The following is a 53,049-nucleotide window of genomic DNA, read 5'->3' on the forward strand; positions in this document are numbered from 1 at the left end:
TATCAGAGCGAGGTCGCTCTTCACCGGACTAACCGCCGGATGAGCCATGATCCGGATCTAACCATGTGGGTTGAACCTTAAAAACAAAGGAAGTAGGGGCTCCCGTGTTTGAATCAAGAGGACCAGACACCGGGCAGGAAGTCCTAGTAGGTCGGGTAGACCGAGGGGCATGAAGTCCTGGTTGCGACTGGGCAGGAAGTCCTAGTAGGTCGGGTAGACCGAGGGGCATGAAGTCCTGGTTGCGGCTGGGCAGGAAGTCATAGTATGTCGGATAGACCTTGTTAGGACCATGAGGGATGTGACCAGACAACTTGCTAATGATTTACTAAGGTGAATTTACAAACTATCAGTGCAATGAAAATAAAACAAGCAAGCAGATAAATGCTAACAAGCAAACAAAACTCTCTTTCGGTAAAGTAAACTAAGTGTTCTAGGGGTGTTAGAGATGAAACTTTCGGTTTTGAGCTATCAAAAATTGAAGTTGCAAAGGTTCCAACAATTTCAGGTGGAACTATAGGATAATCCGGATGGCAGAAGCAAAATATTGACCAAAGGGTCAATTTGGAGGTTAGTGAATGACATGATCAATTTGATCACAACATGGTGATTTGTAGAGTTTCTTGATGGATATTTGTTGTCACGGTTGTATATGGAAGACTAACAATAGTTGGAAGGAAATCATTGTGGGTAACCTTACAATGTATAGCTTTTGATATGAGAGTGCCTTGGCTTGTTCTAGGGGATTTCAATTCATATCTATCACTCGAGGACAAATGCGGTGGACTCCCCATAACACAATATTTACCTCGGACTTTCAGGCCCTTGTGTCATCTACATGGTTGGAGGATTTGACCTATGCGGGATGTAGATACACTTGGACAAATAGTCATATATGCAACAAATTGGATCAGACTCTTATCAATAAAAGTTGGTTAGAAGAGTTGCGTAGTATTGCAAACTTCACTACTCCCCATAACACAATATTGTACCTCGGACTTTCAGGCCCTTGTGTCATCTACATTGTTGGAGGATTTGACTTATGCAGGATGTAGATACACTTGGACAAATAGTTATATATGCAGCAAATTGGATCGGACTCTTATCAATAAAAGTAGAAACAGAGCTGCGTAGTTCTGCAAACTTCACCACTTTGGGCTACCTATTTGACCACTCGGCTTGTATTGTTTCTATTCTGGATGATGGCTCTCATATTTTTAAACCTTTCAAGTTCTTCAACATGTGGGATAAGCATGGCACTACAACTTGCTGATTCAAAATAGACAACATATAACCGACATATTCACCAAGGTATCAAAAGTTCCGTATTGTGCATATTCTGAAATGGCTGAAAACAGATTTGAAGATTTGAATATCGAACACTTTCAACATATTTTAGCAAGAGTGGTTGTTGCTTGTCAGCATTTGGAAGAGGTACAAGATTCTGGACTAACCCAGGGAACCATGCCTGACAATTACAAGGAGGTGCAACAATCTACAACCCACCTAAATGTTGCCGAACATAGTTTCTACATGCAACGTGCCAAGCTGGGATATTTCAAGCAGGTGGATCGTAATACCACCTATTTTCATGCACTCGTAAAGAGGAATAATAGGCATAATAAAATCACAATTGTGGAGAAGAATGATCGAAGGTGGTACATGCCTCTAGAACTCATTTTTGGAGATAGCTTGGCACATCAGTGGACTGGTCAGCTTACCCCACTCTTGTTTGCAGTTTGGGCCACACATCAGGACTGATCAGTATGATCAGCTTGTCCGTCTCCCTACATCGGATGAAATTAAGGCAGGTTGCTTGATATAGGGGATTATTAGGCGCCTGATTCAGGTGACTATGGGTCGAAGTTTTTCAAACAAGCTTGGGACACAATTGGAGGAGATTTTACTACAGCTATCTTGGAAGTAACCTGCTCAGAAGATGGAATCACACTTTGATATCTATTGTCCCAAAGTCAGCCCATGCGAACATAGTAACAGATTACAGTACGGTGTTTTACAAGGTTCTTTCTAAGCTTCTGGCAAACACACTGTTGCCCACATTGGACCATATCTTACATCAATCATAGGCAACATTTGTATAGGGTCGCCTCATCACAGATAATATCCACCTGGCCCAAGATCTTTTTAAAAAATACAACAGGAAACACATCTTGCCTAGGAGTATTATGAAGATCGACTTTCAAAAGGCTGTTGACTCGTTGCATTGAGATTTTTTGCATGAGACACTTATTGGGTTGAACTACCCGGAACAGTTTGTTGCATGGATTATGGAGTGTGTGACTACCACTTCATTTTCATTAGCCATTAATGGAGGGTCTTTTGGACTCTTCAAAGGAGCTAGAGGCCTGAGATAGGGTGACCATTGTCACTATATTTATTTGGCATTTGTATAAAGATTTTTAGGAGGCAGATACAACATTGCACAGTAGGATTAGACTTCCGGTTCCACCCTAAGTGTGTTCATTTCAGACTAGCTCATCTGGCCTATGCGGATGATCTACTTCTATTCAGCAGAGGTGATGAAACTTCAGTGGCCGCATTAACTACTTGCTTACAGGAGTTTGGAGAAACAATATGACTTCAGGTTACTAGACCGAAGTCATGTATTTACCTAGCAAGAGTTGATGACATGACTCAGGCGGTTACTTTCCATCACGGTCAAAGGTGTTATGCCCTTCAGATATCTTGAGATTCCACTAGTTGCGGAGCGTCTTTGGATTTCAAATTACAACCCACTACTTAATTCTTTAGTCCGATGGATAAATGCTTGGCTGAAGAAGACATCCTATGTGGGCAAGGCACAACTTATTACTTCCGTCATGCAAGGAGTGGAGTGCTTCTAGCTATCTATCTTACCACTAGCACTGCACATCATTGATTGTATTTACAACATCTGTCAATCCTTCATGTAGACATTGAAACACCTACTAGTGTCATGGGCAAGTATGTGCAAACCCAATGAGGAAGGTGACTTGAGATTTCGTGATTTGCGATCTTGGAACTTAGCCCTTTTGGCAAAAGTACTTTGGCGGATACAAGCTAAAGAGGATGTACTTTGGATAAAGTGGGTGCATCACACTTACCTGAGGCGTGCAGATATATGGACATGGGAGACAACCACTCAGATTCCCTTCTGATCAAGCGCCTGCTGTAGATACGAAATCTTATATTATTGGTTGTTAGCTTCTCGGAGGTTGTTGGAGAGAGACTAGCAGATTGGTTTGCTCAAGATGGCAAGGTGGCTCGGATATATGACTTCTTTAGACATCCTACTCCTAAGAAGACATGGATTCGAACAGTGTGGAAGATCTACTTACAATTGAGTTATGTAGTCATACTCAGGATGTTGGCACAGAGACATCTTTCCAACAGAGACAGACAAGATTACATAAAGGATGATAGTGTACTTTTTATGGGCAGGTACTAGAGTCGCAGGAGTACCTATTCTTCGGGTGCCCTTTATTATGTTGTTATGGAGGAGGATCCGGGATTGACTACACATGCAACAGGAGATGTCTACCTACTGGAGGACATTGAGAGTCTTCGGAAGATACTATTGTGGGAGTCGAATGTTAACAAAGGTTCGATATCTTGACTTATCCTCTTTGGTCCACTGTGTGCAGAGCAAGAAATAGTAGTTTCTTTCATGAGGGGTAGTTAGATCGTGAGAAGATTTTTAGGAGTGTGCAAATTCATATATTCTGATCCTTAGGAGTGTACTCTGGTTTGAGACTTTGTTAATCATGAGCTGTTACTAAAGTCCGCTTATTATACGCTTTGTCAATGCTATATATAAACATTTTACTTATTCAAAAAAAAAGCAATCATAATTTAAAATTTTTATCTCAATGTCAAAACCCATGTCACACGATTGCGTCAACAAATTCTGTCATGTAATAAATTAGTAAAAGAGACAAAATCAAATTATTTCCTTATATATTATTACAAGATATACTAATTGGGTCACTTTTTTGATCCAATGACATTCATTATCACTTTATAGGGGCATTGAAATGGTTGTTTTAGGAAATTTATGAACCAACCATGATTTAAAATCTCGATCCGTGTTGAGATTTTGATTTTGGATCGGAACGATACAGTTTCAATATTGTAACGTGTCGTGCTGATATAGTTTTGATATTATTTAAATTAAAATATATTAAATAAAAATAAAAAATTAATCTAAATATTTAAATATAAAAAATAAAATGATTTTAAAAGAATATGGGATAATTTTATTAGGCTTTACTTAAACTTATCTAAATTATCCCAATCATAGCTAGGAGTTGATTAAAATTATTAACCTAGGTTATTTAATTAAACTTAATTTAAAAACCTTTGCCCCCACCCTTGTTCCATGCGATGTGTCTGTAGCGGCCTCCGAGCTAGCGCGACATGTACGGATGGATCGTCGAGCCAGCGCGATGCGTTCGGACGCATCGCCAGGCTCGTACGACGCATCCACGGGGCCTTAGGGCACGCCAGCGCCAAAGATGTGTTGTCCGGATGTGTCTCAGGGCCAACACGGCTTGTCTAAACGCATCGCCAGGCTAGCGTGATGCGTCCATGGGGCCTCGGGGTATGTCGACATGGGAGGCATGCTTGTGTTGATGCCAGTCCGCGAGCAGAACGAAATGTTCTGCTTGTATTGGCGAAACGATACGAGATTTTAAACTATGGAACCAACTATAATTTCAATGAAATATCATGTCTAATGATTACTATAGTTCTTTTTCTCACTAACATATTGCACCTTTTTGTTTTTGACAATAGATTTCTTTAATCTAATGTGATTTTGACATAGAAACATAAAAATTTTATATGGCTGCTATACATTGTTAATCTGTATAGTGCAGATACTTGTAAAAGTTTTTATTTCTTTAGGAAACATACTCTTCATCATCCCCTTTGTATGATGTTCAACACCGATACGCAGGCACTAACACTAAGTGGAGACCCAAAAGACCTATTCATCACAATAACAAATTTGTAGGTCAATCAAATTGGACACTTTCATCCACGTCTGTGATGCATGTACCAAATTTGAGTAACATTGTTTATATGGTCTTATGTATTCCTAAAGATATATATCTTTTATAGATTGAGCAACATTGATGTCTAATAAACTATGTTAATCGCCCATGTCAAGACAATTAAAATGAGACTTGTGAATTGTATATATAGACAAAATATGACAAGTGGAATTGGTGATGTGTTTAGGATCCAGAGAAGAGATATTTGATGAATCAGAAAATAGACAATGGATAAGTAATATAAAGACTTAAAGAAATGATGTATATCAATAGTTAAATTTCTGTAACATTTATGCTTATGTTCATCTCTTTAAAAAATCACTCTTAATAGAATGAATTTTTAATATCATAAAAAACATATCTAACTGGCATATGTTGTCATTAGGAAGAAATTTTATTCAGGTTCCATAAAAAACAATCAATGTCTAAAACATAATCATAACAATATAACATAATGTAATTATGATTGAAGTTTGTAATTAGCACCAATATCACATTTCTCCATACATTTCTCAAAAATACTTCAGATTCATTTCTTTTTGTTATAAGTATGTGAATTGAAGACTCTGTGGTTGATTTGTTGATCTGAAAGTTTTGACAACTACATAAATGTAATACTAAAATGAACACAAATCTTTGATTGGTTTCCATGGTAAATGCTTAGTCAAAGGTATGTGTTTGACTCAAGTGTATAAGTTAGAACAATGTGTTAAGTTATATGATGTGTCAAGTAGGTCATGGTTGAGTTGCACTAGGCTGTTGAAGTTCAATAAGTGTTTGTCGAGGAAAAGTTGAACAACTATTGATAGTTGTACAATAGGTGTTGATAAAGGAAAAGCCCAGCAAGTGTTGGTGGCGAAGGAAATTTCAATAGATGAAAATTGATCAGATGTTTAGTAAGTGAAAGTCCACTAGGATCTTTGTCAATCAAAATTTAGTTTTACATTAGATATGAGCATATTTTATACAATCAATTCTATAAAAATTAAAAAACAACTAAACAATTAAGATACATGATCCGGCGAGAATATATGGTGATGAAGTGGAGAGTATCTGGTGATGACGTGGAGAATATCTGGTGATGATGTGGATAAAGGATAAAGAGATATGGAAGAGCTAATAAAACCGCGCAGAGGATCCCGATCTCTGGGGGGTTCATAATAAATGTAAGAGGGAGCCGACCTCTTTAGAGGGGAGCACATTCCTCAGCGCAATATCTGAGGTTTTCCTGACATTCATCTAATACACCCTGACCTCTTACCATGATCCTAGCGAAATACCAGGGAACATACACAGATGCTTAGTAATGGCTTGTACAATAGGAAAAAGGGGCGACTGTGGAAGATAGGTAAAATACTCGTGCGAAAAGCCCTGATTTCTTCTCCTTTTGGTTTCAATACTCTCGTCCCAAGCAAACCGTCGATCTCATTAAGAGGTCGGCGTATACCTTAATACTTAAGACGAGCTCTTCGTAGCTTCGATCTCTAGACTACAATTCTCCATAATAATCTTAATAGGGTACGAACTTTATCGACCGACCTCATTAGAAGGTCGGACCTCTTCCTCATCTCTATCTACAAAGCCCGATCTTTTATAGTAACCTCAGCAGAATGCAGACGTCAATTGCCGACCTCACTATGAGGTCAGCACAGGACTTAAGATATAGACCGATCTCTTCCTAACCTCGGTTTATATAACCCGATCCCTTACGATCACCGTAGCATCAAGGTGATTTCATATATCAACCTCATTATAAGGTCGTCACGAGCCACGCTACTTAGAACAATACTACATAAACTCCGTCCTCTTGCAACAAGCCCAACAAAGTACAGACATAATGAACCGACCTTATGACCCGGTTCCGGTATCACATCTCGACCTCATGAAGTGGTCCTTACCTCATGAACCATCCGCTTCAGACAGCTCGGTAATTCAGGTGAGAGCTCGACCAAACGCTTGGTTTAATGAATAGATACACGTCAAGAGTTCGGCAAGTCACTTCGTTCCGCTATGGCGTATGTAAAGAGCTCGGATGCATACTTAGTTCAGCTCATCCACCCATATAAGTTCACGGCATACCTGCACGACCCAGTCACTCATACAAAACGGCCATTACCGACCTCATGTAGCTGGACAGATGTCAACAGGCCACCACGTTGACCTTTTCGTCGGGCTTAGCAACTTATCTATACGGATCAGGATAGGGACCAAGTGCCCGTACTTGGTCCCGGACAATCTTAGTCGTCGGAGGAGGATAACCAACGCTGCTAAGCCATTAGATGATTGGAATCTGTCATAGATCGGTCCGCTGATCACGCCTTGATAGTCAATCGCAAACAATGAGATCCAAGGATACCGCTCTCAATACCTCTATATAAACCCCGCAGGTATGACAATCAATCATCTTGAATTCTCTATACACATTTCTACTTCACTTTTCTATATTTCTGACTTGAGCGTCGGAGTGGTCACACCAGGAATCTCTGGCGCCTTGCTAATCCGTGCGTTCAGTTCTTGCTTCTTCAGGTCCTCCTTGTCGACGGGTGACCAAAGGTTGACGTGACATTTTATTGTCTGGTGGCATGACTGTCGTCGGCATCGAGCCGGAACAATATACAATAATCATCATTGATTGACTATTTGATCTTATGAAAATCTAAAAACAACTAAACAATTAGGAAATACTATAATCATCATTAATTGACTATTAAAATGTAAAAATTAACAGATAATTCTAATTACTAAACAACTCAAAATTTAAAATTCAAATATTATTCCTAGTCAATATTATTCTCTCCATAAAAATGAATTCGCTCTGTCAAGTGGGGAGATCATGATTTGTAACACCTCACAAAAAGATGTATTTAGTGCTTTATGATCGGAGTGTAAGATGTATTCATTAGGCAATAGATAGTAGCACTAATGTCTAAGGGCCTTGATGAAAGTTAAAATTCTTTATTGTTTGTCAAAATAACGTTGTTATATTTTGTTGAGCTCTTTTGCTGAAAAATGCAATTATATGACATTCTTGCCCCAAGGTTCCTCTTATTCTTACCCAGATGTATTATAGGACACCTTGGAAGGGTTAGAGAGAATGACATTGTCATATTTTGTTGAGTTCTTTGCTAAAAATATGCAATTATATGACATTCTTGGGTCAAAGTTCCTCTTATTCTTACCCTAGATGTATTATATGGCACCTTGAAAGGGTTAGAGAGGACATGATGTCTAAGACAAGGCCTTAATCATCCTTTCCATAATCTTCAATTCTTCATAAAGGTTGTGGAGGTGGATTTAAACCAAGAAAACTCCCCTTATGAGATCTATAATGGTGCTAAAATCCTTAATAAAGTGTCTATAGAAAATCACAAAGTTATGAACGCTTTAAGCCTCCTAAAGCGTAAAAGGTTTGGGTCATTATTAAATTTCCCTAGCTTTCTATGTCTTTCAAAATGACCTCTACAAAGATGATAAACCCAAGAGATTTTGAAATTATAAGGAGCACTTCTTAAATTGACAAACTTTTCAATTGTAAGGGTCTCAAAGATGAAGCAAATTTGTTCTAGGTTGATGTGCATTTTATTGTAAATCAGAATCTTATCAAAGTAGACCATGAGAATAAGTTGTTTCATTACCTCATAAGAATATTATGAAAGTTTGAAAACTCAAAGGACATCCAAAGGACATGACCAACTGCTCATACAATTCATCCATTCAGTATTTTAAAAGTAGTCTTCCACTCGTCACATATCATAATCCTAATCTAGTGATACCCATTACGCAAGTCAATCTTAGGGAAGCATCGAGCTCCCACTAATCAAGCATGTTGTCTTGGTATGAGAAAATTATTTAATGGTGATCTTGTCGATGGTACAATTGTCAATGAATATTCTCCAAAAGACATCCTTGTTAGGTGTCAATAAAGTAGGGATGACTCAAGGATTTTTTTGTAGTTCTTTGGCTTGGTTATTTAGTCTAGCATGTTCTGAGGAGTTCATTTAGTAATGTGGTGGATTCAACAATTATGATCTCAAAGCCAAGTTTGCATGATAAATCATGCGTATGTATAGAGTTCATTAGGTAACTCTGCTAGAGTTATATCTTGCAACTTGTTTAAAATCTTTCAGACTTCTAGGTAGATGTTTGGTGAGTTAGTAGCACTAGTCATGAGACCTTATGCCACTAAGCCTTTCATCCTCACCAACTTTGTACCTTTTGTATTATATTTGGACTGTGCAAGAAGGTGAGGAAGTTGCTTCAAAAATTGACTTGGCTTTGTTGTGGGTTGGGTTTTAGTCAAGGTTTTTTGGGTTGGTTAAGTACGACCCAATATTTTTCTTATTATGATGGAAGAAATAGGTGTTTTCTCTTCCGTAATGAGTAATTAAGAGATTTTTAAGGCAAGCTTGATTGAGGATGACATGGGCAAGGCTTATGGGTATAACATTGCACTATATTTATCACTACACAAATCCATCTCAATAGGGACCAAAACTGCTGTGTAAAAATAAGTGTTGTTTACCCATGTCACACTTTGTGGGGAATTAGTTGTGGTTCAAATGTGACCTTAATTTTAGAAAGGGCTTGCATGAAAAATAAATTTATGTGGCTTCCGTTGTCCATGAAAATTTTTCAAGACTTCTTTCTACACTTCACATAAGTAAAGATGTTGCATTTCCACATATTATCAGTGGTGGGTGTGGATAGATTGGAAGACACTACATGAAACTCTATAGTATCTTTATTATCTCCCTCAATATCTTGGTATGCATCTAAGGGTATGACCTCTTCATCACTATCTAGAGTTCAGTAGTATGCTAGTTTATCCTCAAGGTTTGTTTGAATTCTACGACTGTGTCAATGAGAGTATTTGGATGTTGTGACCGTTGCCACATTAGTTGTAGCATTATGCTAGAATTGGAATTCTCAAGTCTTCATTGCTCAATCTCTATGGCCTTATAATACATCTTTCAAAGTCGAGTAGGCAACTTAACTTGGTCTAAGTCCATCAATGAAATGGATAAGGCTTTCCTTGAGGTAAAGTCTACAATTGCAATGCATGTCCAAGTCCTCAAACTTTGGCATTCTGTTACACTTTGCAATGACTATTTAAGGTTAATCCATAGTATATTATTGAGTTTTGTAGTGTATTGGGATGTACTTCTCCATTAACTTTTGCTTTATCTCTTCTTTGATTGTGATTGGTCCGACTCCTATTTCAACATAGTGATCCTAAACACTTTGTTAACTTATTAGTGCTTTGTTGAATTGATAAGCTTGAATATTGCAATTTGTGCCTGTTCAATTTGTATGTTGTACCAGTTGGGAAATTCTATTAAGTTTAGACAATTATTTCATGTTGGAGGCTTAAAGTTTGACCAATTTGCTAGTGTTTGACTTATCTCTAGGCATGGCCATGTATGGGTTTATGAAAAATGATTTTTCTTCTGAGTGGAATAATGATCACAATACATGTGTAATCTAGGTGAAAGTCGTGGGCGTAGATGAATCGTATGATCATTTAGTTCAAGATGCTTTTTGTTTGTTAATTTGTCGATTATAGTCATGGTCTAGTTTTTAAATCATTTTAGCTAATCCACTTAAGTTTGTAGGGTTCTAATCTCATCTTTAAATATCTGACATGTGCCATCTACCTCTTTGGTAGCATGATTTTGTGTCATGGTTGATGGGGAGATTTTTAACAAATAATGAATAGTGAATAAAATTATTTAGCAAATTAAAGGAAAAAGTAGAAAACTAAATAAATAATATTTTCTTTTATAAAAAATAAAAATTAATGAAAGGTGAAAAGATGATAAAAAAAAGCAACTCGGTGCATGAAGCTCTTATCAATGTGGGTCCTGGGGAAGGACCTATTATATACAACCTTATTTTACATTGCAATAGACTATTTCTGCGACTCGAACCCATGATTACCAGGTCACATGTTAATAACTTTATCATTGTGCTAAGGTAGGCGAGAAAATGATAAATGCACAAAAATTAACTGAAATCAATTAAATTGAGAGATTTCAATAAGTGAGGAAATTACTGAGTTGATATGTGCCTTTTCTTTGTGAAGTTTGCACTGTGCAATTCCTAAAAATATATTTTTTTACTGTTGCCATATTAATTGAGCTTTCCTTTTTTTTTTTTTTTAAAAAAAAGGGCCTTGAGTCTCCTCTAGCGAACAAGGATGTCGTGGCTCATGTTGTGGAAACAATGCAATCACTCATGTTGCTAGAGCACCAAATAACAAATTAGAGGCAGTTGGTTATAAGTTTTGTCTCCTATCGCCATGCTGCTGATAGGAGTGAAATAGATTATGGTGGATGAGCAATGTGAGAAGCATACTGGAACTTGAGGAAAAAATTTGCATTGGAGATTGAACTAGGAGTTTGGCTTTGATACTAATTGATATAGGACTAAATGTATATGAACTTCACTTAGAGGGAAATCTCACGTAGAGAAGGAAAGCTAGATTCTTAGTAATCAAAGTTTTGCATGAGATGGAGAGATACTTTTATAAACTTATTTGCTAAAATTAGGAAACAACAAAACAATTCAAGAAATATAATAATTATTATTAATTATACCAAAATCTTTGAATTACTAAATAACTCAATTAATTACCAAACAATTCGAAATTCAAAATCAAATATTATTCTTAATCCGTACCCTAAACCCCATTATAGACTCCATGCAAAACATGATCCGAATGTTCTAACTATTATTGTATTGGACATGCACTTAAGTCTCTAAAAAATGCTCTAATTAGGTGAAATGAGAACATGATATATACGAACATTAATAGAAGAAAAGGAAGACCAAATAAGACTTAGTTAGCTATGATAAAATAGGATAATATTAATTTAAATATAGATGAGGACAAGATTCAAAATTTTAAGCCGTGGTTTTGGTCTTTGACTGAAATAATACTATTTCGGTATTATGTTGATGTTTTGATGCATGATGCCAGTAATATATTAGAGTTGAAGAAGGTGATGAAGCATAAGGAGACATTGTCTCCGTATGGTTTTAAATCTTATATTATGCTAGGTGAAATGTTATCAAAATAACTTAAGAAATCATATTCCATTATCAAATACAAGCCCCTATTTATATAGGAGTTTTATGGACCTATTCTACGAGACTTATTCTAATAAATATAATTTTATAGTCAATACTCCCCCTCAAGTTGGAGCATAGATATTAATCATGCCCAACTTGTTACAAAGATAACCGGGCTGCCCTTTTTTAACTTGTTACAAAGATAATCTCGGATCCATTTAAAGCTTTTGTAAAGATGTCCCCCAATTGTTCTCCAGTTTTTACATATCCTGTAGTGATCAAGCCTTGTTGAATTTTCTCACGAACAAAATGACAATCAATTTCAATGTGCTTAGTCCGCTCATGGAACACGGGATTTGATGCAATGTGAATAGCAGCTTGATTATCACATCATAGTTTTGCTGGTATTGAAATTTTGAGTCCTACTTCAGTCAACAGTTGATATATCCACATTATTTCACACACAGACTGTGCCATAGCCCTGTATTCTGATTCTGCACTGGATCGCGACACAACCTTTTGCTTTTTACTCTTCCATGATACTAAATTTCCTCCAACAAAGATACAATAACCTGAAGTAGACCTCCTATCCATTTTAGAACCTGCCCAATCTGCATCTGAAAAACATTCAATATGAGTGTGCCCATGATTTTTATATACAATACCTCGTCCGGGTGCGCCCTTCAAGTAACATAAAATTTGTTCTAATGCTGCCCAATGATGAACCGTTGGAGATGACATATACTGACTAACAACACTAACCGAATATGCAATATCTGGACGAGTCAAGGTAAGATAATTCAATTTTCCAACCAACCTTCGATATCTCTCTGGATGTTCAAATAATTCTCCATCTACTGTAAGATTCACGTTTTGAGTTATTGGAGTACTACAAGGTTTTGCCCCTAACTTTTCTGTCTCAGTTAATAAGTCAAGAACATATTTCCTCTGAGATAGAAATATACCACTTTTACTCCTTATAACTTCAACACCTAAGAAATACTTTAGCACCCCTAAATCTTTTGTATGAAACTGAGTGAGAATGAAAGATTTGAGAGATGAAATTCCCGTAATATCACTACCAGTAATCACAATATCATCCACATATACGACTAATAGAATAACACCAGCTCCTGACTGCTTGTAGAACACAAAATGATCAGACTTGCTTTTCTTCATACCAAATTTTTCAATAACCTGACTAAATTTTTCAAACCAAGCACGTGGACTATAATGTTTTTCGAAGACGACAAACTCGCTCCATCTCTCCCTGAGCAACGAAACCAGGAGGTTGCTCCATATACACTTCCTCTTGAAGATCACTATGAAGAACAACATTCTTGATATCAAGTTGATGTAAAGGCCAATGATGAGTAGCAGTAAGAGAAATAAATAATCGAACAGATGTCAACTTTGCAACAGGAGAAAAAGTATCAGAATGATCCACACTATATGTTTGAGCATAACCTTTAGCAACAAGACGAACTTTTAGTCTAGCAACTGACTCATCTGGATTGACTTTAACATTAAATATCCATTTGCATCTAATAGCTTGTTTTCCTGGAGGTAGATCAACCAAGTCCCAAGTATCATTATCATCTAAGGCTTTCATTTCCTCTATCATTGCATTTTGCCAATCGTGATGAGATAAGACCTCACGGACAGTTTTAGGAACAGAAATAGAGTCAAGTGAAGCAATAAAAGAACAGGAAGAGGACGACAAGCCATTATTAGAAACAAACGAAGAAATAGGATAAGTACACTGGCGTTTACCTTTTCATAATACAATAGGAAGATCATCATTCGGAATTGGATCTGATGACGAAGTAGTAAGTGCAGGACATGAATCAGGAGGTCGACGCCTAGAGTATATTTCAATAATAGGAGGTTTGACAAGAGTCGGTTCTGAGACAGGTGTAGAGGATGTAACAGAATATACCAATAAATCATCATCTTCCTTTTGAGAAGTCGGGATATATGAGGATGAGAAATAAGGTGTGTCTTCCATGAAAGTAACATCGATTGAAACAAGATATTTATTAATACTAGGACAATAACACCTATAACCCTTTTGAAGACGAGAATAACCAAGGAAAATACATTTCAAAGATTTGGGGTCTAATTTAGTAACTTGTGGACGGACATCCCGAACAAAACAAGTGCTACCAAATATCCTAGGGTTAACAGGAAACAATGACTTGTTAGGAAACAAAATTTTGTAAGGAATCTCACCATGAAGAACAGAGGATGACATACGGTTAATAAGAAAACATGCAGTAGAAACCGCGTCTGCCCAAAAAGACTTGGGAACATTCATTTGAAATAAAAGAGCTCGTGCTGTTTCAAGAAGATGTCTATTCTTACGTTCAGCCACACCATTCTGGGATGGAGTATCAACACAAGAGGTTTCATGAAGTATACCATTCTGACTCATATAAGATTGAAATAGACTGGATGTATATTTTTTGGCATTGTTACTTTGTAAAGTACAGATGGACATATTGAACTGAGTTTTGATTTCAGCACAAAAAGCAGAAAATAGAGAAAATAACTCAAAACGATTTTTCATTAAGTATAACCAAGTTACCTGAGAATAATTATCCACAAAAATGACAAAATACCTAAAATCAGGTTTAGACAGAATAGGACAAGGACCCCAAATATCAGAATGAACTAATTCAAAAGGACTAATTGCACGTTTATTTATCCTTGGACTTGAACTAAGATGGTGATGCTTTGCAAACTGACATGACTTACAATTTAATGAAGATATGCTATTATATTGTGGACATAATTTCTTGAGCAATAAAAGAGATGGATGTCATAACCTACAATGATCCTCAAAAGGAGAATTTTCACCTGAACAAACGAGAGATCTTGGGGTAGGTGAATCAAGAATGTAGAGACCTCCATTTTCATATCCTTTACCAATAGTCTTTTTCATCAAAAGATCCTGAACTAAACAATGATCGGGAAAGAATGAGATCAGCAGTTAAGATTGCGAGTTAATTGACTAACAGAGAGCAAATTAAAGGATAAATTAGGTAAATGTAAGACAGAAGACAAGGAAAGCAAAGGAGTGGGATTGACAGTGCCAGATCCACGAACGCAAGATGAAGACCCGTCAGCTAAAGTAATAATAGGAGTGTTGGATTTGTGCGTGAAAGTAGAAAATAGACTAGGATTACCTGTCATATGATCCGTGGCACCAGAATCAATGACCCACTTAGAGGATGAGGAAACAAGACATGTATTGTGGTTACCTGAATCAGCAATAGTAGTGAAAAAGGAAGATGAAAACTTAAGTGAATCATGATATTGAGAGAACTTGACAAATTCTTTTGCAGAGACAAGCATCGATTTATCAGAGGTATCATTAGTGGATGTAATATGAGCCCGACGTTTTTGCTGAATTTTGTACTGAAGCTTTCTGCACTCAAATTTTGTATGACCCGACTTGCGATAATAGTTACATATAATACCATTAGAATTTGATGTCCGAGTTTCAGAAGCTTGCGAGTCTCCTCCTTTGTTTCTATCCATCATGATAGAATGTTTATTTTCAACCATAAGATTTTATTCACAAGAGACATCAAATAACTCTGATCTTTAATGAAGGAAATATAAAGAGATGAAGAAGAATTCCAAATTTGAAGACGAATTCCACAAAACAACCTACTGCTGTGAGACGAACAGGGCAGGATATTCTTGTTTTTCAAAATATGAGAGCAAAAATAGAATGTGTATAGAACCCAGTAGCATATCAGAACTGTGACTGCTCTGTAGGAGAAAAGGAATAGACAGCATCTTACGACGCGAAATAGGGAAGGCCGGCGGGTCTGGGGTTGCTCTCGGCGGCTGCACACAGTGGTGAACAACGGCAACTTATTCACTGGCTAGTGACCATTTGATACCAAGTAGTGTTAGAGAGGAGGGCCGAAGAATCATCCGTTATCCTCAGTTGCGGCGTCACTAGGGAGGCGCACTGCTGCAGGTGCAACTGTTTGTAGAACTGCCGGATGAATGCCTCCGCCTTCCGATCCACACGGCCCCTGCCTTCTCCTGCCTGTCCGCCGCCAAGTGCCTTAAGAGTAGTCGGCGCGGCCGACAACAAGACTTCGCCCTCGATGTCCACCTTGCCTCCGCGCTGGCGAAGGAGCTCAAGGTGCTGGGATTAGCGTCGCCTGTGCCTGCAGGACAGAACCAGAGGAGGCCGTTGGAGGAGGAGACGAAGCGCACGAGCAGAGAGAAAGATCGTGGCAGCAAAGAGAAAGCACGCTAGCGCCACGCTCGCGTGAGGAACGAAGCCGCGCTCGCGTGAGGAACGAAGTCGGCGCAGAGAAAAATAGAAAACCTAATTTCTGGGCTCTGATACCATGTTATCAAAATAACTTAAGAAATCATATTCCATTATCAAATACAAGCCCCTATTTATATAGGAGTTTTATTGACCTATTCTACGAGACTTATTCTAATAAATATAATTTTATAGCCAATATGAAACAATCAAAACATATTATTTTAGTAAATTACCTAAACTCGATACCCCTTGCTACAAACAATATTCCTTTTTTTTTTTTTGCTTCATCCCCTTCCTCTTTCAATCTTCAATCTGTCATCGACACAATACATTGGAGCATTGGCACAATACTAGAACAGTATCTTTCCAGTCAGAGATCGAAACTACGACACAGTTCAAGATTTTGAATCTTGGTTTCAATGATTTATCAAAATGATATGTTTTGATCATTTCGTCCTATACGATATGAGATTTCAAATCATGGATGAGGATACAGTAGGGGATTAAACCCAATGACATAGTATGATTCATATAGCTGACCTCACTTTGTGGGATAGAGGCTTATTGTTATTGTATCATTTCATCTTAAGCTAAAAGGTTTTATTTCCCTTTCATTTAGTTTGTTTATTATTTCTCCAAATATGAAAACATCCACTAAATTCATGATTTACTGCCTTGTCTATTTTTTAAAATTAAATTTGTCATGGCCAAAGTTGAATGGTGAGGAAAGTCAATGGATAATTAAAGTAACATGTGAAAGCATATGGACATATGCAAATGCATGTAAGGCGCAAACTAGGCCAAATGGACCCCTTTTAAGACAATGACGATCTTAATGTAAACTAGAGACATCCCTGTGGTTCCATTTGATGAATGAAAAAAAGGGAAAAGTGTTGGTGCAATCTTCCTCAAGTATCAGTTGGTTTTAATGTTTGGTTAAATGAGTTTAAGTTAGGTAATATTGGTGATCTAACATGTGTGATTTAAGTAAACAGGAAAGTCCAGATTTGAAGTCTTGGCAATTGGTGAAGTCCGAGAGGCGCGGCCTCTTGGCAAATGGTGAAGTCCCGAAGGCGCAGCCTCTTGGCAAATGGTGAAGTCCCAGAGGTGACGACCTCTTGGCAAATGGTGAAGTCCCGGAGGTGCAGCCTCTTGGCAAAAGGAAGACTTAGCGTGACAAAGCTAAGGGAAACATCTCAAGCAAGTGTAAGGATGAGGAGCCGTGGGCTCGAAAGCATCTAAGGAGGGCACGAGGCTTGTGGAAGATGTTTGAATACGTGAGTCAAGGTTAAGGGATGAAGAAGGAAGCTGAAAGGTGGGTTTTCAGCTTCATTAGTCGACTGGTGATGACATCAGTCTACTGGTGTCTTGATCCAAAATACACAGAAAGATCCAAAACACACAGAAAGATCAGTTGAGTGAAAAAGCAGAGACCAGTCGACTATTCAGTTGACTATTGATGAGTGATCAGTCGATTGGCGATCAGTCGACTGATATATGAACGTTGTAACCATGGTGGAAACCATGTCAAGAGTATACTAACCATTTATTTTTCACTAATTTGGGGAATGCCAAGAGCAAGTGAAAATTTAGTACTAAATCAGGAAAATTCAGTACTATTTGTGTAAAATTCAGTATAAAACGAGTGAGATCCAGTACTATTTTTATAAATTTGAGTATTGTTGAGATGACACCCCCACCATGCTGACCATGAGGCAACATCACATCTACATGGTATGGTAACCATGTAGAAAAATATGTCAAGAGTGAGCTTACTAATATTATTTCACCAAGAAGGGATTGTCTAGACTAAGTGAAAATTTAGTACTAATTCAGGAAAATTCAGTACGATTTGTGTAAAATTTAGTATAAATCGATTGATATCCAGTACTATTTTCCTAAATTTGAGTATTATTTCACCATGCTGACCATTCGCGATAACCTTCCATCAGTCGACTGATATTTATTACCAGTCGACTGATAACGAACAGAGACATTTTGGACTCGACTGGAGACCTTACTCAGTCGACTAAAATCATTGTATCGGTTGCATTCGCGATAAACTCATTTTACTCGACTGTTATTTACTTACAGTCGACTATCTACGAACAGAGGCAATTTGGACTCGACTGGAGACTCTACTCAGTCGACTAAGGTGATTTGTCGGTGCATTCGCGATAAATTCATGTTAGTCGACTGTTATTTACTTACAGTCGACTATCCACGAACAGAGGCAATTTGGACTCAGTCGACTAAAATGTCAAGAGCAAACAGTTTATTTCCTGAAAACATATGCAAAATTTGAGTATATATTATGGAAATTAAAGTATAATTTTGTTTATATTGAGTATAATTTGACGAAATTTGAGTATAAAATTCTGGCAGCATCTCCTTCATATATCCCACAAATTTGATAGAAATAAACATCATGTATTGAACGAAACATATCATTCAATGATATAAGGTAGAGAAAATACATAATAAGATCTTCAAGTCACTAACCAAAATGATTGTCTATAGATATCACACAAGTTTTAAACATCACATCAACTAGTATCAAGCTCATATTACATAAAATCTACATTAAAGTCAATGACTTAACAGAAAATTTTTTTAAAGCAACAACAAGCCATGAATGTTGCCGCTGGATCGAGTACACCTTCTTGTAGTTGTATCCATGTTTTTTCTTTGTTCTATCCTCCTCCTTTTCCTGTATATTGAGAAATATGTTAATATGGTGGATGCTCCAACACTTCTTTTATCACGCTCTGGTAGTGGAGAAAGGCATTCTAGAGTTCTTTTCTTGTGCTGATGACAGCTGGAAGATATTGTCTCCAATAATTGTCTTTCTTTGTTCCTTCTCGATGGGCATGATGTTGAAAGTCATATTCCTTGAACTGGAAGATCTGTTCATGCACAATTGGAGTTGATGATCTTCATGCCTACTTGTCCCCCTTCCTCTCAGTAATAACTAGATCAGTGTTTGTATCTTATGAGAAGAACCAAAATAAAATAAGATAAAGTATGACAAGAAAAACCACATTAGATTTAGCATGAATATGAAAATGAATGTTCAGTTTCAGTTTGCAATTTTCAGAAAATAAGAAAGGAGAAAGTAAATTATTTGCGAGTGCAATTTCCTTGAAAAGCAATATTCGGAAGATTGGTGGTATGGATTAGATGCATTTCTATAATTAGGAGCGAGATTTCTTCCTGTAATTGCTTTATCAGTTTTCTCTTCATGCTTCGCGCCTTGTTGAAAGGAAGAAACTAAGAGGAGAACAATGCTGCAGTTTCATAAGCAAAATAAACGAGGAATAACTTGGGAAAAAAGATGCTGCATTTCTATTATAAAATTTGAAATATTTTGAAGTTCAATTGTGAGATTCTCAGATGCAAACCGAAAAAAATTCAGCTTTTTCTTCAAGCATCAGTTCTAGCTAGCGGAAAGGAGGAACAGGAGAAAGCAGCAGGCCTGCTCGATTCTCTGCCCTTTGTTCGCTCACCCTGCGGGTTCTTATCCAGCAGTAGTCAGCACATTTATGGGATGGATTGGAGGCGTTTCTGCAGGAAGGATCTACGTTCCTGGGCGAAGCAACTAGATCGACCTCGATTTTCCTCATGTGGTTCCCCAATTTGACCTGCACAGAAAAATTATTGAGGTGAATCTCTCGATCAAGATGCTTGCTTCAGTTTGGGCGCGTATGCTCTTGCTTCAATCTCATCGTCGGTGTGAGATGGTGTCACCATTTAGGATTTGGACAAGGAAACGAAGATTGTGTCGTCAACAAATGGAGGAGAAGGAAATGGTGGAAAACCAATTAGGGTTTTGAGGATGGTGTCGTCAAGAAGAAGAAAAATGTCGGTTAGGGTTTTGAAGAAGGTCTCGCCAGGAAGAAAAGAAAGAAAGAAGACAGACGGGTCGTGGCTCGTGGCTCGTATACGCAGGGGAGGAGAGAAATGAGATGTATGTCTCTTGAACAAGGGAGAAGAGGAGATAGGAAAGGGGTAATTTTGTAATTTTATGTATTGGGGAGTGGAAACAAACTTTTAGTTACTTTTGGGTACTGCATGCAAAGAAATATATGGGTAGGGACTGATCACAAAGGTGAGTTTGGGTTTGGGGATTTAAAAGCAAGTCTCCCTCACTTTAAAACTAAATTATTTTGTTCCTGTAACTCTCGCTCGGTCTTCTCATTCCAAACTTCTCATTCCAAACTTCTTTGATTTTGGTTTGGAACCTTTTAACCGATGACTTTTGCTAAACAGTCAAATTGATAACACTTGACACATAATCATTAATGGACCTTGTTCCAATCTTTTGCTTCTATTGACTTTCGTCCAGTCTGATCTACTTCTTCAAATTAATTTCGGACGAGATGTGATCGATTCTTGAAGAGAGTAACACATGTCAAATGGCTCACTAGGAATTATCCGATGAGATCGCTCCAATGCCTAAATCATCATGGAGCTTTAAAACATAATAATAGAACAGAGAAAATGAGATAGTGTAGATGATAATAGTAGAGCCCATATGATACTCTTAGAGCCTCCCTCTTACCTTATATAGGAAGAGAAATCCAAGAGACATACCTTTTGGAGAGCAAGCTAAAAGATATATCACATTAAAGAGTGTTGTAATAATCGTTATGTTCCTTGACTCTCCATGTCCCTTCGTTTGTCATGTCCCTTTGCATGCTGAGAGTTCGAGAAATCGGAAGATCAAACTCGGGAAGTTGACAGTCGGGCGATTGAGAACTCGAAAAATAAATCAAGACTCGAGAAGTTGACAGTCGAGCGATCGGGAACTCGATAGATCGGGACTCAGGAAGTCAACAATCAAGCCCTGCCACGCGGCTTTTACGTTGACTAAATCTTAATCTTGCAACATGACTCTTGTATTGACTGAGTTCAGGACTCACCAAGTAAGCCCTTACCTCCTCATTAGACCTAAACACATCTAATTCACTTTAAACTTTCATAGTATTATTTCAAACAATCTCCTGAGTATTTAAATACTCAACTTTTTTTTATTTATCTATCTATCAACAACTTTTGATTAAAGTCAATGATGGAGCTAGATATACTTGATTTATTCTAAACTTAAACCAATCCATTGGTGACACTCTCTTGAATCTTCTCATATTCAACTTGCCTTATTAATAAGAATCTTTTTAAGTCATTTGATCAAAAGTCATCAATGGATTTAGACACATCTCATTCACTCAATCTGTACTAATTTACATTTTGTACTTTCGTGGATCTTCTATAACTTAATCTCTAATAATCTTTAATCATCAATAACTTTTGGTCAAAAATAATTGAGAGACCTAAACACATTTGATTCACTCCAAATATGAATCAATCTATTCTTGAAACTCTTTGCAGTCTTTCTATGTTCAAACCTCTCCTTAATTTTAGACCATTTTACTTATCAATGACTTTTGAACCTAAACACATCTAATTCACTTCAAACTAATTTATTTTCATCACTCTCCTAAAGAATTATTTAGTCGAACTAATTGAGATGGTTTGAATTAACTAAAGACATAATCTTGAAGAGAAAAGATTAATATTTTTTAATTGATTCAACCGAATAAAAAATATCCATTGTAAACACAGATGCAAACGAACGAAATCGAACTGAATACTATAAAAATATTAATATTTGAGTTTAAATTCAAAAAATATATGTAATATTTGAATTTGATTCGAAGTTTAAAAATATAAATATTTTGATTCAAACTCGGTTCGAAATAAAATTTGAACTTGTGTTCAATTCAAATTGTTCAAACCTTGATTTGAACAAAATCAAATTATACTTCAAAATGATTTAAATTCAAATTTGAATTATTCAAATCCTAATTTGAACATATTTAAATAAAAATTATATAAAATTAATTAAAATTCAATTCGAGTTCAACTGTTGAATGACTCATGAATAATAAAACAAAATATTATACCAAAATTTGATAATTTCAAAAACAAATTAAATATTTTTTGAATCAACTCAAAAAACTCATAGATTCAATTCCTTTACACCCTTAATTGTAAATAAAGTTCCAAAATTAATATTTCAATCAACTGACATAAAAGATTAAGTCACTAAGGTCTTACAAACTGCCCCTACAATAGAGAAGTGAGGCAGGCATTTTTAAAAACCAATTAATCAGTAGCTCTCAAACTATGTTCCTCTAAGAGTTTTATTTTTATTATTGTATTTGATTGCATTTCTTATCTTTCTTAAGAGAAACAAATTTATGTATACGATTTCTGAATCTCAGTAATTCATTTGAAAGTGATTAACAGAAAGTTTACATTAAAAGTCTTTTAGTTTGACATTTTAATTAATATCTTAGATAAAATAATGAGCCCATCCACTCTGCTTCTCCTTCTCCTACAATTAAACCTCAAGGGCCTACTTGCATCCTCTACTTGCAGCTCAGCAACCTTGCTCCGTTGCTCGTAGCTCAGCCACTTCCAATACCCCGCTGCCGCCGTTGCTCTGGCCGCAATTGCTCCCACCACCATGGCCGGAGCTCGCGGATCCTCCGCGGCCACTGCAGCAAACGACCGCCGGTTGTGACATGCACGCAAACAACAAATTAGCCAACTAACTTAACGATTAGCTAACACAACCAAATTTGAAGCTACCATTTACCTGAGACAGAGGATTGTGTAGGCTGCAGAGACAGGGCTTGATATATAAACCGTTCTGAAGACTCAGTTATAGAGGGAAGCCTGTTAGAGTTTGTTAATCAACTCTGTTTGATCAATTTGCAAGTTTGGTTGTGTTTGTGCACAAGGGAGAATCCAATTCAAGGTTTGTCTATTTAGGTACAAACTGTACAAATGAAAAATAGAGACTTATATTGTGTAATTATAACCCAAAAAGAATATGAAAAGTAAATTCATGTATGAACAAATAGAATAATATTTTTTCCCACTTTTTTTTTTTTTGCAATTTTTGAAACTTTTGATAAGCCAATAGACAGAGCAGTCATGGTCAAACTAAACTGAAATAGCCCACTAAGAAACAAGTAAAGCAAGTTGTTTGTTGTCCATTGCCCTAAAGCCATGCTCAAATGGACCTCAAATGGTAGAGGTAGGAGCTGCAAGTGCACTATAGCTTCGGTGGCCTCTCATTGCCATCATCTTCGTCGTTTGAATCATCCTTTGTGGATCTTTTCCTCTTTGAGGATGTGCCATCCTTGACAGAACCACTGCCTCCGAAATCCGAATTATCATCTTCAACAATGTCTTCATCCTCGTCTGTTTCTTCGGCTGGCTCAAAATCACTCGCATCTTCCTCATCTTCGGCGCGACCAACCGGTCGCACGAGATATTCAGTTCCTAATTCTTCCTGCGAGTATCCAGTGACATGCCAATCTGAGTAAAACAACACAATAACCTTCAAAATGCTCATCAGTCATCATTTTCTGAATGACTTTGTTGACAAAGCAAAGCAGTGTAGTTCTAAAGCAAAAACAATATGATCACTACCAAAAGAATTTAGTCTGTTGGTTTAGATTATGCTCATGTTTTGAGTTGTTTCCCCTGTATTAATATTTGGTAAAAAAGTGATGACTGGAATTATCAAATCAGCATCCTTTGATATCCGAAATTTCCTTGTGTGCTCCATATCATCAAAGGTGCAACATTGTTTTTTTTTTGTATTTATTTTTTATTCTTTAATATGCCAATTAGAACCTTCCCCGTATATATTCCTACTCAAGTAAACCAAAACCAAGAAATCTTTGCAGCTTTTCTTCATGCTGAGCAACACAGTCGTTGAACATAACATCAACATCAATAGGTTCAATTACTACAGAAAATACTGGTGCAGAATTGTTTTCAATTAGGACTGTAATTATCAATTCAGTTTTCAGAAGAAAACATAGCAACCCGATCTCATGGAAAAAAAGTAAATTAGTCAAATAGCAAGGTGTTTGTTCTAAAAATAGCAAAAAGTAACCACTAATTTCAGATGGAAACCTGCGAAATGTTTCCAAATCAGGAAAAATAATGAAGCAGGTTAAGCACCATAGCATGTTCCAGCAGTTAATCCATGGCAAGCAGTAGAAGAACAAGTAGATCAGTAAACTTGGATAAGAAATATACCTCTTCTCCATCGTCGTCGTCGTCGCTTTCATCGTCGTCGTCATCGTCACCGCCGCCTTCCTCCTCTCCCTCGTCGTCGTCGTCATCCAACGTCTGTGCTTGGGGGTGAAACCCATGGGGGGTGACCCCCTCCACGTCATCGTCTCCACCATCCTCCTCGTCGTCGTCGTCGTCGTCTTCGCCTCCATCTTCCTCCCCGTCGTACTCATCCTCGTCTCCGTCACCACTGCGGTCGTCGACATCTTCCGGTTCCTCCCCGTCTTCATCGACGTCGTGCAACTCAGCTTTGCCGTTCGCCGTCTTGACCTCCGCCTCCTTCTGCCGCTTCGTCGCCGCCTCCACTCCCTCTCTTCCCTCGCCGCCGCCACTCCTCCTGCCTTCATCTTCTCCACGCAAAAAATCCACCAAGAAAACGAACAAAAACAAACAGAATTAAACTCGGAAATTTGCGGGAAGAAGAATCGCGTCGATCGGGAGGAAGAAGAGAGAGAGAGGGAGAGTGAATTTTCGAGGAGCCCTGCAATCAGCCGAAGCGACAATCTAGGCCGTTCGAGGGTGGGTCTCGACGCGGATCGATGACGTGGATAGCGATCGAGCCGCAAGGCACCTTCCAGGGCTGACGTCAGCATCGGAGCCGGCCGCGGTATCCTGGAATTGTGCGAGCATCACCAGAATTAGATCAAAAGGTGGTCGCTCACTCGCGAGTTAACGTGGTCTCTTATTAGTCTCTACAAACATAAAGAGTACGACTATACCGCGAAGGTAAATTAAGTCAATGGATAATTTTTAATAATATTTTTAAATATTTTCTTATGCTTTAGGACCATGATGCTTAAAATTATGATCCGGATCATAAGATATAAGATCGTGAAGTACCTGCCACCGGAATATAGCTGAGTTGATGATGACGCAGTAGAGTTGTAGAAGAGAGCAAGGGTTTGAATCCTGACAAAGTCAGGCAATACCCTCCTACGTCGTGATCCACTGCAGTTTCTCGATTTACTTCTTCACAGATAATCGTGAGGCTGACCGTGTGGGGCCGCTAAGACAGCGAATTCTATTTTTTGTTGCAGAAGATTGTGAAGTGCCATTTCCGGGACATAACTAAGTTAGTTATCGACGAAGTCGAGACAATACTCTCCTTCGTCGTGATCAATTATAATTTTTTGATTTATCTCTTCACATATGATCGTAGGATCGATCGTGTAAGACCAACTGGATTCCACATTTTACAAAAGAAATGGATCATGAAGTACCAAATCGATTCTAAATCAATTAGGGTTAATTTTTACGATGGACTGGAGCAAGATCGCTAGAATCATACCGGATCGGTGAAATCGATATGATTCTACATTACAAGTGATTTTACAGTTTAAAATTTTCCAACATTGGAACCACGAACATCATCTTTGTCGGCGAGCAACGACGCATAGAGGGATACACGAGAGTGCGTGAGGAGGTGGCGCTTGCAACTTGCGACTTGCGACTTGCGAAGGGGGACGCGCGAACTTGCGTGTTGCTAGTTTCTCGCATAAGGACTAAGGGAGGCAGTCTCCGAAGGTCAACAGAGGTTGTTCTCCGACTGCTCGTGATGAGCAAGAGGGAAAGACACGGGTCGGCAGTTGGCAACAACGGTGATAGGGATGCGCGAGCCCATGGGTGAGGGGGGCAAAAATGGTAAATTAAAAACTTTAAGTTTTTAATTAAAACTCTTATTAATTGATTCCATTAACTGTTAACTTAAATAAAATGATTTAAATAGACTTGCTCAAACCCTAACTAAATTATCACATTAAAACATACATAAATTTATTTTAAAATTTAAAATTATAAATAAATTTTATTTGTTTATTATATATATATTATCGATCTCATTAATAATATTATTACTAATTTGATTTAATTTAGTTGGAATTTTAATCAAATATAAAATTGATTTAATCTTATTGATCAATTTAATCATTCAATAAAAAAAAAAGGGCAGCCCGGTGCACGAGGCTCCCGCCTTGCAGGGTCCGGGGAGGAAATCCAATGTACCCAGCCTTACCCTGCCTTTGACAAGAGGCTGTTTCCAGGATTTGAATCCGTGACCTTTAGGTCACATGGCAGCAACCTTACCGTTGCGCCAAGGCTGAAATACTAAATTAAATTTTAAAGATTTTTGATAAAATCATACAATTTTAGATATGATCTTGTGATCCCAAATTTGTTAAAACCTTATGAGCTAGAATGGATTGAATAACATATCGATTACTTCATTGATTGGACTTGCATGATAGAAACTTGAATACAAACAAACTCAACACGCATACAATACTGACAAGTTGATTTTACTTGGTTTATCACCTCCCTATGGCGACTATGTCCAAGGTTAATCTAGCTTTTTACCACTATTGATTTTTTCCTTCTGAGACCAAATCTGAAAGCGGAGAAACCTTCTACATCATTATTACAACACAATACAAAAAGAAATGAAGCAAGCAGAAATTATAATGATTTCTTAAGGGATGTTGGCTTCTTCATCAACTACTTGTACTAAGGATGGAGGTTGAGCTTAAGAACTTCTCAGCGAGTTAGCATGAAAATTTTAGCTTGAGATGGGAGCTCTATCTTGAAACATAATCCTTGTGCCTTTTAAACGAATGCTTGACTCAAACTGAACTACAAGCTTCTTTTCAGATATCAGTCGACTATTACACACCATCAATTTGATATGATATCTCCTAATTGTTCATATCGTTGAACAACTTTTGAACATTCTAAAATCTATCTAATTTTTTCTATAATTTGAACATCAATCGTCTGATTCATCCGAGCAATCAATTGATAACAATCATTCGAATCTCACAGTCGAATCGACTTATAGCAATCATTCGAATCTTGTAGTAGAAACAACTTATTTTTGTTTAACTCTTGATCGGCATCAGCTGATTGATATTTTGAGTCGAACAGCTAAATCAATAAGTCTCTATAGGTGGAGTGGAATCAGTTCATGGATTGCTAGATAGGAGGAGTGAATAGCGACTTGCAAAAACAATCTCAATTTCTCTTACTAACATTTTAGCAATGACACACTAATTAAAACAACAATTATAGCATAAAAAATAATACGAGGCACAAATTACTTAGTTACAACTCTCAGATTGTTAGTCCAAGAACTATAAAAGCTCCTCATCGGAAACAATCCAGGGGCAAAAAAATCTCATATAACAGTTGAGCATAAAACACTAAAAACAGACTTGAATGAAAATGTAAATTAAGTGTATATATTTTCTTCTTCGATCTTCAGTCTATTTATAACCTTTATCTCAATCTGACTGTTGTGCTGACGTGGCACTTCCGAGCGCCTGGATTCGTCGAACAGAATCTACTTTGACAACAATCCACTAACGAATTTGGATGACTTGCAATCTAGATGCCTAGAAGCAATCCGGGTGCTTGGATTCTGCTGATATGGACTCCATCCTGATTCGTCTCTACAACGATCACACTAAGCTGGATTGGGTATCTGAGGCCCGGAATGGATCTGTGCGCCTGGAGTTTGGACACTTGGAATGGATCCGAGCGCATGGAGTCCAAGTGCCTGAAACAACTCCAGGCACTTAGAATGGTCAACCTTGGGTTGCCCATTTTCCTCGTCCATTTTGCCTCGATCGCCTTGGATAGTCTTCCTTTCGGCTTCTCGTCTCTCGGATGCACTAAGCCCTTCTGGCTCGCTCCCGTGCATCCTTCTCACTTCGTCGGAGTACTCTTCCACAGCTTCTCGTACCTCAGATGTACAGAGTTTGTCGACTCTTTTCCTATATTATCCTTCTCTCTCGCTTGTGTCTTCTACTATAGTTCACCAGCTTGAACACATGTGTTCTCCTAGGTCCCTGTACACTTAGACACACATATTAAATATAACAATGATTTAATTTCAGACATATTTGACCACACATCAAAACTCCACTGTGGTACTAATAATCTCCCTTTTTATGTTGATCAAACTAAGTTTAAAATTAGAATAAATTACTACTAATAATAGAAAAAATAAAGCAAGCATAATACTATAAAAATATTCTCACTCTCCTTATATTTATGCCTAATTTTTTATTTCTCTCCTTTTTTTGATAACATAAAAAAGAACTAGGGTTATATAAAAAAATTTGATATTAATTATTCGAATCATAAAAATTTTTATCGAGCACAATATTCTTAATCATGAAAAATTAATTTTCATCAAAAATTTGTTGTAACTAATATTATAATTTCATAAAACATGATTTTCTTTTGATAATTATTGAAAAATATTCAATCGTTTAAAAATTCTAAAATTTTATATGATGATAGAAAATATGCCATATTTTACAAAAAAAAATAATTTTCCTAATATTCTAAAGAATTATTTTTGCATTCAAGTCAACCATAAAAAGGGGTTGACTATCCTATAAAATTTTTAAGTAGTTAAAATTGATTTTGAAACTTAAAATAAATTTAAACCTATTGGATTTATCAAATATTTTCTAAAATAAATAATTTTTGTACTTTTCTAATTTGACCCCTAAAATTTTTATAATTATAATTTAGTTATGTATACAACTTATCTGAACTAATAAATTTTTTTTAAAAAAATACTTTTAAGAAATCTACCTGGTCCCTTGGTCTTAAATTTTTAGTTGTTAATTTTTTATTTTTTTTTCTTAGGTCATGTACTAGCTAATTTATTTTCTAGCTTAAGAATGGTTCATTTTAACTCTATGTATTTAGTCCTTACTTTATATAATGACTTAGATAACATTTAACTACATCGTATAATTGATCAAAGGGTAGATTATGTACCACACTTACTGTTTCTGATTCATTTGTTAGGGCTCCCTATGCACTATTGCTCTCTTCAGATGAATTGAACTCTTCTTCTTCATGGGTCGCCATGAATGCAAGACTAGCTCTATGCTCAGTCTCTGATTCTTTTGAGGAAGATGTGTCACTCCATGCCGCTTTTAGATTTTTATGCTTGGGCTTTGCCTTATCATTCCTCTTTTCTTTGATCTTCTATATGAGTTTAGGATAGTTGTTCGTGATATGACCTTTTTTATCACAGTTGAAGCATCTTACCTTCCTCATCTGCTTCTTCTTTAATAATTTGGTTGCTTGTCTCTTGTCAAAGTTATTAGTCTTAATTTTTTTTTCCATTTTTCTTACCAAATAGGCTTCTTCATCTACGTCCAAGGATGTGTCTGAGTCTGACTTGCTCCCTTTTGCTTGTAGAGAGATGTTGTGGTTTGATATCCCTATTTCTTTCAGACCTGCACATCCAGATTCATGTAATTCCAAAGTAGAAAATAAATTTTCTAAACTACTTAACTCTAGATTCTTCGAAATATTGTAGGAATTTACTATAGATATTCATTCTGGAGTTTGTGGAAAAGCATTCAATGAATACCTTAGAGTGCCCCGATTTAATACTCTTTCATCTAGATTCTGAAGATTTGTTAATATCTCCTTAAGTCATGCATATAGTTGAGCCACTGTTTTCCCCTTATCCAGGTTGCTTAGTTGATTTTTGAGCATATCTTTGTTGGTGCAAGGAACACCAGATGATCGAACCTGAATTTTGATAATGACAAAGAGTTCAAGTTAAGTATATGAAGTGATTTGATGAGCTTAACTGAGTGTGAAAGTAGCACAGAAAAGTCATAATTGTGGCTAGGCAGTGAAAGTCTTAGTTGCGACTAGGCAGTGGAAGTCCTAACTAGAGGCTAGACAAAGGAAGTCTTAATCTCAAGGATTAGGTGGAAGACCTGGTTTGGAGGATTGAGCAAGAAAGTCCTAATCAGGAGGATTAGGTAGGAAGTCTTAGCAGATCAAGAGCACTAGGCGGAAATCTATGCGAGTCTGGAGGATGGACGTCTAGCGGTGGAAGACCTGGGGGCCAAGGATCGAGGCTAAGCCTAGTTGGTACAAGGTAAATTCTCTCAAGTGGAGTAGGTGAGGACGCGTTCATTTTCTTCTGCAAAAGATGAAATCTGCTACTCCAACGGCCCCACATAGTCGGTCTCATGACCATCTGTGAGGAGGTAAATTGAGAAGCTGTAGTTGACAATGATGGAGGAGGGCATTGTCTTGGCTTCGTCGAGATTCAAACTCTTGTCCACTTCTGCAACTCTGCTCCGTCGTAACCAACTCAGCTATGTCCCGGGGGCGGTGAGGACATGTTCCTAATAAGGAGAATAGTAAATGTCGATCTGACCTAGAGTTAATTGGAAACCTAAAGTCAAGACCAAACAGTTTATTCCGGACGATCTTGATGTGAAATGAGGTGTCCTTTTAACAACTCTGCCGCCTCTAAATAGGTTCGACTCCTTCCTATACGACCCTAAAGGGGTGGGGGGCTGTCAAACTCCCACTCGATCGGGAAGGTTAGAGGGGTTGGAGACTTGACAAAAAAGAATCATGATTTCCAACCCTTATGGGAGGTCGGTACTTGTCCAGGAAGTGACAACCCAACCTCGCTGTGAAGTAGAAGATGTCTTGTTCCATCCTCTTCGGGTAAAAGAACTAATGGAACAGGACGGGACATAGGGGGATCTAGTAAGCTCGAAATACCATGGCTACCCACACAGTAGTCAAAAAGAGTTGGGTGCTAACTATTGGGAGGGTGTGGAAGTAGGTGGTTATGTCTTAGAAGAATTCAGGGATGGGAAAACAAAAGTTGTCGGCTAGCTGGCCGTAAAAGAAGGTGGTGAAGTGGGGGGGGGGGGGGGGGGGGGGGGGGGGGTGGTGTGTGCGGCTGTTGGTCAGGCTTTGGTACACGGATCCTATGGCTCCAGGGCACTCCAAATAGGTTCCTAACTTCCTCCCTCACCTCGCGGTTGATACTCGACTTGATGGATTCATACCAAGGTGTTGGAGATCCTACGAGGTCCATATCTAAGGTTTCCGAGTTTGATAGAAGCAAAGGAGAACGAAGACTTACGGGTTGACGTCGACGGGAATAAAGGACGATGAGATGATAAAACGACAGGACGATAGGAAGTCGAAGGCGCAGGAGGCAGAAGAGGGAGGAGGGCAGGAAGATGAAGGCAATAAAGGGTGCCACGCTGATGCGACCCTAAGCCTAATATACTCTGCGGCCCCCTTGCCCAAGTCGTCCGATCTGCCGACTGCAAAAGGTGGGATGCTCTGTGCGCTGTCTGATCTAGCTCACCGTCCCATCAGATCTCGGTAATGATAATGATTCAGTTGTCGCATTGGACGCCTCACCCTCATTAATGCGCCTCGAAACTGGTGTGTACAAATAATGCGCGTGGGGAAGGCATGCACCACCTCACTCAAGGTTGCATGCCATCAGACACAATTTCCCATGTCAACCCGTTTCATTGACTCATTTATGACTTTCTTGACTCATGTCTGACTCGAGCTTTTATTGAAGAACTGGTCTAGTCAATCTGACTCATGCCTCCTTCGACTAAACTTGTGGAGAGATTCATATTATGGGTTAGTATACCTGATCAAGAAAGTCAAGATCTGGTCCCGTAGGAGGTGGCACGTCGGATACACTGCCTGACCCCAGGACCGCCCAACTCGGCTCTCGCACTCGACTTCAATGCGACTCCGCAGCTAGCTCGACTCAGTGTCTGACTTCGATTCCAACTCCGCAATCCACTTAGCTTCGTGCCTGAGCCCCGAACTCGACGCCCGATTGACCTCGTGTCCACTCGGTGCTCAAATAACTCTACTCTCGAGTGACTCCGTGATCTCCTAGATAGATGTCAACTCCCCAATTAGCTCAGTCTCGCCAAGCCCACACTCCCGATCAAGTAGTCTTATTTCATCATTATTACTTCCTTTGCTCCCTTCCTTATGCTATCAGACCGCCCTCTGAAGGACACGTGCGATGGTAACTTAAATATATCACCTACTCTATTAATACAACATGGTCTTGCACCGTATCAAGCCTGGTGAGGGGCCCTTAACTACCATAGTAATGAAATATTTTCCTTACCTTCGATGTGATATCCTTTTATCGTCGATAGGGGGTTTCCTCTGATGACTCCATATAATAATCCCACTTCTCGCGGGTGTAGGTATGTACACCCACCCACAATCAATATTTCTCCACTTCCTGCTTTAATTCTTCTTCTTCCCCATTACCGGACAAGGAAACTGACTCGAGCGTCGAAGTGGTTGAGCCAAGACACCCCCTAACCTATATTCTCACTTTCCTTTTCTTCTTTCTGTAGCTTCATAGGACCACCACCCTCTTTCATCATCAGGTCGTAGATCCTGTGTGACTCCATTAACATTAAGGTCAGGTGTCTCGTGACTTATCTAGAGATGGTCTCAAATAAAAACAATCATAATTTGTGATGTAGCTTGATTTGGGACTTATGCTTATGTGAGTGGGAACCAAGTAAAAAAAGGAATCATTGATTTACTTTATTCAATTGGAGGTAGATACTTCATTTAATTAGATTGGCTATCCAATGATTATATTTGTCTGAGCATTCGATTGGAGGTAGGTAGAATAAAGTCGCTGGAGCAACATCTATACAAGTTATTATAGAGTTTTGGCTTGGTAGTGGTGCTCAAAAACATTGTGATTTGTGTGGGTGTTGTGTATAACTAAGTGCTACAATTCTCTAACAAGATGACATGAAAAATCATCTAATTTAATATAAAATATGTCCAAATTAAACCATCACTAACAAGATGACATGAAAAATCAGTGCAAATGATTTACAAACTATTACAATTATCTCCTCTTTTCTTCTGCATCATGTCATGTCTTATTCATTATTATGCCCATCTTTAGGTTATAAAGTAAGCTCGGAAGGCACACAAATATTCATTAAAAAAAAATAAGCCCACCGACCACTTCGCTGGAGCCAAGACACCCCTAACTTATGTTCTCACTTTCCTTCTTTTCTCTATAGCTTTATAGGAGCACCATCCTCTCTCATCAAGTCGTGGATCCTATGTGACTCTATCAATATCAAGGTCAAGTGTCCGGTGACTCATCTGGAGATGATCTCAAATAGGAACGAACAATCGTAATTTGTGGTGTAGCTTGATATTGGGACTTATGCTTATATGAGTGGGAACCAAGTAAAAAAAGATAAATCATTGATTTAATTTATTCAATGGGAGGTAGATACTTCATTTAATTAGATTGGCTACCTAATGATTATATCTGTCTGAGCATTCGATTGGAGGCAGGTAGAATAAAGTCGCTGGAGCAACATCTATATAAGTTATTATAGAGTTTTGGCTTGGTAGTGGTGCTCAAAAATATTATGATTTGTGTGGGTGTGTGTGTAACTAAGTGCTACAATTCTCTAACAAGATGACATGAAAAATCATCTAATTTAATATAAAATATGTCCAAATTAAACCATCACTAACAAGATGACATGAAAAATCAGTGCAAATGATTTACAAACTATTACAATTATCTCCTCATATCATGTCATGTCTTATTCATTATTATGCCCATCTTTAGGTTATAAAGTACGCTCGGAAGGCACACAAATATTCATTAAAAAAAAATTAAGCCCACCGACCACTTCGGCGGCTCGGCGCTTTATGAAGCCGATCCCACTCCGTCACCCATGAACGGAACAGCCGCAGAGGCGGGCAAGGCCACCCGGTGGCGCTGCCACATCCCCTGCGCGTCCACGGCCACGCCGCTGAGCTCCTCCGCCAGGCGGAGCACCGCGCTTAGCGACCGCAGCCTCGCCGCCAGCTCCGCCGCCTGCGCCCGGAGTTCGCCGTTCTCCGCCTCCAGGCCCTGGTGACGCTGGCTCAGCGCCTCTACCTGCGCCGCCATCTCGGCGTTGTGCCTCGCCAGGTGGGCCGCCTGGGCCGCCACGTCTTGCAGGTGCTGCTGCTTCCTCATCCGCGACCTCCGAGCGGATTCCCGGTTCGACAACTTCCGCTTCTGCCTCCTCTGCTCCATCTCCGACCCGGACATCTCGCCGAGACTGGTTGCGGGCGAAAGGCGGCTCCTTTGGGGAAGAATCGGGCGACCAAGATCCCATCTTTGTTCAGGAGAAGACATAGAACCAGTAGAGGAAGACCACGGAGAAGGATTGGAGGAAGAGGATTCGGCGAAGATGCGCGGCTACGTTCATAAAAATCAGAGAGCCGCTATTAATGGAAACGGCCTTCACGCCATGGATTCCACGAACAGCGAGAAGGCGACTCTGATCTCTCGAACCCCAATGTCTCGCGAAAAGTGGAAATCCACCGAAAAGATGAAGATTTTGGAGGAGAGTTTTCGATGATGGACACAGCGGAAGCCTAACCCACCACCGAAAAGGATGGATTGTGTAACAGTGGCCGGCTTCCTCGACGGGACAGCAACCGGCACGAGATGCAACCTCGAAGCGAAGGCTCGATCCGATCGATCGAGCGCAGAGATCGGACAGCAGGAATCGAAAAAGAGATGGAGCGCCGGTAGATGAAGGTGGCGATTGGCTTTTGGGCGAGATATTTATAGCATAGGAGGCGAAGGCGGCATTTGGCGAATTTTAGTGAAATCCGGAAGTCGGGAGGAATCTTCTTCTCGTGGTTGGCGATAGAGATTAAGTCGATGAATTGAGCACGTTTTCGATGGCTCTTTGTGAAAACATGTTTTTGAAAAAAAAAAATATATTTTTCTATTTGCATGAATGCTCGATCGTTGCTTCTTATGTTTTGTTTCCGAGGTGCGGATTGATGACTTTCGGGTAAAAAAAAAATCCTTCTAGCGGAGGAAGACAAAAGAGAAAGAACACGAGAGAACAAAAAAAATCAGAAGAAAAAACTAGAAAAAAAAGTCAAGTCATGCAAGACGGGCGGCGGCGAAGCACACGACTACGATGCACGGCCACGGGGCGGGCAGCCGCACGATGCCGCCCTGCGTGAGGTCGGGCCGCACAGGATCACCCGAGAGTCATGCTCGCTCGTTAAAATTGTCAAACGGATGGAGTGGATCTAACTCATAAAAATCCATCGTATGCCCATTCATAAATCTATTAAAAAAAAAATTTTTTTAAAAATTTTAAATTTAAATTATATTTAAACGGATGAAATTAAAATTTTTAAATTTGAATTATAATTTAGATCAATCAAATTTAATTTTTTTTATTTTATTTTATATTTAAAAAAAATAAATTTTCTCAATTCGTCAATCAAAGTCACAAGTCTATCCACGCAGATCACAGACCTAGATAGATCGGTCTATTTGAATCCATCTTAAAATGAATTGATAAAATTTTAACTTAATCTGTTTAAATTATTTGATATAACATATCAATCAGATAGATCCAATCCATATTCTATTGCCCAGCTCTATCGCCCATGGTTTCAAATCTTATAGTCTTCTGGGATATAGTTGAGTTGGTTACGATGGAACAGACTTATTAAAATAGGCAAGAGTCGAATTTCGACGAAAGCCGAGGCAATACCTTCTTTCCGTGTGATCAATTATAATTTCTTAATTTACCTTTTCATAGATGATCATGAAGTCAAGCATATGAAATTACTGGGATGATAGATATTCACTGCTGAAGAGAGGCAGTCCTATAGCCGTCTACATGCCGCTGATGAGTTCGGATAATTTTTAATTAATTTTTAAATCTGTCATCTCAACTAAACTAAACACAGGGCATTAATTTTAATTCATGGAACCATTGCTCGTCTATTAAAGAAATGATTGCTTGTTCATTTTGGTCACGTGGTGGGGAAAAATGAAGAGTAGAAACTTGAACCATCAATGCTGCTTTGGGTGGGATTTATTGTAAAGAAATGAAGGTGCATGCACGTCTTTGTAGGATGGATGAACTCAAGCTTTATTTAATAAATAAATAAATAGCAATTGTTGAACAAGTCTTTCCATGTCCAATACCGATCCCAAAAGCCAAAACTCTATCGCTATAATGGTCCCTCACTTATCCTTCAATCCAACTAATTCACTAGACAACCAACTCTATCTATGATATGCACATAATTGTCTCGTACGTTAGTACCAAATTGGATTATTAGTATCCGAATACTTTGACTATGAATTTTAATCTTTAAATAAAATATTTAAATTAAGTCTTACTTTGTGATGTAATGTGTGTTATAAGTGTGTAAGAATTGAATTGTGCAAAATATGATAATCTCACTTGGGCTTTTTTTAGTATTGTCCCAATTGATTTGGAAGGAAGGTAAATTATGAAAGACTTTGCTCTGGACCTAGTGATCCACTACATGAGGAGGTGAGGCAATCAACGAGATATTCCACATCCATTAAAAATCGACTCTTAGATTTTATTGTGACAACTTTCATGCATGAACCAACTGAGTTAGCCGTGGAAGGTAATTGTGTAAGTGTGCATGTTTAACTAAGAATTTATGAAAGAATATGCAGTATTTACCTAATGACTCAAAATTTATGAAAGTACCAAAAAAAGTTGGTATGAAACACTCAATGACTCAAAAGATGAAGAGCATGGAAGGTTGATACACCTAGAGCAGGAGATGCAAAGAAATGAGAAGGATGATATCAATGCATACAAGGGAAGAAAAATATAATGGAAGAGTACACTAGTGGACTAAGTAGGAAACACAGGAAGTAAACCAAATGACTCCATGCATCCGGAAGACAAAAAATCAAATGGAAGATTGTATAAGGTAAACTACTATGAGATGAGTTGAGTGAACCTCTAATTAGGCAATGGGTTGAATTCAATGTAGGTAGACTCAGTCTTTGAAAATTGGAGTCAAAGTTCCAAATGACCTAATTGATCGATCGAAACTTCAATTGATCAAAATTATTTTTCAAGAGATCAATACACAAGAGGACTCTTCGATGCACAAGATAAGGAGTTGACTCAATCGGAGAGATGAGCGCCCGAACATGGACTTAGGCAATCGGAGAAATGTGGAACATGATCAAGATCCAAACGAGACAGTTAGAGATCCGGATCAATCTAAGGATCGATCAGAAAAGACATTCAATCGACCAAATTCATGTCACATCAATTACATCGGATAACGAGGCCCTTTGTGAATAAATCCAATAGAACAAGACAAAGTCATCGGTCAACCATAAAAAAGACTTCCAGTCAACTTGATCGGAAGTCTATAAAAGGAACCAAAGGTGAAGATGAACACACACACAAAATTCTATTCTCCTAATACCAGCTATCTTATTCAATTACTAATTGTTTGAGGTTTCTCCTCCAAGACATAACAATTTTGAAGAATTATGAACCATGTTAAACTTGTAGATGCACTATTCATCTCCCCTACTCAACTGTATCATCATAGGCATTAAACTTGATAGTGTAAGAATTTGAGAGTCAAAACTGCGCATTGAGAAACTTGATGGTGCAATTCCTGCGAGCTCTACGCTTGAGAGTTCAATCTGTTCATTGAGAAATCAATGCACATTTCTGGATCTTATAATAAAACATAAAGAGCTCAATCATCTAAACAACGAAGTACAACATGCAAAATATCAACAATCTGTAGCTTGAACTCAAGCTTAATCAACTAAGCATTGAAGTATCCTTTCACAATATTATCCGAAATACACATGAAATATTCTTGCATATCTTGGCTTGGCCTCGAAATTAATTAACTAATTATCTCAAACACACACTAACTATTTAATTTAACTAGCTAGAGTTGCAAAATGCAAGCAACATGAAAGCATTCGATATTTGCTCAAGAAATACCACATCATTCAAGAAAGCGTGAGTTTGGACTTTAAATCTACCGCCAGAAAATATCAGATCAAGTGTAACGACACAAAGCATTCGTGAGAATAGATGTTAACTAATATGAAAGAGAAATCGCCCTACCGCCTGCGGCTGTGTCGTTTGTTCTTCCTCCTCCTGTTTTTATCATCAGAATCACTATCTGAAGCAGATTCAGACTCAGAAGAATCAGAGGATGAACTATGCCTTCTATGTCTTCTTTTCTTATGTTTCCTTCTTCTTCGCCGCTTTTCTTCTGAATCAGAAGAAGTGTAGCTGGAGCTAGATTCACCAGATGAATCTTCAGAACCAGTCACTGAAGACTCACTATCTGAATCAAACACAGAAGCCTCGCTGCTGTCCTTCTCTGAATCAGTACTAGCACGGTGCTTCCTTTTGCTCTTCGTCCCACTATTCCTTCCAATCTCCTTAGCTTGCTTTGCCTCCTTTTCTTCCTTCCCAATGTCAGGGTTGTCGATTTCATAAGACACTGACAAGGTCATCTTCAACTTAGGGTTCTTCAGCTGCTGAGTTCTAGACGGCCGAGAAATATAGACACGTTCATTCTTGCACTCGTAGGTCCAGTGGCCAGACTGATAACACTTCTGGCACTGTGAAGCGCCACCAACGGAGGAAGCAGAAGACTTCAAATCCTTCCTCTCACCCAATCTGACAGCTTTCTCCGTGCTCATTAGATACATTTGGCGCTTTGCTTCCTTTCTTTCCTGCCATCGGCTCGGTCCTTCTTCCTTCTGTCCATAGGCATTCACATTTCTGGCTGCAGCAGTAGCAGCCCGCTCCGCTTGAGCCCTACTAAGACCCTTTGCAGCTGAGAGGGCTGCTGCTTTAACACGGTCAGCAGCAGCCTGGCCCTTCTCTTCTTTCTTGCTAGACATAACGAAACTAGACCAACCAGAAACTCCTAATCACATGCATATAGAGACCTAATTGAATCAATTCTTTCACAGCAATAGAACCTATATTTATCCAAACAAAACCAAAGATTCAGCCGAGTTACTTGAGGGACAAAGATTAAAATAACTCCAATACGGGCTTGTCAAGATCGACAAGACATACAGATTAATAGAAGAAACCCAAGTTCTGAAAGGCAGAAACAAAACAGAAAAGTCAAAAAAGAGCCAGAGTGCAAACTCATAAAGGATTTAAAGATCAGTTATCCATGAATTACTAACCCGATCTGAAGATGGATCGATAAATCGGTTTTAAAAACACAAAGAAACGGATCGATGGATCGACAAGACATACAGATTAACAGAAGAAACCAAGTTCTGAAAGGCAGAAACAAAAAAGAGCCAGAGTTCAAACTCATAAAGGATTTAAAGATCAGTTATCCATGAATTACTAACCCGATCTGAAGATGGATCGATAAATCGGTTTTAAAAAACACAAAGAAACGGATCGATGGATCCACAAGACATACAGATTAACAGAAGAAACCAAGTTCTGAAAGGCAGAAACAAAACAGAAAAGTCAAAAAAGAGCCAGAGTTCAAACTCATAAAGGATTTAAAGATCAGTTATCCATGAATTACTAACCCGATCTGAAGATGGATCGATAAATAGGTTTTTAAAAAAAACACACACACAAAGAAACGGATTGAGGGATCGTTCACGTTGATGCCGTGAAGCAAAAAGGAGAAGCGATCGAAAATAGAAGAAAGGCGAGAGAGAATCAGCGTACCTGAGGCGAGAGGAGGAGCGTCGCCGAACCCTAGCGCGGATAACCTCGACAAAGATGCGGGACAGAGAGGAAGCATCCTTATCTAGCCAATAGAAAGTTTCATTTTACACCGATACTTCTAATTATTTTTTGGAATTAACCCCAAAATTGGTAATTACCTTATACTCCTTGCTCCTAAAATGCCATAGAGTCGATTGTTATCATTTTCATAAATAATTTTTATTTTTCTCCTATGCTATTAAAAAAAAATTGAATAAAAACTAAATAAATATATAATCTGGATTGATTATGCTTTAAAACTATACAACAATATCACATTTATATCATTTTACATCATCAAATTCTTTCTTTTATTATATCATCATTTAATATTTAAATAAATTTTATTTTATATTATTATTATTAATTAAGTCTTATTTAATCTTTCTTTTCTTTAAAAGATAATATATTATTATAATTTTACATATCTAATTTTAATTTTTATTAATTATTTAAATATATATTTAAATTATATATAATTATTATTATTATTTTTAAGTTAACATTTTCAACATAATTCTCATTTTTATGTACTTATGTTTTGAAATTATAAACAATAAAAAATTAATAAAATAACAAAACTCAGAAAATATTTTATAGAGTCCAACTCTATTATGAAACCAACAAACCAGCGGTGGAGGTCATGACACGTCCACAGGCTTGGACAGGAAGAGAAGCGACGCAGGCTTCTGCTGCCTTCCACCCGCCGCCGCCGCGCCCTCGCCCAGCCTTTCGCAGCAATCGATGGAGAAGAGCGACAACGATAGTGACAACGAAAGGTGGCGCGTGGATGAGGCCTCCGGCGGCACACGTCCTCCGCCTCCGGCGGCGAGCCGGTCTAGAGCCGGGCCGATGCAGAGGCGGTACAGCCTGCGGTACCCACCGAGCGGGCCACTACGGACCGGGTGGAGGTGACGGGGAAGAAATCGCGGCAGAGAAAGGAAGAAAGAGGAGGAGGAAGAAAAGGAGAAGAATCACGACGGGAAGGGGTACCGCTGTCCACGGGAAAAAAAGTGGGAATGAGTTTAGCGTAAATTTATTTGGACAAAAATCAAAAAACATCTTTTTTCATTATTACAATCATTAAAGGAACATCTCTATTAAAGGGGCGTCCCATTCCACCTTTATACATTTTACTTTTCTAAAATTATTCTTATTTTTTATTATTATAGTAATTACGGATGTATAATTACTATGATTCAACAACTACGATTTTGTATATGTTATAATTATACAATTATATCAGATATGATCTCATAACTACTATAACATAATACTAACTGATATTAAAGTTGTTATAATATATTGTTAACTGTTGGATCGAGAAAGCACTAGAGGGGGTAAATAGCACGCTTCATACTCGTTACAGTGGAAATAAAAAAATACATCAACAAAAACACAATTATTTTTTACTTGGTTCGTAACCGCGTGACTACTACTCTAAGACTCAGAGTCAGTTTGACCACTTACGTTGGGCAATCATATTCACGTTCTTCTCGAACGAGAAGAAGATTCGTTTCTTTACAATAATAGGATTCGGTAATAAACCTACCAACCCTTAGAGATTAAGTGTATAAAAGAAATGAATATAAAAGAAAGTAACAACTAACAAAGCGTTACCAAAGGCTAGATTCGTTTGAACTCGTAGCGGTTTCGCGATGTCATTGCGTCGTTGAAGCTGAGCACGTCGTCTTAGAGACTTGGATTCGTAGAAGAGCACTTGGATGATCGAGGAAAAAGTTATTTTTCAACACTAGTTGAACCTTACTTTTATAGGGTGATCCAGGCACTTGGATCCACTTCCGGGCGCCTCCATCGAAGTCTTTCCGATCTGACATCATCGTTGACTTATCCATTTTCAAGCGTCTGGAATGTTGACGTGGAAGCATCTGACTGAAGCTTTATCCGCGTCGAACTTTATCCCTTCCCGAGCGGAGCGCGGCTAGATCCCTTCCGGGCGCTTGAAAGCTGACGTGTTATGACCGCTTCGCGTGTGCCAACTCAGCTTGCCTGCTGGAGACTGCCTTTCCGAGCGCCTAGAGCACATCTAGGCGCCCGAAATCATTGATTCCGGTCAACTTCTGATTTGAGTTCCTACATCACAGAGTTAACACAAGCATAATAGATAATGAGTATGAACAACAGCTTTCTAACTGTCCGGTCTTAACTTTCGATCTCCCATGAAACCTTAAGTTGGACCGACGCCTACTGCTCTCTATCTGAGAGCGCGTCCTCACTACTCTGCTCGAGAGAGTTTACCTGATGTCAACCTTTGGTTCACCCGACTTGTTTGGACTTTTGCTCAACTAATCTTGAACCTCAAGACTTTTGCTAGACCTCCGACCCACAATCCCGTCTAAACTTCTGCCTGGTAATCTCGACCCCAAGGCTTCCCGTCCGATGTCCTCGATTTGTCAAGTCTTCCTACCTAGTTCCTTCTACCAGGACTTTCTTATTTAATCCCACCAACCAGGACTTTCTTGCCTAGTCTTAATTAGAACTTTTGAAGATACTTTCTATCCTTTTAACCCCATGCAAACTTGATAAGCATGTCAGATCACAAGTAACTTTAACTTTGACCTGTTGCCAATATCAAAACTTAGATTTGATCGCATGATGCTTCCAACACCAATAGTTGACATGTGTTGATCAATATTGATTAGAGATAAAACATTTATATTATAAGAGATATGAATTGCAATAGCCACAACACGGCCTATTAATATTTCCTTGCCTAGCTATAGTCCAACTGATCTACTAGGACTTTCCGTTGCTTAGTCATGGTACAGCTGACTCACTAGGATTTTTCCTTGCCTATCCATGGTTCAACTGATCCACTACGATTTTTCATTGTCTAATCTCTACTTAGAACTTTTCTTATTGTGCTACCTACACACTTGGTTAACCTTGTTAGATCACAATACATCTTAACTTTGACCATTTGCCATTATCAAAATATAGATTTAATTATTGGTGCTCCCTACAGCAACAACAAGGAAGATTAAAGGGCATATGGGCTCCTGCTAAACTACAAAAATAAAAGGAAATAGCGACAGACTATTTCTGTCGCTATTCGATCACTAATCGAGGTTAACGATAGATTAGCGACGGAAATCGTCCGTCGCGTAAAATTCGATCGTTGACGTCACTTTAGCAACGAAAAAAAAATTTCGTCGCTAAAATTAGCGACGGAATTATAAATTCCGTCGCTATTTAAATTTTCGTCGCTAATTTTAGCGACAGAATTATAAATTCCATCGCTAATTAGCGACGAAATTTTTTTTCCGTCGCTAATTAGCGACGGAATTTATAATTCCGTCGCTATTTAGCGACGGTATATATATATACTCCGTCGCTATTAATTTATCAACAATTAAAAAAATAAACGTTTATTAGTGACGGAATTTATAAATCCGTCGCAAATTAGCGACGGAATTTATAATTCCGTCGTTAAATTTTAAGAAAAAATTAAAAAAAATTGTTTATTAGCGATGGAATGTATCATTCCGTCGCTAATAATTTATTTTTTTATATAATTTATTTTATTTTTTTGAATTTCTTGTTTATATATCAATCAAACCAATATAATAGTAATACACTGATAACCCAACAATAATAAAACAGAACACTAATACAACATCTTAATACACACATGTCAAAATATCTGAATACAACATTAATACAATCTGAATACAATAATATCTGAATACAACACAAATCTCTAGATGCCTGATACTGTATCTAATGTCAAAATACAATAATATATCAAAAACTTATCTAAACGAGCCCAACCAAAAAAGAAGATCCTACAAAAAGATAATAAAAATAGGTTAGTAATAATTTAATTATAACAACCTATTTGAAAAATGCATGCTTACAAGTAATAACTTTAAAAAAATTAAAAGTAATAGAAATGCTAACCTACCTGGCTCTAGGGGCCATCACACGATCATATACGACTCTCGCCTGAGACCCTAGATCGTAGAGGGTGGAGCTCTTCTTCCTCCCACCGACCACATCATAGTAGATCTCATTCAACTGGTCGGTTGAGAGCTCCTGCCTCTCTCCTCCCTCAACTGCAAGCGCAGACGCCTATGTAACTCTAGTAGAATATTCAGGCTGTTTAAAATTAAATTATTATAAAATTTAAGATTAAAAAAAATAATTACATGGCGGTAATGTGGAATAAATTTAAAAATTATTTTCTTACGTCTAATGCCTGTGAGCGAGCATCAATAAAAGTGTCATCCTTGGACTTGTGTGTCTTCGTAAAAATCTCCCATCAAGTAGGAGGACGCTGTAACTGGTGCTCCTAAAAAATTAAAAATATAATTAAATAAAAATAATGACATTACTAATTAATTAAAAATATATTAATTGTAAATTTACTAAGTCCAAGGTATGCTCCACAATGAGCTGTATGTTTTGTGGATCCGGTGTTAGGGCCAGCTAGCTCGGTCTTTCTGTTGGACCGAGCTGTCGCTGCATTTGCCTGCCATCTTTCTGCTTGCCATGCAGCCCAGATGTCCTCTGGGATCCAAGATGGTCTGGTGCCCTTACTTCTGCATTTATATAGCAGATCTTTATAAAATTTGCCAGCAGCAGCATTCCAGGCGTCTTGAAACTCCCGCTCATGTCCTGACTCAAAAGTATACTTTTTATGTAAGAAAAAAAACAATTAGTGCATTATAAACCATGTAAATGTTAGACATATGTTATAAAATAAATTATGAATTAAAAAGTGCTAATAACACCAATATTTACCACCCGCCAACAACTCTTAAAACTGTCCGGCCACCTGGTGCTGCTGCCTGATCAGACATATCTATATCTGCAAAATCATAAATGAAGAAGAGGGAAAAAATGCTACAATGAATTTCTGAGGGAGAAAATCTGTTACTGCCATGTGCAAATGGATGCATGAGAGGGAAGAACTAAGGTTGTCACTGCCCCACATCACTCAGTCACCGACGGTTTCATTGAAGCAAAATGAGTTGGAATGATTTGATTCAATGGACATCAGTCGACTAGATCAATACCCTTACCTGGGTACTAGATCATCAGTCGACTGGATCATCCACATCAGTCGACTGATCTATTCTCAGTCGACTGATGTGGATGATCCAGTCGAGTCGTTTAAGCTTCTGTTCGTGGTCAGTCGATTAAAGTAAAATCCCAATCGAGTCGATTCTCTGCTGCCTACTTCTGAGACATCCTCAGTCGACTGATATCCAACCTCAGTCGACTGAGCAAAGAATCTGACTCGATTGTCGTTTGTTTCAGTCGACTAATGCAACGTACCAAGCGTGCCAGTCGACTGACCTGCCCAAATCAGTCGACTGACACGCCTGGTAAAAGAATTGAATGAACTACCAGGCGTACCAAGATTCAATTTTAACAGCAAGCAATATAAAGGTTACCAACATCGAGGCAAAACTAGGGCAAAGCAATTGCTTGCTAAAATTTTACGTCTTATCTGGCATAAATATTGAATATCTTTTAATTGCCATAGTTTGTTTTGTCTTTTGCAGCTAAAATTTTTCTTTGTCAAGTGGTGATTGGAATCAACTTGTTTCATCCCAATGGCAAAACAACTCTCAACCAAAATCCTGAGGGCCACAGCAAGTTCCATTTACAATGCAAAGGTAAGACTCAACTCAAAACTTCTGCCCAGTTGGCGATTCCATTTATATGATTCTGTTTATATGACATCTTATAAACTTTGATGTTCAGATATTGTTTACATGGTGCTTCTGATGTAAAGAAATGAAGCAATAAGGTAATAATACATGTTGCCAGTGTTAAATAATATGTCAGACAGTAGTAAAATTAGTTAGTTTCTAGACATTAGTTGCAAGGAATTAGTGTTCTGATATCTTTTTTGTGCCTAAACTTAGAAATTTTTATTAGATTTGAATTTATAGATTAGCTATTCTTATGAACCAAATGCACTATAGGGCTTATCATCAGTCCACTATATGCCATTAAGGATCAATTAAATAACTATAGTATGTTGCTTGTAGTACCTACTAAAAGCACTGTTTCCTGTTTTCATTTCTTGTGAGTTTCCATAATAATTTTTGGAAAGTATCAAGCACCCAACTAAAATGAAAGAAATTGCATATCATAGTGTATCATATATCAATGCACTAAATTCTCAAGAAGAGTGCAGCGGATTATTTGAAGAACCAAACAAAACGGGCTACAATTACAAGTTTGCAACAAATAAATTCCTACAACACATCTTAGGCAAATAGAAAACTAGAAAACATTAAGCAAATATGAAATCCATTGAATCATTACAACCTACTTAAGGTGGCTTTCATTCATCATTACAATCTGCATCATCAATATTAATATAATTTGATTTAAGTAACACAATTTGATTTAACAGTTGGAAATTTGATATCATTATCAATCCAATCCAAGCTTATAGACTTCAAATGTATAAAGTGCTTATCTATTTTTATTTGAATAATGAGATTCCTTTGCCTTTTTATCTTCATGGTATTTTTTAAGGGAATAAGACAACCAAATGCATAAGAGGTAAGACCAGATGCCGTATTAGCTGCCACCTGTTGCTTTTCTAAGCATTGGCAAGATGTCTATCTTATTACTTATTGCTTTAGGACTAAAGATATTACTATATGGATCATAAGAGCTGCCACGGATCATGACTCATGAATGGTATTTCTATTACTTTTCCCCCTCATTTTCAAAAGGTGCATTATGCATCTAGTGTTAAAATCCAAATATAATTGTTGATGGACAACCAAATATAGTTGTACATGTGCCTATAATTTCAAAACATATTCTACTTATACATCTAGTGTTAAAATCCAAATCCAACTATATTGTAATTAAGATTGTTATGGTAAAAATTACAATAGAATATTGAAGTCTGCTATATTTAAGAATCTATATTGGATCTCTGTTTGGAACTTGACCAAAGAGATTAACATCAAAAAGAGTTCAGTCAAGTTGTTTTAGGAGTGGGGCCGGTGGTGCCCTGAACTTAGATGAAGTGAGATCAGCTTGGGTACTATATCAGGAGTTCAAGCAAGGTAAATGGGTAGAGTTGGTCTTTGTAGCTAGAATTCATGCACAGGAGACACACAATGTTCCAGGTAGTTTCCCACAGATCAGTTATCATTCACATCTGTTGGATCCCGCATTGCATGTGTCACTTATCCAATGGTTAATAAAAATAGTGGGTAATTTCAGCCGCGTTAGATATCTAATTAAATAGTGGCTATCAGTCTGGTTACCTTCGGAAAGAAATTGAGCACCGGGAGAATCACAGCCGGGAGAAGCAGCCGAGGAGAGGAAGCAGCCGAGAGAAGCAGACGGGAAAGGGAGCAAGCAGCCGGAAAAGGGAGCAGCCGGGAAAGGGAGCAGCCGAGATTCTGCAGTAGGGAAGAGGGAGAAGGTTGAGCGGGAATCAGATCGCCGGAGGGAAGAAGGAACGGGTTGCAGCCGGGAGAAGCAGCGGAGGAGAGAACTCACCGGTCGTCGGAGGGAGAGAACGCGATCGGAGGAGAGTTATCACCGGTCGCCGGAGGAGAGGTCGGGCAAATCACCGGAGGAGAGGTAGGGTTTAGGGTCGCGCACGGGGAAGGTCAGGCAAATCACGATTTTAGCCAGATTTAGCGACAAAATTAAATTTTCGTAGTTAATTAGCGACGGATTTCAATTTCCGTCGCTAAACTAGCGACGGAATTAAATTTCCGTCTCAATTCCGTCGTTATATTAGGGTTTCGATGACGGAGTTAACGACGGAAATATAATTCCGTCGCTAATATCAACGAATAGCGACGGAAATGCTAAAATAGCGACAGATATATATATCCGTCGATATTTCCGTTACTAAATCATGTATTTTTTGTAGTAAATGTCTAAGATCTTTAGGCAGGACTCTTCACAAATTATTATGAAATTGACCATGTAAAATTGTTGGGATGACAGATTCCAACTTTTTATACAAGAGGATTTGTAGGCGGGAATACGATGGTGCTGAGGTTTTGGTGAAAACTCCATATCTCATGTCTTACCAAATTTATCAGCTACAGATATATTGATACTTATTTATTTATTTTATTCTCACCAGATGATACAATTGGTATTTACATGTAGTGTTGTTGCAATAGGGTGGATCCTGTATAGAGAGCCGTTGTGCCGGGGTAAAGTCCATCCTCATTTATCTCCCTTTCAGATCGCGTGGGATAATTTTGAAAGGACCCCAAAGTAAGAGTTATAATCTTTTACTTCAATATATATATTGTACTTAGTAATAATTTTCCATTAGAAGTGGGTCGATTGGGTTAAGCCCATATGAAAGGAGATTGAATTGGATATTTAGACTTTGTAAGTAGCATTTGGGAAGTGAAATCGGAGTAGTACAGTGTTCGGGATCGGGTTCGAAATTATAAGATATTCGTAAAGCGGAGTCGAAGTTGTATAATGTTTAAGAGATCGAGTTTGGAGTTTTATCGTGCTCGAGAATTGAGTTCGAAGTCTTTGTAAAAAAATGATAAATCCGAATCAGTCTCATGGACTTAATCCCTGAAAATGATTGATCCGATCCCACGAAAATTTCCCACCGACCATCTTCAAAGTCTTTGTAAGGCACGAGAATTAGTGATGTTAAATCTTGATCAATTTAATTTTCTATAATTTAAAATTAAAAATTTTAATATATATATTTTTTATTTTTTTAATAGAATAGTAGATTGACCCCAGCCAACAAGCTGTAAACTTTGTTCAAGATAGTCGAAGCTACTTGAGGCCGTCAATGGCGGCTGCAGCCCCTATCGTTCCCGCCAAGCCCGCACCGTCGCTTCCGACGCTGCTCGCCATCGGCGGCAACCACCAGGCCCTCCTTTTGCACCGATGCAAGACTGTCCACGATCTCCGCCAGATCCACGGCCACCTCATCAAGACCGGCGCCGCGCACCTCCCTTCCGTCGTCGAGAACCTCCTCGAATGCTCCGCCCTCCTCCTTCCCGACAGCCTCCGCTACGCCGTCAAGGTCTTTGGGGCATCACCTCGACCTACTACCCAAGCCTACAACATTCTCATCCGCGCCTACACACGCAACGGCTGCCCCAACGAATCCCTCGCCCTCTTCCTCCTCATGCTCGACCGCGGCGCCCGGCCCGATAAGCACACGCTCTCTTGCGTCCTCAAGGCCTGTTCCAGGGCTTTCTCGCTCCGATGCGGGGAGCAGGTCCACGCCCACGCGCTGAAGGCGGGGTTCCGCTCGGAGGAGTTTGTGGTGAATAGCTTGATCCACATGTACGCCTGCTGTGGCGAGGTCGGGCTTGCGCGGAAGCTGTTCGACGGGATGTCGACGAGAGGTATAGTGACTTGGAACGCGATAATCGCTGGGTACTTCAAGGTCGGGGAATGGAGGGAGGTTGTCGAGCTCTTCCGCAGCATGCTGGAGCGGGGAGTGGGTTTCGATAAAGTCACTCTGATCAGCGTTCTGACGGCGTGCGGGAGGCTGGGGGATCTGGACTTGGGCAAATGGATAGGTGAGTATGTCGAGGCGAATGGGCTTAAAGAATGCCAAAATTTGGTCACTGCTCTGGTGGATATGTATGCCAAGTGTGGAGAGGTGGAAACAGCGAGAAAGTTGTTCGACGAAATGCCTCATCCCGATGTCGTCGCTTGGAGTGCCATGATATCAGGTTACACGCAGGCAAATCGGTCTCGCCAAGCTCTTGCCCTTTTCCATGATATGCAGAAGGCTATTGTGGAGCCCAACGAGGTGACCATGGTCAGCATCCTTTCTTCTTGTGCAGATTTAGGTGCTCTTGAGACCGGCAAGTGGGTGCATTCTTACACCAAAAGAAAGAACTTTCAATTCACTGTTAATCTGGGAACTGCGCTGGTGGATTTCTATGCCAAATGCGGGTGCATGGATAATGCACTCGAAGTGTTCGAAAATATGCCAACCCGAAACGCTTGGTCTTGGTCGGTGCTGATTCAGGGCCTAGCGAGTAATGGGCAGGGAAGACAGGCATTAGAGGTTTTCTCTTCGATGCTGGAAGTGAAATTTATGCCAACTGACGTGACTTTTATTGGTGTTCTATCTGCTTGCAGCCATGCAGGCCTAGTCGAGGAGGGTCAGGTTTTTTTCGATAACATGAGCAAAAAGTATGGTATTAGTCCTAGGATTGAGCACTATGGTTGCATGGTTGATCTCTTTGGGCGAGCTGGTTTGATTGAAGAGGCATATTGGTTTATCAAGAGCATGCCCATTGAACCAAATGCCATTGTCTGGAGAACGTTGTTGTCTGCCTGTAAAGTTCACAAAAATGTGGAGTTTGGCGAAGAAGCATTGAAGCAAATCGTTAAGTTAGAACCCAGGCATAGTGGTGACTACATACTTCTTTCAAATATTTATGCATCCGTTGGTAGATGGGAGGATGCAGTAAGATTGAGGAACCAAATGAAAGAGAAGGGAATTGCAAAAGATCCAGGATGTAGTTTGATTGAATTGGAAGGTATGATCTTTGAGTTTTTTGCCGAAGACAGTTCTCATCCTCAATCAAAAGAGATATATGACAAAGTCAATGAGATAGTAACAAAGATTAAGCTGGCTGGTTATGTGCCAAACACGGCAGAGGCTCGGTTAGATGCAGATGAGGATGAGAAAGAAGTCTCAGTTTCCCACCATAGTGAGAAATTGGCAATTGCCTTTGGACTGATGAAATCTCCTCCTGGAATTCCCATTCGAGTGTCAAAGAATCTCAGAGTATGCACTGATTGCCACTCAGCAACTAAGCTGATCTCGAAGGTCTATGAGAGGGAAATCATCGTAAGAGACCGTAATAGATTCCATCACTTCAAAGATGGATCTTGTTCGTGCAATGATTACTGGTAAATTGAATGCAATATCTGGTCTTCTGATTATTGATAAATTAAATGCAAAATCTGATATCAGAGTTGCTGTTTCTACACATCCAACATGGCCTAGAAGCACTTGAATCGCATATATGAAGTGTCTTTTACTGTGAAATATTGAAAAGTACGTATGATGCCTTCAGGAAGTATAATGATTAATCGAGTTCTCAAGTTAGATGAAGATGCAAGATGGTTCATTTTTCTCATCAATAAAAAATTAGAGTTGTTGATGCAAGATGTAGGCTCAAAATTCATTATGTGGGATGAGAATAGAGCCTTTGAAGCACATATGGGATTCTTGCTGTCCTAAAGAGTCTTAACTACCGAGCAATCAAATATTTGATATTTCTTTATTAATCAGCTAGGAAAAAAAGGGCAAGATTTCTGCTTTTGAATAACTCTTGTTCTTCCAAGTATTCCAGCAGCAATCAAACTTATGCAACAATCACAAGATCAATCTGTCAATACATTTGAAACAAATTGTAGGGCCTTCCTTGATCTTCTCTTTGAATGGGGATCAGTAGCAATGACTGATGCAGGAAAAACATCCTCTCTATTTTTTCTCTGTTGTTTCTCTTTGAATGGGGATCAGTAGCAATGAGTCCAATGACTGATGCAGGAAAAACATCCTCTCTATTTTTTCTCTGTTGTTCCTTTCACACTAACACCAGTGTTGCTAGACTTGGGCCGAGCTGGTCGGTTCAACCAGTTATACCAGGAAATGGAGGCCGATCTGATTCGGTTGAAACAGCCAAAGAATCCCAGTTTAAATGTTTTTTTGGCCAGTTCAACAGGCAAATCTTTGACTGGGTGGGATCCATCTTGAGCTTCCATTGGTGAACTTGTTCCAGGAGAATCAGGCGATAAAACAAGATTCTGAGAACTCATGGCTCCGTCAGGAAACACTTGTTGAGGTGGTGAAATGATGGGTAGGTATTGCAGAAGCATCTGAACAATCTGGCTGAAGTCAGGTCTTGTACTTGGATCCTCCTCCCAACAAGAAGTTAAGATCAAAGCCAGCTCTTCAGGGAGGTCATCTGTACTGGGCCTGACATTCTAAACACAGAAAAACATAAACTCTCACTTCAAACAACAAGACTACCTTGCAGCACAGTGAGCCAACCTTGAAAGCAGCTGCATAGGCAGCTTGCAGGTTAGACATGCCTTCAAATGGAAGCCGATTACTAAGCATCTCCCACAAGACCATTCCAAAGCTGTAGACATCCACCTTGTGATCATAATGTTTCTTTTCACCACGCTGTAATGTTACGTTGTTGTATAACTTGAAAAGGAGAAAAGATTAGCAACCAAATGATAACTGGTAAGATTCAGCTGCAGGATAGCGAATTGTAAAAAACACTGAGAAGTACCTCTGGAGCCATCCAACGGCATGTTCCAGTTTCAGCAGTCATAGCCTCTGTTTGTGTTTCTTCTCTTGCCAGACCAAGGTCCACTAGTTTGACGGTTCTCAGATCTGTAGTCAATAGCAAGTTGTCTGCAACAGAAACAAGTATCAGAACGTCGTCCAATATTTAATGCCTGATGAAACTAGAATTAGCCTAAGAAAGGACGGTGATGGGATCCAAGAACTAGAAGTTGGAAGCATGAAGAAGAATGTTTTTATTCACCAGTAGAACCTGAAAGGAGGTTTTGTGCAGTCATTTCATATCAAACAATGAAGCAGTCTTAAACAGACTTAGGAAGTCAGGCTCTTCACAGTTTCTTGTTGATAATTTCTTTCTCAATGACACACATTTAGTTGGGGATATAACTATTGTGACCTTTGGAGAATCTACATTTGTGTTTCTGATAATAAAACACAGCAGTACTGTCCCAATTGAATGATTAACAAACTAGAAGAACAACACTCAATAGAGCATTCCTATTCAGAATTTTTATGTGTCGTTTTATACTTTGGCTTCCATGATTAGCTTCCAGAATTTTTATGACTAACTCACTGGTTTCCATGATTAGCCAAGCCAAAACAGAAAGTAATGATACAATTTAGTGAAACGACCGTGTGCCACCAGCAAGAGCAAACAGGCTTCAGATATTTTGTGGATATATAATTGTTCCGGCTAATACACTGTGGATGATTATGTCATCGATCAACGAATTGCTGACGTATATGCTCATCAAAGATAGC

The 53,049-nt window shown here is 38.6% G+C and overlaps 4 protein-coding genes and 1 pseudogene across 4 annotated transcripts; 1 reads left to right on the forward strand and 4 right to left on the reverse strand.

The window, feature by feature from the left end:
• Window positions 1-23,155: 23,155 nt before the first annotated feature.
• LOC141811720 (uncharacterized) lies at window positions 23,156-25,212 on the reverse strand (annotated as a pseudogene).
• Window positions 25,213-33,999: 8,787 nt separating this feature from the next.
• On the reverse strand, window positions 34,000-34,999 carry LOC141811954 (bZIP transcription factor 53-like). The gene has a single exon (XM_074700039.1). It carries the CDS (start codon window positions 34,583-34,585, stop codon window positions 34,109-34,111), a length of 477 nt encoding a protein of 158 aa, XP_074556140.1. The 5' UTR covers window positions 34,586-34,999; the 3' UTR covers window positions 34,000-34,108.
• A 3,042-nt stretch (window positions 35,000-38,041) lies between these two features.
• On the reverse strand, window positions 38,042-40,009 carry LOC141812008 (uncharacterized). The gene is made up of 2 exons (XM_074700097.1): window positions 39,957-40,009; window positions 38,042-39,177 (listed from the first exon to the last, which is right to left on the reverse strand). The coding sequence occupies exon 2, from the start codon at window positions 39,149-39,151 to the stop codon at window positions 38,357-38,359; it is 795 nt and encodes a 264-aa protein (XP_074556198.1). The 5' UTR covers window positions 39,152-39,177; window positions 39,957-40,009; the 3' UTR covers window positions 38,042-38,356.
• Window positions 40,010-48,786: 8,777 nt separating this feature from the next.
• LOC141848213 (pentatricopeptide repeat-containing protein At2g29760, chloroplastic-like) lies at window positions 48,787-50,896 on the forward strand. The gene has a single exon (XM_074736275.1). The coding sequence runs from the start codon at window positions 48,787-48,789 to the stop codon at window positions 50,881-50,883; it is 2,097 nt and encodes a 698-aa protein (XP_074592376.1). The 3' UTR covers window positions 50,884-50,896.
• A 640-nt stretch (window positions 50,897-51,536) lies between these two features.
• Window positions 51,537-52,565, reverse strand: LOC141848361 (serine/threonine/tyrosine-protein kinase HT1-like). The gene is made up of 4 exons (XM_074736388.1): window positions 52,532-52,565; window positions 52,274-52,398; window positions 52,006-52,185; window positions 51,537-51,959 (listed from the first exon to the last, which is right to left on the reverse strand). The coding sequence occupies exons 1-4, from the start codon at window positions 52,563-52,565 to the stop codon at window positions 51,537-51,539; spliced, it is 762 nt and encodes a 253-aa protein (XP_074592489.1).
• Between the last annotated feature and the right edge of the window lie 484 nt (window positions 52,566-53,049).

This window comes from Curcuma longa, chromosome 17 (assembly GCF_044706935.1).
Source record: "Curcuma longa cultivar G26 ecotype Majalengka, Jawa Barat chromosome 17, ITB_CL_G26_1.1, whole genome shotgun sequence".
NCBI lineage: Eukaryota > Viridiplantae > Streptophyta > Magnoliopsida > Zingiberales > Zingiberaceae > Curcuma > Curcuma longa.

Bases quoted from the DNA above. Each gene is read 5' to 3' on its own strand.
- LOC141848213 (XM_074736275.1), top strand. From the start codon at position 48,787: ATGGCGGCTGCAGCCCCTATCGTTCCCGCCAAGCCCGCACCGTCGCTT.
- LOC141848361 (XM_074736388.1), bottom strand. From the start codon at position 52,565: ATGACTGCACAAAACCTCCTTTCAGGTTCTACTG. The intron at 52,186-52,273 runs GTACTTCTCAGT...CTCCTTTTCAAG, and splicing joins GCCGTTGGATGGCTCCAGAG to TTATACAACAACGTAACATT. The intron at 51,960-52,005 runs GTAGTCTTGTTG...TTCTGTGTTTAG, and splicing joins TTGGCTCACTGTGCTGCAAG to AATGTCAGGCCCAGTACAGA.
- LOC141812008 (XM_074700097.1), bottom strand. From the start codon at position 39,151: ATGTCTAGCAAGAAAGAAGAGAAGGGCCAGGCTGCTGCTGACCGTGTT.
- LOC141811954 (XM_074700039.1), bottom strand. From the start codon at position 34,585: ATGTCTTCTCCTGAACAAAGATGGGATCTTGGTCGCCCGATTCTTCCC.